This window comes from Lampris incognitus, chromosome 18 (assembly GCF_029633865.1).
Source record: "Lampris incognitus isolate fLamInc1 chromosome 18, fLamInc1.hap2, whole genome shotgun sequence".
Lineage (NCBI taxonomy): Eukaryota > Metazoa > Chordata > Actinopteri > Lampriformes > Lampridae > Lampris > Lampris incognitus.
In genome coordinates this window covers 1,490,757-1,562,500 of record NC_079228.1, presented here as the reverse complement: position 1 = coordinate 1,562,500, position 71,744 = coordinate 1,490,757, and the positions used below count along the sequence as shown (strand labels likewise).

General features: G+C 49.0%; 1 protein-coding gene, 2 long non-coding RNA genes and 3 other non-coding genes across 10 annotated transcripts in view; all 6 read right to left on the bottom strand.

Annotated features, from left to right (window-relative positions):
* Positions 1-4,149, bottom strand: part of LOC130128511 (thioredoxin-interacting protein-like) — a 6,289-nt gene extending 2,140 nt beyond the window's left edge. Inside the window, exons 1-3 of the mRNA XM_056298113.1 lie at positions 3,633-4,149; positions 1,069-1,144; positions 810-957 (exon numbers count right to left, since the gene is read on the bottom strand). Of these exons, the coding sequence (XP_056154088.1) occupies positions 810-957; positions 1,069-1,144; positions 3,633-3,888 (480 nt within the window). The 5' untranslated portion in view covers positions 3,889-4,149. The remainder of the gene's footprint in view (positions 1-809; positions 958-1,068; positions 1,145-3,632) is intronic.
* Positions 4,150-35,640: 31,491 nt separating this feature from the next.
* Positions 35,641-36,500, bottom strand: LOC130129155 (uncharacterized). Its single transcript, XR_008811961.1, has 3 exons — positions 36,381-36,500; positions 36,016-36,164; positions 35,641-35,801 (listed from the first exon to the last, which is right to left on the bottom strand). It is a non-coding gene; the product is annotated as an uncharacterized LOC130129155 (long non-coding RNA).
* Positions 36,501-46,247: 9,747 nt separating this feature from the next.
* Positions 46,248-61,862, bottom strand: LOC130129153 (uncharacterized). Of its 5 annotated transcripts, XR_008811957.1 has the most exons (11): positions 61,818-61,862; positions 58,157-58,238; positions 54,861-54,901; positions 54,604-54,689; positions 53,872-54,123; positions 53,660-53,704; positions 52,071-52,107; positions 51,650-51,764; positions 50,824-50,858; positions 47,738-47,839; positions 46,248-47,606 (listed from the first exon to the last, which is right to left on the bottom strand). It is a non-coding gene; the product is annotated as an uncharacterized LOC130129153 (long non-coding RNA). The 5 variants fall into 5 exon arrangements; XR_008811956.1 differs by having other exon boundaries at positions 46,248-47,839; XR_008811960.1 differs by lacking the exon at positions 50,824-50,858.
* On the bottom strand, positions 53,431-53,570 carry LOC130129434 (small nucleolar RNA SNORA8). The gene has a single exon (XR_008812040.1). It is a non-coding gene; the product is annotated as a small nucleolar RNA SNORA8 (small nucleolar RNA).
* On the bottom strand, positions 54,354-54,488 carry LOC130129440 (small nucleolar RNA SNORA18). The gene has a single exon (XR_008812045.1). It is a non-coding gene; the product is annotated as a small nucleolar RNA SNORA18 (small nucleolar RNA).
* Positions 54,757-54,829, bottom strand: LOC130129431 (small nucleolar RNA Z40). The gene has a single exon (XR_008812037.1). It is a non-coding gene; the product is annotated as a small nucleolar RNA Z40 (small nucleolar RNA).
* Positions 61,863-71,744: the final 9,882 nt, after the last annotated feature.

Below are 71,744 nucleotides of genomic sequence, written 5' to 3'. Positions count from 1 at the left end.
ATTTACTGAGTTTGCACATACACCAATCAGCCAAATGACACAAAGTAACTTTGAACCAAATTAACCTCTGTGTGTTATTTGTTTTTGATACCTGATGCAACACAATCACACTAAAACCAGCCATTCCTGCTTGAATTTAAAAAAATAAATCAAACCTGTTGCTTGATATTTGGAACAAAATTTATATTCAACCAGCTGAGTTTGAAGAGAAAGTTAAACAATATCAGTACAACCGGTTTCACCCAATGGACCGCTCTCAGAGCAGACAGCAAGTGTATCGGTGTCACTACCACATACACAACATGATGTGTTGGGCTGGGTGCTCACACTGGTGTCCTTTTACAACCACAACAATCTTGATTCCTCTGTGGTGGCAGAGGAACATAAAATGTTGATTGGGTCCAAAAAACATTGTGGTTTGCCGACTGCTGTCAGTATGTCAAGATGCAGTAGCGGGCTGGGTTAGGGTCTGCTGAACAGCAGGCAGCTGGGGAGAACACTGTGCTCTTTAATTACATCTCTTCACCTAATTTGCTTTACAAGTGTGTCCCAGAGCTCTTAACTAGGATGTCTTTAGGCTCGATATGACCTAGCTGCAAGAGCTGATCATCCCAACACACAAGACTTGTTGTTTTATTACCATGTGCATTACATGCACACTAGGAATTTTACTTGGTGTTACTGGAAGAATTATTAATGCAAGAAAAATACAGTCTTAAATAACATAAGTATGCAACACACACACACACACACACACACACACACACACAAAACCATTTGATATCTAAAGTAAAATAAAATGAACTCACCAGCAAATCTGGGGTGTTAACATCCAAGGGCTCCTCCACCTCAAAGTGTCTTTTGCACTCTAGGGCAGGCTGGGCGGGCCTCTCCATCAAGGCTTTAACATAGTATTGGACGTAACCAAATCTTCCCTTATAGGATGACACAAGTTTCCTGTGACAACAAAAGAAAAATCTCAAAATAATTCACATTATTTATTTTTATCGATTAAAGTGCCCTCCTTTAAGTCAGTCAAGTCACTTAAAGCAAGAGAAGATGTCTTACCCCTGCTCTGGGAGCTCAAATCCAAACATATATTCATACTTGTTGCCAGGCCTCAAGATAACTGATCCATCACTGTCTGTTAAGAGAGAAGGATTTGACTTACTGGTCATGTACGGAAACACAAGGCTCTCGTTACTGTACTGTACTCAGCGTACCACTAAAGAAATAAGGGAAAGTCGGCTCCTCTCTGTCAAGAAAGATGGAATAAGGGTCAACTTTTAACATAGCTTTACTCAGGGGACATATGCTTAGCATTGCTAGTCAGCCTCTGAGGTAAAAGCTTCCTTCTGGATTGTGGACCTGAAGAGGAGGAATGGAAACTTCCGGGACTGCGGTATAGCTAGTTTTATATTGGGATATTTGGACTTCAAGCTTCCGTAGCTCAAGCCCGAAAACTCCAAATAAAGCAACAGTAAATTCTCAAAGTGGCACTGTAGGCCATCAACTACAGCTTCTTTTTTTGCAATAAATACTTGTGGTTTTAAGACTGGAAATCACATTGAGATCCTTCATCAATCACATTGATGAACTGCGTTGACGCACTGAGGGTTTAGGCACTGACAACAAAGTACAATGACAAGAAATGTAGGAGACTGAGATTGCCTGAAGCTTCTGGTGAATGTCAATAATATCTCCTAAACTCAGTCCACTGCCCAAGGATCTTATGAAGACAATATTAAAGCTTTTAATGTCCTTTTTATCAACTTTTTGATTTTAGGAAAAGGGGGGATGTATGTTTCATTTCATTTTGCTTATATTCTTATTAAACAACAACAAAGACATTTTGTCTTGGTATCAATTTGGTCAAATAAAAAAAATCTAAACTTTGTTAATGGGGTGAATATTATGAGAACTAACACCCCTACAGGGAATATTCCAACTTTCAGAATTTAAACCTGAATTAATTTTGTCAAGAAAAACTGCAATAAAATCACAACCATGATTATTAATTTAATTGAACATTTTTTAGAGAAAAAACTCAACGGCTTCAAGCTCAAACAATCAAAACCAGAGGGCGCCATTCAGGCCATACTAGTCAAGTCAGTCAAGTCAATTTTATTTGTATAGCCCAATATCACAAATAACACATTTGCTTCAGTGGGCTTTACAGCATATCTTTAAATTTGGAAAATGTTCCTTTTGTCTAATTTGCCGATTTTTTTTTTTACAGAACATTTTCAATAGCTTCCAAACCGCTTATAGAAGACAACTAAAACCAGCACTACGCATTAGATCGCCTCCTACTGGCAGTGCTTCAACTTTTAAATTTTGATTTTTTCTTTTCTCTCTGATTTTGAAATTTTTTACATGACATATTCAACAGGTTCAAAACTGTGTATAGAAGACAACCAAAACCAGTACCACACATTAAAGGGCTCCCTTTTGGCCATACTACACCTTTTAAATTTGGAAACAGTTTCCCTGTCTAATTTTGCTGATTACTATTGTTATTATTATTTTTACAGAAAAATGTCAATAGCTTCCAAACCACCTATAGGAGACAACCCAAACAAGCGCCATACGTTTGAGAGCACCCTACTGGCCATACTACAATTTCGAATTTTTTAAAATGCTTTGAAAGCTATTGACATTTTTCTGTTAAAAAAAAAATCAAAATCAGACACGGGAAAAAAAATACGAATTTAAAAGTTATGGTATGGCCAGTAGGGCACCCTCTAGTGTGTGGTGCTGGTTTTGGGTGTGTCCTATAACTGGTTTGGAAGCTACTGAATTTTTTTGTGTGTGTGTGTGTGTGTGTGTGTGTGTGTGTGTGTGTGTGTGTGTGTGTGTGTGTGTGTTAGACCGAGGAAAAATGTCCAACTATGAAAAGTTGTATGTAGTATGGCCAGCAGGGTGGCATCTATTCTGTGTGTCTAGTTATAGTGCTCTCCTCTTCACTGTTTTGAACGTGATTTTTCCCCTCATTATTTTTAAAAAAAATTAATGCAGGTTTAAATTTTTAAACCTGAAAGGCGTAGACCTGCCAACGCGGTTCCATCCTTTTGTGTGGCGCTGATCTAGGTGTTCCCATTTTTGTTTATTAAACTATTGATTATTTTCCAAATAAAAAAATTACCAAAATTTGACCTAGGCAATATTTCCATATATCACGAGTTGTTGTGGGAGCTGTAGGTGTCCCTCGGTCTTGTCGAGTTGGATTTACTTCTCTGCACGTCTTGTTGCTGAAGGTAACGTTGCTTTTTTGAGAAACACATTTCTGATGGAGAACCTTGTGGGCGGACGGCCCCCTACGTCTCGGCAGCAACAGAAGCACAGAATTGACTCTAGTTGTGCCCAAGTGCGGTGAAAGGTATTCATTACGAAAGACTGCGCTTATTTCTGCGGCTGCAGATCGTCGTCTGTCGTGCCAGCAGTCGGAATGTGTGATTTGTCTGATCATTTGACGTTTCGCTCGTGAGCCATTGAAGCCCAAAATCCGAATATCCCGATATAAAACTGATTTCTATTGATTAAACGTTGGTTGCCTTGTTTGCTAACAGACCAGGTAATTTGCTTACGGGTTTCAACGCTAGAATTACATGACAAGCGACAAAGAAGCATACCTGCTGGCTGGTCGTCCAGATGGACAACCTCGTCATATCTGAAGTACTCCTTCTCCTCTCGGCAGCGCTGCCCTCCTTTGGCGTATTTCACTTTAGCGCATCCGATACCAAGTACACGCAGAGCCGAGACCCTGGTGACGTCGCCCACTTCCACCACGACCCTCCCGGCGACTTTGTCTCCGCTGCAGTAGAAAGTCTTGCTGGGGTCGCTGAAAACAACTTCGAACGTTTTAAGTTTCTTCGTCATAGCAACCATGATTGCGTAAACAAGTATTCAAAGTTACGATGTAGCTACACGAAGTTGAAAACTGATTCTTCGCCGAGCCTTTCAACGTTGTGGCTGTTAGGTATTATCACTTCACCGATCAATTTATCGACTAAGCTTTGTTAAAATCATAACGCTAATCCAAATCTTAGTGGACGCAATAAAGTAACCTGCCGACAGCGAGTTGGTGAGTTGTAAACAAAAGGAGGAATCGGACGCTTATAAGCCAGGGACTAACCCAGTCAGCAGCTTTGTTTGTTCACTTCAGCGGTGCATGTGGACACAGAATGTACAGCATGGCTCAGCGCGTGCACGCCACTCTGATTGGTCGAAAAACGTTGTTTGTGTCACAGCGAACCAATCAGAGTTTGAGTACGACGCGTGGACACCGCATGGCTGGGAGTTTCAAGTGAATGCTCAGATGTGTCAGATAGGAAATCAGGGGAGTGGTGGGGGGGGGGGGTTTCTGAGGAGGTTAAGACAAGGCCGAACTTGAGAAAGAATTTTTTTTTTAAATATAGTGTATTTTGATTTCATGTTAAGTTTTAAGACATGTAAGAGAGTATGCGAAACCAAACATCAAATGAATGATATGAATATAATTGGTTTGGAAAAGACAGAAATCATCACATTATTCGAAATGATTTTTAATTGTTCTTTGAGACTACCAATCCATTTTATAAGGATCATGTCAGGGGCCAGAAAGACAACGAGCAGCCTTCAATTTCCACAAGGACAAAAACTGCTTAAATTAACAGTCTGTAAATTGTTTTATAGACAGTAGTATGGAGTACTTGTTAGCACACACAATTTTAAGATAAACCTGTCAAGTGGTTGGACAGACCCATCATCCATTTAACTGTAGCAGAGCTGGAGACTCACAGCAACATTACTAAGGTAAATCCAAACAAACTCTTACTTCAAAATTCTTAATTGTGGGTAGAGATGACAAGGGAACTTCTTCTGATTTAAACATGTACCATATACTTTTATGGCTATGGCTCAACAGTTTTGCCTGGTAAAGTACCAGGTTTGTTGTTATATTGCCTTTCATGTACTATGAGTTGCTAAACGGGAAGTGGTTCTAATACTTACATAACCCACAGACTGTCTGCCTGACTGCAAACAGCATAACTTGTTTATGTACTTCCAACCATCCATCCATTATCCGAACTGCTTAGCCTGCTCTCAGGGTGGCGGGGATCCCAGCAGTCATTGAGCGGCAGGCAGGGAGACACCCTGGACAGGCCGCCAGTCCAAATTTGCAAGCCTAACTGGGAGTTTCTCAACATCAAAATTGCATTTCAGTAAAAACTCAATGCCACCAACCTGTGGAAAAATTAGGTTTGGGAATATGTTCCAAATTGTCAGGAGGTCTAGAAGCTGCAGCCATTCCCCCATACACATCAATGGGGTGGAAGTGGAGCATGTATCCAGCTTTAAATTCCTTGGAGTCTTTACTGGTTGGCTAAAATAACCATAGAATGATCAACGCAGAAGAGCCGTTTAACATCCGTTTATTCATGCTCCACTAGGCATTGCCGCAAATCAGTTCATGTTAAGCCCTCTGGGGGTGACTGTCTAATAATGTAAACTAACCTACGACACATCAGTACATCCCCATCCATCCATCCATTATCTGAATCGCTGATCCTGCTCTCAGGGTCGCGGGGATGCTGGAGCCTATTCCAGCAGTCACTGGGCAGCAGGTGGGGAGACACCCTGGACAGGCTGCCAGGCCATCACAGGGCCGACACACACTTGCTTACTGGTTGTCCATCGTATCCAATGATCACCATCTTCTCCTATTTGTGAGTCCTTTGGTGGCTGAATAGTCCAATCCTGGATGCACAGTTGCAGTTGCAGACTGGGCATGTGAAAGTGGTGCGGGGGGGGGGGGGGCAGGGGTAGCTTTGTGAGCATACCTCCGCAGGCTTTGCTACACAGTGTTGTGTGCGCTAGTTTTCCATATACTTCACTCCATCTGAGACGTGAGAGCACCAGATGGTGCTGCAGGAGGCATGTTCCTCCAAAGAAGAGGGGTTGATCTGTCATCTTTTCAGTGAGGTCTTCATTTGGTCTTTGAACTGCTTCTTCCGCCCACCAGCAGTGTGCTGACCAAGGTGTAGTTGGCCGTAGAGGACTTTACATCGGAGTTGATGGTGATTTAGGGTAGACTCCATACTGCAACTGCCTGCATGCTCCATCACCTCTGTGTCAGGCACTCTGTCCTCCCAAGTAATGCCGAGGATCCTCTGGAGACATCTCACACGGAAGGCCCCCAGGTTTCTGAGATGGTGGTTGTAGATGGTCCATGCCTCACATCCATAGAGCAGTGTGGAGACACCCACTGCTCTGTAAACAAGCATTTTGGTGTGGTGACTGAGGTTGCTGTTCTGGAAAACCTTTCTCTTTAGACGACCAACAGATGTTGAGGCTTGTTTGAGGCAGTGCTGGATCTCATTGTGTAGGTGTCAGATAGTATGCTTCCCAGATATTTGAAGGCAGGAACAATGGCCAGTTGTTGCCCTTCTGCTGTGAAGGTTGTTGGGTGGCTTGGGAGGCTGGCACTCATCTGATGGATTACCTCTGTCTTTTGGGTGTTGAGTCCCATTCTCCTGTATGCAGTTAGAACTGCCGACAGAGAGGTTTGTAGGGCTTCCGGTGTGTGGGCTACCAGGGCACAATCATTGGCATACTGTAGCTCAATGATGTTCTCAGAGGTCAACTTGGTGGTTGCCTGAAACCTCCTGATGTTGAATAGGTTACCATCAAGCCTGAAGTCAATGGTGACTCCAGCCTGCTTCTCCATTCTCCTTCGCAACAGTGTTGTAACAGAGACTAATAAGATATTGAACAGGACTGAGGCTAGCACACAGCCTTTTCTGACTCCAGTCTGCACAACAAAGGGCTCAGAACTGTGGTTCCCCACTACCACTCGGGCCATCATCCCTGAGTGAAACTGTCCAAAAATGGTGAGAAACTTGGGTGGGTGGACATCCAAATCTCTCCAGGACTTGCCACAGCAGGGCCTGGTTAAGTGCATCAAATGCCTTTGAGAGGTCTATGAATGCTATGTATAAATCCTTGTGCTGTTCTCAGCATTTTTCCTGGAGCTGGCGTGTGACAAAAATCATGTCAACGGTCCTTCTAGCCTTTCGGAAGCCGCATTGTGACTCTGGTGTGACCCGTTCGGCTATTGCGAGTGTTAGTTTGCGGAGCATGACCTTGGCTAGGACCTTTCCAACAATAGTCAGTTGTGAAAAACCCCTGTTGTTGGAGCAGATGGATTTATCTCCTTTGTTTTTATAAATGGTCACAATGTTGGCATCTTTCCACTGTTGGGGGACACACTCGCGACTCCACGCCTCAAGGGTGTAGAGATACAGTGTCCTCGTACAGAGCTAGCCTCCTTCCTTGAGGATTTCAGCTGGAATATTATCATGCTCAGGGGTTTTGATGTTTTTCAGGGTCTTGACTGCATGTAGGATTTCTTTGAAAGATGGTGGAACGTCTAGGTCTTGTAAGGTAGGCTGTTCAGGGAGCTCTGCCAGTACAGTTGAGTCCACTGGGGTGGGCTGGTTGAGCAGGGTGTTAAAATGCTCGGCCCACCGCTCCACTAATGGGGTCTGATCCTTGATGAGAGTTGTTCCATCAGCAGATCTAACAGGTGCCAGGGAGCAGTTTCTGGGGCCACAGATGGTCTTAACTGCATCATAGAAACCATACATGTTGTTCCTGTCTGCATGAGCCTGGATTTCGTTGGCTTTCAAAATCCACCAGTCAATTTGCAGATTCCGCAGAGTTGCTTGGGCCTCAGAGTGGACGTCTTGCTATTTTTTCTTGAGAGGTTGGGATAGTGAGTTGCTGAGGGCAGCTCTGTGTGCCTTATGCATGTTGTCCATGAGGGTAGAGATCGTTCCGGCATTGTCATCAAACCAGTCCTGATGTTTCTCGGTTTTGAAGCCAATGGATTGGACTGCACTGTCAAAGAGGGTGGTGCTCAGAGAGGTCCACTTCTCATCCATCCCAGACTCTGAGTTGATCAGCTGTTCAATGTCAAATAACTTGCCAGCTAGAGAACGACGGACGGTGTTTTGGGTGTCGCTGTTGGAGAGTCTGGCGCAGTGGAGTGGTTTATTTTTTGGCCCAGATTGGCGTCTCGAGGGTCGGACATGCACTCTGATTTTTGTCAGGATCATGGGGTGGTCTGTCCAGCAGTCTGCTGCTCGCATAGCTCTCAGAAGGAGCCCGTCTTTAAGATCAGCCCACCTCACGATAGCATAATCCATAATCAAGCAGGTGCCAGTGTTTGGATCTGGGATGCATCCAAGATGCCGTGTATTTATTCTTTTATTGGAAAATGGTGTTTGTGATGGTGAGGTCACGTTCCGAGCACAGACTAAGAAGTCTTATGCCATTGGGGTTGACTTCTCAAATGCCGTGGGCGCCAATCACGCCATTCCAATTTTGCATGTTCTTCCCAACTCATGCATTAAAATCACCAAGCAAAATGACTTTTTATCTCTTTGGGATGTTGATGAGTGCCTGGTAGAAGTGATCTTTCTCTTCCTCATGGGATGGTAAAGTTGGAGCGTAGGCACTTCTCAGGGTGATGTATCGGCATTTTGCAAGGGGTATGCGGAGAGTCATCAGCCATTCACTAATGTCCACTGGTCTTTCTTCGAGTTTGGGTTCTTGGTTTTGCAATCAAGAACAGTCTCTTGACTGTCCTTGATTGGCAAAACCAACGACATGGATGTGTTGACCTCCTACGGGGTATCCTTCCCAATAGAATGTATAGCCCTCTCCTACTTCATTGAGCAAGCCCTCTTCAAGGAGCCTAGTCTCACTGAGTGCCACCACGTCCACACAATAGCGCTTAAGCTCGCTGGCAATAAGTGCTTTTCTGTGCTGAGGTCTGTCTGTACCATGGCTGACGTCCAGGAGTGTCCTTATGTTCCATGCTGCAATTCTTAGTGGTATAGTATGTGTTTTTCGACCACGTAGTGGAATGGCCCAGCAGGTGCAGTTTCCTGCCCAGGCACAGTGTTGAGTGGGCAATTTTTGGGCCGTTCCCTAGGCTGTTCCCCAAATGGGGTGGGCAGTGTGGTCCCTAGATAGGGTTGCTCAGACGCACAGGGGTCTGCCGGAAACAGCTGCCACTCAATCCCAGCTGCCAATGACTGTTACCCTGTGCCGCTGGTATGCAGAGTTCTAACTAAGAGTTCCCAGTTCATTCAGACCTGCTCCCGTCACTGGATACTCCATCGCCGCCAGACTTTGTGAGGTCGGGGACTCAGGTAGCAGAAGACACCTGCGCAGAGATGGTTTTTATGTGGCAATGGGGGGGGGTGCGCTTCTCCCAATGCCACTGACTTGATTGTAGAGGAGATGGTTCCAATGGCATGTGACACAGTTGCCAACCATTGCGTCTATGTTGTGGCCGACACTAGGGGCTATGCCTCTCACCCAGCAGGACTGTGAGCTGGGGGCGTGGTTTACGTTCCCGGGCTCGCCGGTGCAGGGTTGTTCCTGCTCCAGTTGGTTTTTGGAGTTGAGGAATAAACATCAAACTAGCCTTGGTCTCCTGTGTTTTTCCTCATTCCTGCCACATTGGTGACCCCGAATTGAACATGTTTGGAGCTGAAGAGGAGTGTGAATCCACTTCGGCCACGCCGCCCCAACTCTCACAGCCGGCCGTTCTCGCCGCGGCTGTGAAACTCCCAGAGTTCTGGCAGAGCGACCCGGCCTCGTGGTTCCAGCATGTCGAGGCGCTGTTCCACCTGCGTGGAACCTCCGCGGACGACTCCAGATACTATTTGGTCGTCGCTGCGCTGGACCAGCAGTCCACACGCCGGGCCATGCACCTGTTGCGCGCCCCTCCGCAACACGATAAATACGTCGCCCTCAAACATCTTCTGCTCCGGAGGTACAGCCTATCTGCCGCAGAGAGGGCAGATATAATCCTTTCCCTATCCGGTTTGGGCGACGGGATGGCTGTGGATCTCATGGACAATATGCTGTCACTGCTAGGCTCAAACGAAGGTGGGTTCCTTTTCCCGCACGTTTTCCTGCGCCAGCTCCCGTCTCCTGTGCGCGCGGCTTTGGCTAACTCCCCGTGTCTGGCCGCTGGTGACTGCCGAGGTTTGGCTGAGGAGGCCGATCGGGTCCTGCTGGCTACCAGACGGTTCTCTGTGCAGAGTGTGGCATCGGAGCCTCTGCAGCCGACGTCGGAGGACGCGGACCCGGCAGTGGTGGCTGAAGTGTGACTGCCCGGAGACGGCGCGGGAGAGGCCTCTGTTTCTTTCACCAGCGGTTCGGCGGCAAAGCGAGGCGCTGCGTCCCTCCGTGCACGTTTGAGGCGCCGGGAAACTCCAGGGCCAGCGCTCAGTAGCAGCTGTGGGCGCTGGCGGACGTAGTGAGCTGCTCTTCATTAAGGGCACGATGTCAGGAAGACGGTTTCTGGTGGACTCAGGCTCGCAAAAGAGCCTACTCCCTCCTGCTAAGACAGACAGGTCGGCCGAAGGCGGCGGCCCACAGTTAAGTGCAGCTAACGGTTCGTCCATTGCACAAGATTGGTGACTGTTTGCTTCCACGGGCGCCATTTTGAGTGGGACTTTGTAGTGGCCGCCATTACTGTTCCTATTATCGGCGCGGATTTTCTGTGTGCTAATGGTCTGCTGGTTGATGTTGCAAACCGCCGTTTAATTGATGCTGTGTCTTTCGCCACTGTTCCGTGCGAGACAGGGGGAGCCGGGCCGTTAACACACGCTAACTTTTTAGCATTAGGGTATGTATTTCAGCGTTTGCTGGTGGACTACACCTGCCTTTTCCACCGCGGTTACTAAACACGGGGTAGAACATTTCATTCCCACTCTGGGACCGCCAGTTTTTGCGCGCGCGCGGCGCCTCGACGCGGTAAAATTGGCTATAGCTAAGGAGGAGTTCGCCATCATGGAGCGTCTGGGTATAGTGAGGCGTTCCAACAGCCCGTGGGCCTCGCCGCTTCACATGGTGCCCAAGGCGGATGGGTCGTGGCGGCCTTGCGGCGATTTTCGCCGCCTGAACAACGTCACCGCCAATGACTGCTATCACATCCCACACATACAGGACTTTTCCATACGCCTGGCAGGTACCACTATTTTCTCTAAGGTGGACCTGGTGCGCGGCTATCATCAGGTTCCCGTGCGCGCAGACCGCAGTGATCACCCCGTTTGGGCTTTTTGAGTTCATGCGCATGCCTTTTGGCTTGAAGGGGGCAGCGCAAACCTTTCAGAGGCTTTTGGACTCGGTGTTGCGTGACCTTGCTTTCGTGTTCGTTTATCTCGACGACATATTAGTGGCCAGTCCGTCAGCTGAAGAGCACCTGGCGCACCTGAAACAGGTTTTCCGTCGTCTGGACGAACACGGCCTGATAGTCAACCCGGCCAAGTGTCAGTTTGGACTGTCGGTGATTGACTTCTTGAGTCACCGCATTTCGCCGCAAGGCGCGGTCCCGTTGCTTTCTAAGGTGCAAGCGGTGGCGGAATTTCCCCGCCCAGTCTCTGTTAAGGCATTGCAGGAATTCTTGGGCATGGTTAATTTCTATAACAGTTTCCTCCCTCGCGCTGCCCACCTCCTTCAGCCACTTTACGAAGCCCTGCGGCTTAAGAAGGCTAACGACCCTGTCGACTGGACTCCCGAACAGGTCCAGGCCTTTGACGGAGCTAAGTGCGCCCTGGCTAACGCTGCCCTCCTCGCCCATCCCACACCCACGGCGTCCATAGCTTTAACAACCGATGCGTCTGACATAGCCGTGGGGGGCTGTGGTTGAACAGCGTGTGGCGAATGCGTGGCAGCCACTCGCATTTTTTAGCCGCAAACTGCGGGATAGCGAGCGCAAGTACAGCGTTTTTGACCGGGAGTTGCTGGCACTGCACCTTGCAACCCGGCATTTCCGCTTCCTCCTGGAGGGTCGTCCATTCACGGCTTATGTGGATCATAAGCCGCTGACTTTTGCCATGTCCAAGGTGACTGAGCCGTGGTCTGCTCGTCAACAGCGCCATCTAGCGGCGATCTCCGAGTTCACAACGGACATTCAGCATGCGGCCGGGAAGTCCAACCCTGTTGCTGATTGTCTGTCGCGGGTGCTTGTGTGTCCTGTGCACCTCGGTGTGGATTTCTCCGCTATGGCTGCCGATCAGCCCAGCGACCCGGACGTCCTTGCCCTTAGGTCAACGCGTACCGGTCTCAAGCTAGAGGACGCTGTGATGCAGGAAGGCAGTCCTACCCTCCTCTGCGATGTCTCCACCGGCCGTCCCCGCCCCGTTGTTCCAGTGGCCTGGCGCCGTCGAGTTTTCGATTCGATTCACTCCCTCTCGCACCCTGGAGTTCGGGCGTCGGTGAAGTTGGTCGGTTCCAAGTTCGTCTGGCCTGGCCTCCGCAAGGACGTCAAGGGGTTGGCAGCTGCATGTGTAGCGTGCCAGCGCGCTAAGGTCCACCAGCACACTAAATCGCCCCTCGAACCGTTTCCGATCCCGGCCAGACGTTTCGACCACGTGCATGTGGACCTGGTGGGCCCTCTACCTTCTTCACAGGGTTTTACGCACCTGCTCACAATGGTAGATCGGACCACCAGGTGGCCAGAGGCTGTCCCTCGATCCTCCACAACATCCTCGGATGTTGCACGCGCTTTTCTTTCCTGCTGGGTCGCCCGTTTCGGCACTCCGTCAGATATCACCTCAGACAGGGGCCCCCAGTTCGTGTCAGAGCTCTGGTCGGCACTTGCGCGATCCTTGGGTGTGCAGGTACACCGCACTACCGCGTATCACCCTCAGGCTAACGGGTTGTGTGAACGTTTTCATCGGTCGCTCAAGGCAGCGCTGCGCGCTGCGCTCTCGGATGGTAACTGGGTGGATCGTTTACCTTGGGTTATGCTCGGGTTGCGTTCGGCTCCTAAGGAGGACCTCGACGCGTCACCCGCTGAGCTGGTGCTCGGTCAGCCGCTCCGCGTCCCTGGGGAATTTTTGCCTGGGAATTCCGCTCCTCGACCCCGTCCGGCCGTTTATCCTTTTTTGTCCGACAGCACTCGGGTTCCAGGCCCCGTTCACCACTGTTTTCCGCGGTCGTTCGTGCCTGCGGAGCTCATGTCGGCTCGTTTTGTTTTTGTACGGCATGATGCTCACCGCTCGCCCCTCAGACCCCCATACGATGGCCCATTTCGGGTTCTTGAGACGGGTCCTAAGGGTTTTGTGCTAGATATGGGTGGGCGTAGGGAGCGTGTCACGCTTGATAGGTTTAAACCGGCGCACAGGGTGGCAGGCGAAGTTGTGTTTCCGGCCCAGGTTCCCCCTCGGGGTCGTCCTCCTTCCAGGACCCCGGCAGTGTCTTCACGGGTTCAGCGTTCTGCTTCTCAGCCGGCTTCGGACTGTGTTTCACCTACTGTTTCGGCTGAGGGACGGCGCAGCCGTTATGGCATGCTGCTTAAGCCTCCAGTGAGACACAACTTTTTTTTCAGGGGTCCCTTCTGGGTGTTCGGGGGGGGGGCGCTGTGTGGCGGACACAAGGGGCTATGCCTCTCACCCAGCAGGACTGTGAGCTGGGGGCGTGGTTTACGTTCCCGGGCTCGCCGGTGAAGGGTTGTTCCTGCTGCAGTTGGTTTTTGGAGTTGAGGAATAAACATCAAACTCGCCTTGGTCTCCTGTGTTTTTCCTCATTCCTGCCACAATGTCTTCATTCATGTTTGGCCAATAGATAGCCTCTCATGCCCTGCGTTTACACCTCTCTGCCCCTAGATGCCCCTCGTGCACCCTGGTCAGCATCTCTTTAGGCATTGAGGTAGGAATCACAATCCTATTGCCTTTGAGCATCACACCATCCACAAGTGAGAGCTCAGACCTGAGTGGGTGATACTGCTTGCACAAGCCCCTTTGCCAGCTATGTTCCATGTTTTCCATTACTTTGGAGAGAATCGGGTCTTTGGAAGTGTCCTCTGCTATTTTCCTGAGCTGTTGATCAGAAGCAGGGAGTGTGTCCTTCACCATGTGAACATGCAGAGCAACATCCACCTCAATGCTACTACAGCACACCTAAGACACGACTGGAGTGGCACGAGAGAGCGCATCAGCAATCAACAACCAAGGCCCTGGCACATAGGTAAGGACAGCATCATACCTTTGTAGCTTCATCATCAACCGCTGGATGCGAGGGGACATGTCATTCAAGCTTTATTGGGCAATGGCTATCAAGGGCTTATGGTCTGTTTCAAGAATTACTTTAGCAAGTCCATATATGTATCCATGAAATGTCTCGCAGCCAAAAACCAGTCCAAGGCACTCTTTTTCAACTTGTACATAACAACACTCCGCCTTTATCATAGAGCATGACGCATAGGCAACCGGCTTCCAGGAACCTTCAAGCTGTTGCAACAATACGGCACCAATGCCGCCTTTCGATGCACCAGTTGACACTTTAGTTGGCCTGTCAGCTTGAGAAAATGTCAGCACAGGCTCCTGAGCTAAAACACCTTTAATGTCCCCCCTATTCTGCGTTATGGGCAGCTGTCCACTCAAAGTCAGTCTTGGCCTGAAGGAGCTTTTGCAAGTGTGCTGTTCTGCCTGCTAAGTTGGGGATAAACTTCCCAAGATAGTTTACCATTCCAAGCACCCGCTGAAGGCCTTTTTTGTCAGTTGATGTTGGCATGGCTTTGATTGCCTGAACTTTTGACTCATCAGGCTGAACACCACTTGGAGATAACTTATCCCCAAGAAATGTCAGTTCCCTCACACCAAGCTGACACTTTTGCCTATTGAGTAATAGGCAAAAGTGTCAGTTTGGTGTGAGGGAGACCATGTTGCTGTACTCGTTGCAGCAACTGTTCAAGTCTCTGATTGTGTGCCTGTATTGTAGAGCCCCAAACCACCAAATCATCCGCATAGACTCGAACCCCCTCCAAGCCCTTGATGAGGCCCTCCATTGCCTTATTGAACAATTCTGCAGCCGAACTAATCCCAAAGGGGTAGTCTCTGGAAGGAGTATCTCCCAAAAGGAGTATTGAATGTACAAAGTTTTGCACTTGGCTCATCCAGTTTCACTTGACAGAGCCCATTTGATGCATCCAGTTTAGAGAAGTAATGAGCACCAGCCATTTCACTGGCTATTTCTTCACGTTTTGGAATTTGGAAATGTTCCCGTTTGATGCAGGCATTGAGGTCTTTTGGGTCCATGCATATACGCAGCGCACCATTCTTTTTTCTCACGCACACCATTGAATTGGCCCAGTCAGTTGGTTCATCGGTTCTCTTTATCACCCCCAAAGCGACCATTCTTTCCAACTCCTTTTTGAGGCCGCCACACAGGGGAACAGGAACCCGTCTTGGGGCATGAACCACAGGTCGTGCATTATCAGTGAATGTAACTGAGTGAACAAATGGCAAGGTACCGAATAAAGTAAAGACTGTTGTAATACAGTAATTTGACAATGGGTGTTGCTAATGCTCTGTAATGTCCTCTAGTGTCTGCTTGTAGTTCCGGTTTGACTTTCTGAATAAACACGTGAAAGAGCAGTAGGTTATGGGCCCAGGGCGTTGCTAAAAGGCTGTTTTACACGGAGTTTTGTGTGAGATAAATGGTGTTGTGGAATTCACAATGGAAGATAAGCTGTTTATTGACAAGCTGAGCGGACCAGAGAACTGGGCAACGTGGAAATTTCAGATGGAACACTTGCTGAAAGCGAAAGGACTATGGGGCCTGCTAATGGAGACGGATATCCTAGCCGCAGATGCTAATGCAAATGCACAAGCTGAATTCACGAAACGGAGAGAGAAGGCATTCTCTGTGTTAGTGCTCAATGTGTTACGGCTCGCCCACCCTGCGCCGGCAGCCAATCAGCTTGTCAGGGCTGGGCTTAGCCGTCAGGGCTGGGCTTAAGTTTGGTGGCCTCCCACGCGCCTGTTGTCAGTTCGTGTTGTAACCTCCTCGCAGTAGGGGCTACTCTTCCCTCACGGTCCTTTTCTCTCCGAACTCACGCCAGCCCTTGGTTTATGTTTTAGTATCTTATTTAATATCCTGCCGTGTTCCCGTTTTTTGGATTACCCGCGAGTTTTTCCCCTTGGACTTTCCGTTTTTCTTGTCGCTCATTGCCTCCCTGTGTTTGACTATTTGTACGCATAAGGAATAAAGTACGTCAGTTTTCGGCTAACCCCATCTCTGTCTGGTGTCGTGTGCTTGGGGTCTTCCACAAACCCTAACAGTACGAACTGACCATGACGACCCCAGCCGACACAGAGAGCGTACCGGCCAGTCCGCTTCGAGCGGCTCTCATCGGACAGATCCAAATGACTAACTCCCACACCCAGCAGCTAGAGGCGACCTCCGCCGCAGTGAGAGATCTTCAGACTCGGGTCCAGCCCCTCCAGGCCTGTGTGGGTAACCTAACGAGGCAGCAGGCGGCGTTGGCGAGCCAACAAGCAAACCATTACGGCGGCTCTCACCATCCAGCCACTGGGCCAGCCTGCCCTTGGAGTCATGGGTAACCCGCCCCCTGGGCCCGCTGCTCCAGTTAACCCTGTGGGGCTCAACCCAGTTCCCCGGGAGCCCTGCCTCTCCAGCCCACGACCATTTGATGGCGACTTTGAGACCTGTGCCACGTTCATCATGCAGTGTGAGCTGGTCTTCCTGCACCAACCCAGCATGTTCACGTCTGATGCTGCCCGGGTCGCTTACATGACCAACCTGCTCACAGGCCGAGCAGCTCAGTGGGCCACTGCTTCCTGGTCCATGAAGGCCAGTTTCTGCCTCACCTATGAGGCCTTTGAGGCGGAACTACGGAAGGTTTTCCACCATCCAGTCGGTGGCCAGGAGCCTGGTGCTCGGCTGAGCAGTATCCAGCAGGGCAGTGGCAGTGTCACAGACTACTCGGTGGAGTTCAGGCTGGCCGCAGCTGAGAGCGGCTGGAACAACCAGTCACTTCGGGTCACCTTCCGGAGAGGTCTCAGCAAGGCTGTCAAGGACCAGCTAGCCACCTGGGAGGAGCCCACCTCCCTCGAGGACCTGATCAAGCTCGCCATCCGCATCGACGGACGCCTCCAGGAGAGGAGGCGCGTGGGAGCCCTGCGTGGATCCCCGTCCATTCCCCAGTCGTCCAGCACGCCTAACAGGACCACTACTCCTGCTCGCCCCACTTCACCTGTGGCCGTTTCTCCCCCCCGCGCCCCAGACCACGACGGGGGAGGAACCTATGCAGCTGGGGCGCATGCGCCTTAGTCCGGCCGAACAGGAGGCCCGGTCAATGCCTCTACTGTGGCCAGAAGGGACATCTGATCAGCGGTTGCCCCACTCGGCCAAAAGACTAGGCTCACTGGGGCTCCGGAAGATCCTAGTGAGCCGCCTTTCCTGTTCCTGCCGTCCTGCCCCACAGAACCATCTAGTTAACGTTACCCTGGTCTGGGCTGACCAGCGGCTCACGGTGGGTGCACTCCTCGACTCGGGGGCTGATGAGTGTTTCCTGGACTCGGAGTTTGCTGCCCAAGCTAACATCCCGCTAGAGACGCTGGAGAAGCCCATGAAGGCCTTCGCACTGGATGAGCGCTGCCTGGCCAGCGTCACCCAATGCACCCACCCTGTCTCTCTCACCATAGCAGGTAAGCATGTGGAGAGACTTCGGTTCTACATCATCCAGTCCCCGTTAGTCCCTGTGATCCTAGGGCGCCCCTGGTTCGTGCAGCATGAGCCACACATCGCCTGGGCCTCCAGTACCATCATGGAGTGGAGCTCCTCCTGTCATGCCCAATGTCTCCAGGCTGCTCCCGCCCCATCCCCCCGACGTGCCCCTAGTGCCCCGCCTCCCGACCTCTCCTCTGTTCCCCCTGAGTACCATGAGTTAGGTGAGGTTTTCAGCAAGACCCGGGCCCAATGTCTTCCTCCTCATCGGCCTTATGACTGTGCTATCGACCTCCACTCTGGGGCACCCCTTCCCAGCAGTTGTCTGTACAGTCTGACCATCCCCGAGAAGGCTGCGATGGATGAGTACATCTCCGAGTCCTTGGTAGCGGGGCTCATTCGGCCCTCATCCTCCCAGGTGGCAGCTGGATTCTTTTTCGTGAAGAAGAAGGACGGGGGCCTCCGACCCTGCATTGGCTATCGCCAACTCAATGAGATAACCGTCAAAAACAAGTACCCCCTTCCTCTCATGAGTTCCACCCTTGAGCCCCTCACCCAGGCTACAGTCTTCACTAAGCTGGACCTCCGGTGTGCCTATCATCTGGTACGGATCCGGAAGGGGGACGAGTGGAAGACAGCCTTTAAGACGCCCCGGGATCATTATGAGTACCTGGTCATGCTGTTCGGCCTCACCAACGCCCCGGCGGTATTCCAGGCTCTCATGGATGACATTCTCCGCGACATGCCTGACGAGTTTGTGGTGGTCTACCTCGATGACATCCTCATCTTCTCCAGGACCCTCGAGGAACATGTCCAGCATGTCCGCCGGATACTCGAACGTCTCCTCTGGAACCGGCTCTTCGTCAAGGCAGAGAAGTGCCGGTTCCATTCCCCTTCCGTTGACTACCTGGGCTTCGTCGTTGAGAGGGGACAGACCCGGGCCGACCCCCGCAAGATCCAGGCTGTGGTGGACTGGCCCGATCCCACATCACGGAAGGAATTACAGAGCTTCCTCGGGTTTGCGAACTTCTATCGGAGTTTCATACGGAACTACAGCCGCGTGGCAGAACCTCTCACCAGGCTGACCTCCCCCTCCCAGCCGTTCATCTGGTCCCCGGCTGCCCGCTCTGCGTTCCAGTCCCTCAAGGAGAGGTTCACCATCGCCCCGATCCTGCTCCACCCCGACCCCAAGAGGCAGTTCATCGTAGAGGCGGACGCTTCGGACACCGGGTTGGGGGCTGTCCTCTCCCAGCGGTCAGCGTCTGACCAGAATGTCCACCCATGCGCCTTCTTCTCTCGCCGGTTCCTCCCCGCCGAGGAGAACTACGATGTCGGGAACCGGGAGCTGCTGGCAGTGGTGGCTGCTCTGGAGGAGTGGCGCCAGTTGCTGGAGGGGGCGGAACAGCCGTTCACCATCTGGACGGATCATAAGAACTTGACGTTCATCCGGGCAACCAAGCGCCTCAATGGTCGGCAGGCACGGTGGGCCAGCTTCCTCAGTCGGTTTGACTTCACGCTGACTTATCGCCCCAGGTCCCGCAACACGAAGGCAGATTCCCTGTCCCGACAACACCCGAGGAGGGAGCCAGCTACAGAGGAGCAGACTCCCATCCTTCCTGAGGCCAGGGTGGTTGGCGTGGTTACCTGGGGCATCGACACCGTGGTCAGGCAGGCGTTGCGCTCCCATCCCGCCCCGAGCCACGTCCCTCCACGCCGCCTATTCGTCCGGGACGCAGTCCGGCCCCGGATTCTCCAGTGGGGCCATGCCAGTCAGTTGGCTTGCCACCCAGGTGTCCACCGCACCTTCACCTTTCTGGCTCGGCGTTTCTGGTGGCCCACCATGAGGATCGACGTCAGGGACTTCGTAAGGGCCTGCTCCGTCTGTGCTCGTAGCAAGGCCTCTCACCAGGCACCCGCGGGTCTGCTGCAGCCCCTCCCAACTCCAAGCCAGCCCTGGTCCTCTGTGGCGTTGGATTTTGTCTCCGGACTGCCTCTCTCCCAGGGTAGCACTGTGATCCTGACAGTGGTGGACTGCTTCAGTAAGGGAGTGCACCTGGTTGCCCTCCCCAGACTCCCATCGGCTTCTGAGACGGCGGACCTCCTGACGAGCCACGTGTTCCGTCTCCACGGCCTTCCCCTAGACGTCGTCTCGGACCGAGGGCCCCAGTTCGTCTCCCAGGTATGGCGGGCCTTTTGTAAGGGGTTGGGTGCCTCTGTTAGTCTCTCCTCTGGCTATCACCCACAGACTAACGGGCAGACGGAGAGGATGAACCAGAGCGTGGAGTCTGCCCTCCGGTGCGTGGCCGCCAAGAAGCCCAGCTCCTGGAGCCGGTTCTTCCCCTGGGTGGAGTATGCCATCAACTCCCTGGTCAGCTCTGCCACCGGCCTCTCACCTTTTGAGGTGTCCCTGGGCTACCAGCCGCCTCTCTTTGCTGCGCAGGAGTCGGAAGTGGCAGTTCCCTCCGTGCAGGCCCATCTGAACCGGTGTCGTCGCGTCTGGGAGGTGACCAGAGCTGCTCTGCTCCGGGCAGCCAAGCGCGCCAGTCGGGGAGCCAACCGACGCCGGTCCCCAGCTCCTACGTACCAACCAGGCCAAAGGGTGTGGCTATCCTCGAAGGATCTCCCGCTTCAGTCCACCGCGAAGAAGCTGAACCCCCGGTTTGTCGGGCCCTTTGAGATCAGGAAGGTTCTCAGCCCCGCGGCGGTGAGTCTGAAGCTTCCGGCTTCCTTGAAGACCCATCCCGTGTTTCATGTGTCTCAGGTTAAGCTTGTCTCCCACAGTCCTCTGATGCCTCCGGCCCCGGCTCCGCCTCCCCCTGAGATCGTGGATGGGCACCCCCAGTGGAAGGTCCGCCGGCTGCTGGACGTCCGGCGCCGAGGACGGGGGTTCCAGTATTTGGTGGACTGGGAGGGCTACGGTCCGGAGGAACGTAGCTGGGTCTCCCGCCAGCTCATCCTGGACCCTGGGCTGCTCACTGAGTTCCATCATTCCCATCCCGACAAGCCGGGAAAGTCGCCTGGTGGCTCCCGTGGAGGGGGGGGGGGTACTGTTACGGCTCGCCCACCCCGCGCCGTGGCCCGCCCACCCCGCGCCGGCAGCCAATCAGCTCGTCAGGGCCGGGCTTAGCCGTCAGGGCTGGGCTTAAGTTTGGTGGCCTCCCACGCGCCCGTTGTCAGTTCGTGTTATAACCATCTCGCAGTAGCGGCTACTCTTCCCTCACGGTCCTTTTCTCTCCGAACTCACCCCAGCCCTTGGTTTATGTTTTAGTATTGTAGTGAAGTTGCTACCACGTCAGAATTGTGCCAATTGTCCTGTTTTACCCATCAGGCACTGCGTGCAGATTGTCAGTTGTTATTAAATGTTTTGTAAGTGTTTTATGTGGTTTTATGTGTTTATGTGATTACTATTTGTTGTGGTGTAATTGTAGTTGTCATTCTGTTGTGTTGTGTAACCTTGTAACTGAAACCCTGAACAACTTTGTTGTTCGAGTTGATGACCCCCATGAAATCACATTTCGTTAAGTTCTTGTTTCTGTGTGAGTTCAATAAACGGGCTGCAAAGTTACCTTTGTGGTTGCTTCTACGTTCGCCACACTGGTGTCAGAAGTGGGATTGCAGGCAATACCCACAAATCTAAGATGGCAATGTCAAGAAGAAGCTGCGATGTAGAACTCCGGCAGACTGAGGACTTCATCGAGTGTCTGGAAAAAGAGTTTTCCCGGGGAGAGAGCATCGCCGCTCGGAAGAAGATGTCCCGCGGAGGAAGGGCGGACGGAGCCAGCGCCCCCAGTCCTTCAGGACCCGACACGGCCGGCCGGTTCAGCGATTCGGAGGCGGCAACTGCCGCCGAGAAGTCGCGGCCTACTCTGATTTCAACAGCCGTCATGCCGCCGCCGGCCGACGCCATTTCATCGCCGGCCGCCGTTGTCTCCACCGCCGTCTCATTGCCGGCGCCGGCCGCCACCCATCCACTATCAACAGCCGCCATACCGCCGCCTGCCGCCACCATGTCATCGCCAGCCGCCGCCGTCTCCACCGCCGTCTCATCGCCGGTGCCGGCCACGGCCCATCCACTATCAACAGCCGCCATGTCGCCGCCGGCCGCCGCCATTACGTCACCGGTCACCGTCACCACTTCGCTGAACAACGTCACTACAACCCCAGCACCCCCTGCTAATGTGATGCTGCCATCCCCAAGCATCTTCAAGCTCCCACGGTATGCAGGCATCACAGCCCTGGAGCCATACCTAGCTCAAGTGAAACTGGTTGCAAGTCACAACCAGTGGAGCACCCAAGACACTGCTGCTCATGTTGCCCTGGCGCTCGAAGGGAATGCGCTGCAGGTATTGCTCGACCTTAGGCCGTCAGAACAGCAGGATTACGAGACACTGGCCGCTGCTTTAGACCGACGCTTTGGTCAACGGGTCTCTACTGACAGCATGCGAGACCGACTGGCCCGCCGGCGCCGCCAAGAGGGCGAGACCCTGGGAACCTATGCAGCAGACGTGCACTTCTTTGCACATCGTGGCTACCCCACCTTTGATCCAGCAGCTCGTGACGAGTTAGCCCTGAGTGCCTTCATCCAGGGGCTCACCCCAGAGAGGTTGAAGGAGCACCTCCGCATCACGGCAACTACAGCCTTCAAGACTGCATTGGAAGAGGCAGAGAGGGTGGAGGCTGTGATGGCCCCACACAACCAACCAAGACCCCGAGTGCGTCAGGCTGAGGTCCACGCAGATGAAGGAGACGTCGAAAGAGGGGTCGTCTGCCAGGCTTGTCCGTCACCACGCCGAAAGCAACCAGGACGACCCCAACCACCCTTCAGACCTTGGTCGCCTCGTGATCCATGCTACCGCTGTGGAGAAGTGGGGCACAAGGCCCGTGACTGCCCTGCCCCTGCACCACGACGCCGTAGCACTCCCCAGTCGGAAAACTAGAATGGGGTGGCACCGCGGGGAGACTGCTACCCAGCCAACCGACCATATCCCCCATTAAGAACTCTTCCCAGATCGGCAGAATGGGCCACGCACACGGTCTCTATCTTTGTTGCTCCATTGGCGGACACCGCTGCTGGGCCCTTGTGGACACAGGGTCCACCATCTCCATTGTGCGTCCAGGGGTGCTGCCAGAGACAGAGTGGAGGCCCACCATCTGTAAAATCAGAACTGTGACTGGGGAACTAACCAGCATGCTGGGGAAGAGAGCACTGCAGGTGCGGGCAGGGAAAGTTGCAGCCACCCACGAGTTTTGGTTGGCTGAAATACAAGACCCTTGCATCATCGGGCTAGATTTGCTGACTTGCTGGGGGGCTCTGGTCGATGTGTCGAGTAATGCCATTCACCTTGGCACAGAGACCCTGGCCCTCCGGCGCCGTCCAGAGAGGAAGGTGGGACGTATCCACATCCAGCCAACTCCACCTGTCACCATGCCGCCGCCGCCGCCCCCACCTCCACTGCCAACCGAGGGGATGACGACACTGCCCAGCCCACCAACAATGACGACGACCCTCATTGAGGCTACCATTCCTCAGACACCCTCGCCGGACACTGTTGCCGCCATCCAGGATCTGTATCAGCGGAGCAGTGAAGGGCTGGACCCTCAGCAGAGTCAACAGCTGAAAGACCTGCTCCAACAGTTCGCTGAGATTTTCGCTGCACGTGAAGAGGAGTGCACCCAGACCAACCTGGTGCAGCACACAATCGACACTGGTACAACCCCACCCATTAGACTGCAACCCTACCGGTTAGCGCTTGCCAAGCGTGACGCTGCAGAGCGGATGATTCTAGAGATGGCTGCGGCCGGGGTGATAGAGCCATCCAATAGCCCTTGGGCCGCCCCTGCCATCCTGGTCAAAAAGAAAGATGACACCTGGAGGTTCTGTGTGGACTTTCGTCGGCTGAACAATGCAACTCGCAAGGACTCCTACCCCTTGCCCCGCATTGACGACGCTCTGGACCACATCGCAGGGTCACAGTGGTTCAGCTCACTTGACCTACGGAGCGGTTACTGGCAGGTGGAGCTGGCACCAGAAGCCAGACCCAAGACAGCCTTCACCATCGGTCAGGGACTCTGGCAGTTTCGTGTGATGCCCTTTGGTCTCTGCAATGCCCCCGCCACGTTCGAGAGACTAATGGAGAGGGTGCTGGCTCACATTCCCCGCAACCGGTGCGTGGTTTACCTTGATGACCTTCTGGTTCATGCCGCTGACTTCGAGCTGGCCCTAGAGAACCTCCGTCAGGTCTTCCAAGCCATTCGGGGGGCGGGCCTGCGCCTGCACCCCAAGAAATGCAACCTCCTTCGACGTGAGACCAAGTTTTTGGGCCATGTGGTGGGGGCAGAGGGCGTGGCCCCTGATCCTACTAAGGTTGAGGCGGTCGAGAAATGGCCAGCTCCGCGAAACGTCAGCGAGGTGCGCAGCTTCACGGGGCTCGTCTCCTACTACCGACGTTTTGTCCGCAACTTTGCCTCCATTGCCAGTCCCCTACACCGTCTCACCGAGAAGGGACGGGAGTTCCACTGGGACGACAACTGTGCAGCCGCCTTTGCCCAGCTCCGCACTGCCTTGACCACTGCACCCATCCTGGCCCTTCCTGATCCTAAGTGCCGCTTCATCGTGGACACAGACGCCAGCAATGTGGGGCTGGGGGCCGTCCTGTCTCAGGAAGTTGCTGGGGGGAAAAAGGGGTGGCTTACTACAGTCGTATCTTGAGCCGCCCTGAACGCAATTACTGCGTTACACGACGCGAGCTCCTGGCGGTGGTCGCGGCGTTCAATCATTTTCGCCTCTATCTCTATGGCCAGACCTTTCTCCTGCGGACTGATCATGCGGCCCTGATCTGGCTGCTCAGCTTTAAGGAGCCCGAAGGCCAGGTGGCTAGGTGAATTGAGGAGCTGCAGAGCTACGACTTCGAGACCCAGCACCGAGCTGGGCGCCTGCACAGCAATGCAGATGCCCTCTCCCGTCGTCCCTGCAAGGATTGTAGACATTGTGAGCGCCAAGAAGAGCGAGACAGAGCAATCCTCCAAGTGTCCACCACGCGGCAGGTTGAGCCAGAGGAGGCGTGGCTGATGGCAATGGACAAACAGGAGTGGCAAACAGCGCAGGATAGTGATCCCACCCTGGCCAGGGTGGGACAGTGGGTCGACGCCAAGGCACGCCCCCACTGGCAAGCTGTCTCTGCCATGTCGGTGGAGACCAAGGCCTACTTTTCCCAGTGGGCCACCTTGGCCCGGCGTGATGGACTGTTGTACCGGGTCTGGCAAGCGCCGGGCCGGGGAAGAAGTGTGTGGCAGTTACTGGTGCCCAAGGACTGGCGCCAACGAGTGTTACGGGCAGCCCACGGCTCGGTGGGGGCAGGTCACTATGGGGTGGCAAAGACGCTGAACAAACTGCGCCAACGGTTCTACTGGGCCGGATGCAGGCATGACACTGAACTTTTTGTGCACTGCTGTGATGCCTGCACTGCCAAGAAAGGACCAACCAGACGCTCCCATGCCCCTCTACAACAATATCAGGTGGGGGCCCCCATGGAACGGGTCGGTGTGGACTTTCTTGGCCCATTTCCCACCACAGACAACGGAAACCGGTACGTCCTTGTGGCCATGGACTACTTTACCAAATGGCCTGAGGCGTATGCGGTCCCAGACCAGAGCGCTGCCACTACAGCCGAACGGCTGTGTGAGATGTTCTGTCGGTTCGGTGCACCCGAAGAAATACACAGCGATCAGGGGCGGAACTTCGAGGCACAGGTATTCGCTGAGGTGTGTCAACGCATGGGGGTGAAGAAGACAAGGACCACGCCCCTCCACCACCAGAGCGACGGACTGGTGGAGAGGTTCAATCGAACGCTCACAACACAACTCGCTATTGTCACCTCACGGCACCAGCGAGACTGGGACTGTCATCTACCCCAGGTCCTGTGGGCGTACCGGTCGGCAGTACAAGAAAGTACTGGGTGTACACCGGCCGCGCTCATGTTCGGGAGAGAACTGCGGACCCCTGTGGACTTAGCCTTTGGCACGCCCCCGGGTACTGACCTTCCCAAGATTCCCGGTTTCGAGTACCTGCGGGACCTCCAACAACGTCTGGCCGAGGCACATGAGTTTGCTCGGCAGCATCAGGAACAGGCAGGTGCAAAACAAAAGCGGGCATATGACACTCATTGTCAGGGCCGCTCCTTCACCCCAGGAGCAAAGGTGTGGGTCTTCAACCCAACCCGGAAGAGAGGAGTCTCCCCCAAGCTCGCCAGCCAGTGGGTGGGGCCCTGTGAGGTGTTGGAGCAGCTTTCGGATGTTGTGTACCGGGTGAAACTGTGTGTCCGAGGGCGGGTGGTAGTTCTGCACCGGGACCGTTTGGCACCTTACCGCCCCTTGGCTGAAGAACCTGTAGATCAGTTTAGCCCACCCGGGACGGTCCCTCCTACACCCACAGGCCCTACCAACCGGACAGACAGTGGGTAACAGGGACCCGTGCCCCCGCGGCGGCGGAGACGGCTTCCCCTTCGCTATAGGGACTTTGTTGTCGGCTGAGGACAGGCGACGTGCTGGAGGGGGTAATGTAGCGAAGTTGCTACCCCGTCAGAATTGTGCCAATTGTCCTGTTTTACCCATCAGGCATTGCGTGCAGATTGTCAGTTGTTATTAAATGTTTTGTAAGTGTTTTATGTGGTTTTATGTGTTTATGTGATTACTATTTGTTGTGGTGTAATTGTAGTTGTCCTTCTGTTGTGTTGTGTAACCTTGTAACTGAAACCCTGAACAACTTTGTTGTTCGAGTTGATGACCCCCATGTATTGTGTCACATTTCGGTAAGTTCTTGTTTCTGTCTGAGTTCAATAAAGGGGCTGCATAGTTACCTTTGTCGTTGCTTCTACGTTCGCCACAGTATCCTATTTAGTATCCTGCCGTGTTCCCGTTTTTGGATTACCCGCGAGTTTTTTCCCCTTGGACTTTCCGTTTTCCTTGTCGCTCATTGCCTTCCTGTGTTTGACTATTTGTACGCGTAAGGAATAAAGTACGCCAGTTTTCGGCAAACCCCATCTCTGTCTGGTGTCGTGCGCTTGGGGTCTTCCCCAAACCCTAACAGCATTTGGTGAATTATTTATGTTTTCATTTAAAATACAAATTTTGAATGCAATTCATTTGATGATTATATCCACATGTATAAGTTTATGTATCATATAATTAAATATTAAGTGTTAACAGACCAGTTTATGCAATTTCAAGCATAGAGAATCGTGAATACCCTGGTTTCAAGCAGGTGTACTCAAACTTTTGACTGGTACTGTACATCCTGCGCTGGATACTGAAGTCTGTAGGCCACAAAGGGATGTAGAACATAGGCAGAACTAAACGAGAATTTGAATTATAGGCTTTCTGGTAGCCTAATTTTGCGTTTGAACTTGTGTGTGTGTGTGTGTGTGTGTGTGTGTGTTTGTGTGTGTGTGTGTGTGTGTGTGTGTGTGTGTGTTTGTGTCACACACACACACACACACACACACACACATATATATAGCCTTTTTTCTGGGAATGACTGGCCATCGCCGACTTTGTTCCGTTAGACCAAATTTACACCCCTGGTCTTCCATAACGTTAATATGGCGCCTCGCTGTCTTTCCTTTTGCAACACACATCCCTGCGAAAGGACTTTGCCCATTGCCTTTCAGACATATTTTGCCATAAACTGGACCAGTGTGGCCGGCAGCCGTAATCCTATACGCACCGTGCGTACAGGATTACGGCTGTACGCACCGTGCGCTGTTAGCCAGTGACGTTAACACCAATCATCGGCCTTCAAATGTATTTGCGTCAAATGGCGTGAGTGGCAAAAAAATAAAATAAAATAGAAAGAACAAAATCATTAAAAAAATTGTACGCACGGTGTGTACAGGATTACGGCTGCCGGCGCCACTGAGCCGGACACTGTCGAGCCTGATGACGTGCGCCACATAGAGGGCAGTCAAAGAGCTTTCCGCTGCGCTCCTTCTCTGAGACGGTGCGCTCCTCCGCTGCGCTGCTGCGCTCCGCTGAGACGTGCGCTCCTCCGCTGCGCTGCTGCGCTCGCTGACACGGTGCGCTCCTCCGCTGCGCTGCTGCGTTCCGCTGAGACGGTGCGCTCCTCCGCTGCGCTCCGCTGAGACGGTGCGCTCCTCCGCTGCGCTGCTCCGCTGCGTTGAGACGGTGAGCTCCTCCGCTGCGCTACTGCGCTCGCTGAGACGGTGCGCTCCTCCGCTGCGCTGCTGCGCTCCGCTGAGACGGTGCGCTCCTCCGCTGCACTCCACTGAGACGGTGCGCTCCTCCGCTGCGCTACTGCGCTCCGCTGAGACGGTGCGCTCCTCCGCTGCGCTCCGCTGAGACGGTGCGCTCCTCCGCTGCGCTGCTGCGCTCCGCTGAGACGGTGCGCTCCTCCGCTGCGCTGCTGCGCTCGCTCCTCCGCTGCGCTGCTGCGCTCCTCCGCTGAGACGGTGCGCTCCTCCGCTGCGCTCCGCTGAGACGGTGCGCTCCGCTGAGACGGTGCGCTCCTCTGCTGCGCTGCTGCGCTCCGCTGAAACGGTGCGCTCCTCCACTGCGGTCCTCCTCCGCTGCGCTGCTGCGCTCCGCTGAGACGGTGCGCTCCTCCGCTGCGGTCCTCCTCCGCTGCGCTGCTGCGCTCCGCTGAGACGGTGCGCTCCTCCACTGCGGTCCTCCTCCGCTGCGCTGCTGCGCTCCGCTGAGACGGTGCGCTCCTCCGCTGCGGTGCTCCGCTGCGCTGCGCTCGAGTCGGGACGCTCTCTTGTGTCTTTATTAGCCAGATGGGCAGAGGCACTTTCCATATCCATGGACGATTGAAGAGTGTTTGTGCTGAATGTTTTCATGGGAAACTGGGCCAATTCGCTTGCCTGACATGTCCGAATTGCACCATCCAAAGTGAGCTCAGCCTCCCTCAACAAGCGCTCTCTGATTTTTTTGTCGTTTATTCCAAAAACAATTTGATCCCTTATCATAGATGAAGTCAGATCAACAAAATTGCACGTTTGCGCTTTCAGTGTTAAATCCGTTAGGAACCCGGTGAACCTCTCCCTTTGCGGCTGCGCACGGCTACGGAACACGGCGTTCATAACTCCCGTTCTTTTTTGGCGAACAGTGAGCGTCAAACTCCCGCAACACCACATCAAAAGTGTTGCTGACGTCCTCCGTGTAACAATAGGAACTATTGTTAGGAACCATTGTTTAGTTCCTTGTTTACACAGGGGTCGTTTAGGTTGTTGCACCTGGAATAACGGACCGAGCATGATGCATAACCTTACGTGCCGAAGTTATTATTAAAGTTTATAGCCCCGTGGGGTTGAAACGAGTTGTAACATCTCATTAGTAGAAGGTAACAACACACTTTAACATGGTGGCAGCGGCGGACGACTCGGTTTGAAGTTTGGTGCGGAAAAGTTTCTAGGAGCGGGAGAGCGGTTAGTGTTGCTAAGCAACGTTCAGTATATGTTAGCATTAGCTGCTAGCGTGAGACTGCCGTGTGACATGGATGGGCTTAAACCACCGCAAACGTTATGTCTGGACTCAAGCAACCTTTCGAGGACATGGAAGGCCTGGAGGGACGAGTTTGCTCTGTATGTGGATTTAGCCATGGCTGACGCCGATGACAAACAGAAGGTGAAACTGTTCAGCTATCTTGTCGGGGAGAGCGGCAGGGAACTTATGGACACGTTACTGGGCGACACACCGAAGGATGCATGGACGTTAGATGACGTTATCGAGAAGTTTGATGATCACTGCGACCCCAGCGTTAACGAGACTGGAACGTTATCGTTTTTTTTACAAAAAAACCAGGGCACCAGTGAAAATATAGACCGTTATGTCAGGGAACTGAGAGTGTTGGCAAGAACATGCAACTTTGGGACAGTGAGAGACTCGCTCATTCGGGATCGGATTGTGTGTGGAGGTAACAACACAATCGTAAGAGAAAGACTGCTCCGAGAGAAAAACTTGACACTGGACACATGTTTGCAGCTGTGCAGAGCCGCTGAGCTCTCAAAGGACAATGTGAAAACCATCTCGGGATCGATGGTGGAAGAGGTACATGCAGTGCAAGGAGCACAGTATCGGAAACAGACGAGCAACACTGTGGAGTGCAGATATTGTGGAAAAACGCATGAGAAAAGTAAACAAAAGTGCCCAGCGTTTGGGAAGAAGTGCACAAAGTGTGGAAGAGAGAACCACTTTGCAGCAAAATGCAGAGTAAAACCGGAACTAAGGAAAAAGAAATATGTGAGTAAAATAACAACTGAATCTGAGAGTGATGAATATGAATATATTATCACCTGTGTAAAAGAAACTGAGAAAATGAAGAAAACTCAGCTTCTCTATGCTGGCATGCTTCTAGGCAAGAACATGATCAAATTCCAAATAGACTGTGGTGCCAGTTGCAATATCATCCCAATTAACCTGCTGAATCCAGATGCCAAATTAGAACACACGAAGAGTGTACTAGTAATGTACAATAAAACCAAATTAAAACCACTGGGAAAATGTAAAGTGAAAATAAGAAACCCGAGAAACAACAAGCTATATCGCTTAGAGTTCCAGGTGGTGAATGCAGCTGGTACAGTGCCTCTGCTGGGTAGGAGAGCCAGTGAGGCCATGAAATTGATAAAAGTGCAATATGAAAACATCATGACAATAGACAGTATTGTCACAACAGAAACAACAACAGGACAGTGGATAATGGGACAAATTAAAGATGAGTATGCTGATGTGTTCATTGGCGATGGCTGCCTCGAGGGAAAATACAAAATAGAGGTGGACAGCACAGTGAAACCAGTACAGCTGCCAAAGAGGCGGGTCCCAGTCGCCATGATGAAACCACTGAAGGACGAGCTACAGGACCTACAGCAAAGAGGGATCATAACACCTGTGGAATGCAGTACAGATTGGATCAGTGCAATGGTGGTGGTACAGAAACCAAGTGGGAAACCAAGAGTGTGTATCGATCCCAAGCCTTTGAACAAAGCTCTAAAGCGCAGTCACTTCCCACTGCCAACCATTGAGGACATTTTACCGGACTTGTCAAAAGCAAAAGTGTTCACAGTGTGTGATGTCAAGAGTGGATTCTGGCATGTGCAGCTGGAGGAGGAGTCCAGCTATTTAACAACATTTGCCACTCCATTCGGACGTTACAGGTGGCTGAGGATGCCAATGGGGATAAGTCCGGCCCCAGAAATCTTTCAGAGAAAGCTCACACAAGCGCTGGACGGTGTACCGGGCTTGTACATTATAGCTGACGATGTACTGATCACAGGCCAAGGGGAAACACAGGAGGAAGCTGAGCGTGACCATGATGGAAAACTGAGACTGTTTCTTGAAAGATGCAGACAAAAGAACATCAAGCTGAACAAAGACAAATTCAAGCTGAGACAAAAGGAGACCACATACATTGGACACCGCCTGACGGCTGATGGACTCAGGGCGGATCCAGAGAAAGTGCTTGCTGTTGAGAAGATGCCGGCACCGACTGATGTGAAAGGAGTGCAAAGGCTGCTAGGTATGGTAAATTATCTAGCCAAGTTTTGTCCCCACCTCTCAGACCAGTGCATAGTGTTGAGAGATTTGACACACAAAAACGGAGTGGAACTGGACAGCACAGCATGAGGAGGCTTTCCTCAAATTGAAAGAGACTATAGCAAAGGTCCCAGTACTGAAATATTACAACCCAGATGAGGAACTCACAGTGCAGTGTAACGCTTCAGACACAGGTTTAGGCGCAGCGCTCATGCAGATGGGTAAGCCAATAGCATTTGCAAGCAGAGCACTCACTCAAACAGAGCGTGGGTATGCACAAATAGAAAAGGAGTTCTTAGCAATGGTTTTTAGCATGGAAAGATTTCACCAGTACACATACGGCCGAAAAGTGACGGTGCAAAGTGATCACAAGCCGTTGGAAACAATAGTGAGAAAACCTCTACTAAGTGCACCCAAAAGGCTGCAGGGAATGATGCTGCGCATACAAAAGTATGATCTAGATGTAGTATATGTGCCAGGTAGAGACATGCTGCTAGCAGACACTCTGAGCAGAGCTTATCTTCCTGAGAGTGCACCGGATGCAGAACTAGAGACTGTCAACATGGCACAACACTTACCTATCGCAGCAGACAGGCTACATGATATACGATCTGCCACAAAAGAGGATGAAACACTGCAGCTTCTCATCAAAATGATGCAGCAAGGATGGCCTGACGATAAGTCAAAAACACCAAGGGAAATCAAGCCCTACTTCTCATTCGAAGAGGAGTTAAGCCACCAAGATGGAATAGTGTTCAGGAGTGAGCGCGCTGTCATCCCTGATGCATTGAGGAAAGACATCACTTGCCGCCTACACGCATCACATCTGGGTGTGGAAGGATGCCTACGGAGGGCTAGGGAGTGTGTCTATTGGCAGGGCATGAACGACCAAATAAAATCATATATAGCAAAGTGTGACATCTGCAGATCAATGGACATTAAACAACAAAAAGAAACACTAATGTCACATGATGTGCCAAGCAGGCCGTGGGCAAAGGTGGGCACGGATCTGTTCATGTTTGAAAACAAAGACTACCTCATAATTGTTGATTTTTTCTCAAATTTTTGGGAAATAGATTACCTGGCAGATACCAAGTCAACCACAGTGATACGGAAGCTGAAAGCTCATTTTGCCCGCCAAGGTATCCCAGATATTGTAATCTCGGACAATGGCCCACAGTATTCGTCACAAGAATTCCAGAAGTTCAGTCGACTGTGGGGATTTCAACATAAAACCTCATCACCAGGTTACCCGCAAAGCAACGGCAAAGCTGAGTCAGCTGTTAAGACAGCAAAAAGACTCTTGCTCAAAGCCAAGGCTGCTGGACGGGATCCTTATCTCGCCCTTCTGGACCACCGCAACACACCATCACAGGGTACTGATACCACACCAGCACAGCGGCTGCTCAGTCGCCGTACCAAAACACTACTGCCAACCAAGGCAAGCCTGTTACAGCCGAAAGTTGTGCAGGTGAAACAGGATTTACAAAATAACCAACAACAGCAGAGGGCATACTACGACAGGTCGGCTAAAGACTTGGACACGCTTGCCCCAGGTGAATGTATGAGAGTTCAGCCTCTCGCACCCCACACTGGCTGGAGAGTGGGCAAGGTGCTGAGGCCGGTCGATAGGAGATCCTATGAGGTCCCGCTGCACACGGGTGGTGTCATCAGGAGAAATCGCAGACACCTCAGGCATGCACCAGGGGCAATCTTCACTGACACTATGGACATGGAGATCAGCAGCCCCAGTCAGCCAGAGAGTGTTGAACCCGGACATTCAGAGAGTGTTCCTTCTCGCGGTGTCTTAGCAGGAAACAAAACCAAGGACACTGGTGACAGGGCCAACCCTGTTACCACCAGATCAGGCCGCTCTGTTGTGCAGCCGCAGCGATACAAAGACTTTGTGACCTCACATAGATGAATGGATCTGTAGCACTAATGGACTTTGGGGGGGGGGGGGCATGAATGAAAAAGAAAAAAAAGTGAATCACAAATGTTGTGCAAATGTATTAAAGGTTCTAAAAAAAAGAAGAAACTGAAAAGAGAAAGGATGTAACAATAGGAACTATTGTTAGGAACCATTGTTTAGTTCCTTGTTTACACAGGGGTCGTTTAGGTTGTTGCACCTGGAATAACGGACCGAGCATGATGCATAACCTTACGTGCCGAAGTTATTATTAAAGTTTATAGCCCCGTGGGGTTGAAACGAGTTGTAACGTCTCATTAGTAGAAGGTAACAACACACTTTAACACTCCGAAGCAGATATGAACGTGTTGTGCACATCGACCCGTAAGTAAAAGAGCAATCTTACGTTCAGCTGCCTTGCCGTGGCATGAACGCTGTCTAAACGCTCTTTAAATACCCCTTTCACACCGGCCACCCCCCCCCCCCCCGCTAACATCCGCCTTTTTACACTGAGCCAAGGCGGACATTAGCGGGGTTTTCTTGGCCAGTGTCAATTCGCATCGACATGGCCTTCCAACTGCAAACCCTCCGCTGGTTTTAAACAAGCCATTGTTGTTACCGCCGTCGCCAAGACCGTTTACTCCTGGTACCACGACCTGGTTGGCTAAAAGAACCATTCAACGCAGAAGCGCCGTTAACATGCTATATTCCTGCTCCGCTAGGCACGGCCGTAAATCAGTTTCGGGGGTCACTGTCGTAATAATGTAAACTAACACCAGCACAGGGTCCACATCAGCAAGGACCTTCATGGACATCAAACAGCCAGGCCCTTGTGAAAAAGGCCCAACAATGCCTGAGGAGGCTGAGGAGCGCCCGTCTGCCCCCCAAAATGCTCACCAACTTCTACCACTGCACCATAGAGGGCATCCTGACCGGCTGCATCTCAGTGTGGTAGGGCAACTGCACCTCAGTCCACCAGACAGCTCTGCAGCGGGTCGTCAAGGCGGCCCAGCATATCACCGGTATGTCTGTCTTGCACCTTTGGGCAAAGCCGCAGCCCTTGTTTCATTTTTAATATGTGCCTGCACGTTGTTTTTAATGACACTAAATTGAATGGAATTGTGTCTGTTCTTTATCCATTTAATCTAAAAAATAATATTGGCGGTGTAAGTGGCTTTCCAATAAGTCACTGGTGCGTGCCAGTGAAAGTAATTAACGCGCGCCGGCATCAGCTGTTGCATACACAATGTCCAGACGTTACCGTTGATTTGCTTCTTCATTTATTACTCACACACTTCTTTTACAGCGTTTCTTTGCATTCAAGTACGTCAAACGTCATCTTTCTCACAGATAGCCTATAGTAACTTTACACTGCTACTCTATCCTCGACGCCTCGGACGCGGCCAAAAAACTGTATGCCACCTAGCATCCACACCTGACCTCATTAACCCACTTGTATAAATTCACTTCCCACAATAAGGAACTGCCACCTACTGACCAAAAGGTGAATTGACTCAAAATAAACATAAATAAATGGCTGTTAAGGCGGTTTGGTAATCCAATGCGTTTAGACCTCCCTTGTCCTGGCCGTTAGAAATGATATCTTTTTAAGTAGTGGGGTTTATTCCTCCATATAAAGTTAAAAAGCTTTGAATCTACTTTTTTGGCACTTTATGTCTTTGTCTTGTATCTGTAAACCTTTGTTTATGTGTAATGGCATGACCTGAGTAACTAGAAGGAATAAGAAGGGAAATTGAGCAATGTTGATGAATTCCCCTACCAATATCAAACCGTTGTGATGTCCCATAAGGTATTTTCACTGAACTACAACCTTTATTGTAAAAGGTTTTTAATTACTCTTTGAAAATAATCACCAAAACCAAAGAAACCACGTTTCAGAGATAAATGAATGCTCAGCAGAATCAAAGGCCTCGTAAAAGTCAACAAATAAAATAAGACTGTCATCCTTTATAAAATCAGTGTAGTCAATTAAGTCTAATACCAGGCAAGTATTATTACATATATATGTCTGCTCTTCATAAAGTCAGATTGAGAGGTGTCTATAATACAATCAAGTTTTTTAATCTCAGCAAATATTGATGCTAGTCGTTTTCCATCATTATTAATCAAAGTGATGGGCCTCCAGTTATCTAAAAACAAAGGATCCTTGTCTGGTTTCGGTATTGTTGTGATCAAACCTTATGTCATTGCGGTTGGAAGAGATCCTAAGTCAATTGCTTCCCTAAAAAAAAAACACGAAGAAATTCTGTGAGATCATATGGAAAAACATAAAATTCACTAGTAAGCCCTAACCCCCATGCATCTGCAACGCATGTATTTAGCATTAAAACATTTTGGCATATTCCTTAATATTGCATGCTTGCTTGGCCATTTGATGAGAGGTTTCAAAACCTGAGACATAACAGGGAGCCAACTTCTCACAATTTTAGAGATGTCACATTTGGTAACATTAAATCTGAATGCAATATCCTTGTTGCTGAGCCCTAATCAGGGTTTCATCAGGATAGCCAATAGATGGTCCTCCAGGGTCAGAGAGCCACGCACAACCTCTACACTGGCTTTAACTGTTTGGAGCAACCACTCAAAAATGACCCTGGTCAGACCTGAGAAAAACAGAACCTGTGCTGCTTTGCATTTGATAGAGCTAAAGGAAACCTGGGTGTTGCTTTTAGTTGTTCATTCTCGGCTTTGAGTTTGTTGATGTCCACACGCAGGTTGTCACATTCGGTAGAAAGTTGGCTGTACTTCTGTTTGAGGTCATCATGGAGAGCCTTCGGGACCGTGGCTTCTGAAAAAGAGATTAGATATAAAGATAATTAGAAATTTCACAGTCCTATTTTCATATCTGGGAAACAGCTACACTCGGGGTGATCATTCAGACTGTGCCAAACAGAATCATGGCCAAATGCTTTTTCACAACAAATATATAAACAACAACCTGATTAATAATCCTGGTAGTGACTGTCCTACTGTACAATAGTTAAGATGTTAGAAGGTCTTACCAGTGCAAGGACCAGCACCAGGCTCCATTCAGCAATTATTTGGGGAGAGGGAAGCATGTGTGGATTCTGATGCAGCCTCATCAACAACTTCTGTGGACTGATGTCCATTGTCTGGCCGACTGTGCAGGGTTCCATCCCTTCTTCTTTGTCTCTCGTATGTAATACGCACAGAAGAGAGCAAGCAGTTAGTACAAAACAGTTAATTTACTCAGTTGACCACAGGTTTATCACATCCTCAACTCAAGTCAGTGGAAATCACATAGCGTGCCTCAAAGGGCTTCCTGAGATAATGTAGACATAACAGAAACTATCTGGCCTAACAGATAATCATGACAAAAATATAGTAGCTACATTAAATTACTCACCATTTCCTCTCTGCACTTCGAGTCATGCTATGTCGAGTCATGCTGGGTGATCACAGTGAACAACCGATCACAAGGAAGTGACCATGTTTACCTCTCATGTTTTGCATCGCCTTTGAGTAGGAGAAGACAGACGGGACAAAGTCAGGGCTGTCGAAGTCCTCAGATGCCTCTACTGTACAAATAAAGTGTAATTCCAGTGACTTACAGTAATGTTAACACACCAAAACAGGTCATTGGCCTATCATTACTACGTTAACAGTTACTAGAAACACAACTTTAGCAAAACTGAACCAAGGTGCGTTAGCTTCTAAGCTAGCTCAGCTCAAACTTGAACATAATTACTCTGTTGCTTGCAAACATTGTTAGTTATATATGCACAAGACTCAATAATTACATTATTTAACGCTTGTTGTTCTACGTTAAAACGAGCGATGTAACGTTATGGCTGATTAGCCCGTTAGCTGAGGCCTAACGTTAACTTACCTGTTATGAAGTAATCACTGCAAATGCGGGCATTTTTAATTAGTTCCTCGCTCCAGTCGCTTCTTCTGATTGCTTGCAACCAAAGACATCTCCGGTTAGCCTTACAAGGGGTGTGAGTTGACAGAATTCGGTAAAAGTTGAGAGTTTTTTTTGAAAACGATTCTGACAACCGACTGCACAACACATGATGATGCTGGCCGCTTCTTTGCTGCAGCCGACATGCGCAGTAGAACCTGCGTGACGTTGGAGTGACGTTGTAGAGCCGAAGGAACGGAGAAGACCGTAGGTTAACACTTACGCCGTGTAGGCAACTTTCTTTAATCCACGGTAAATCAGAGAGACAACCAAACCACAGCTCGACTGAGCGGAGGTGGCAAGAATAACCAGAAAACTGGCTGGACAACCATAACTTAACCCTGCGTTAACCTGCCAGGGCAACCATGACTTAACCCTTAGTTCCTGGGTTGAATTCTGTCCCCAATACGTGTCCACCACATGAGCCCCCCCAGAATTCGCCCTAGTAATCGAAGTCAGGCAGGCGCGGGGGGACGACCGGCCGTCCGCGGCGGCTCCGGATAACAGGGGCCGGAGTGTCTCTGGGAGGCATTGACGCGGGCCTGTGGAGGTCGGCCTGAGGTGCAGAAGAGGCAGCTCGGGCCTCCACGGGGGGAGGAGGCGGAGCCGGGGGACGACCGCGACGAGGAGGTTGGGCTAACTCCAACGGCTGCGTCAAGTCCAGGTGTGCGGGTTTAACTCGGTCCACTGAAACATGCTCGGCCGTGCCCCCAAAATAAATCCACCACCAGGTGCTTAGTTCCCCGTTCCAGGACGCGGAAGGGGCCGTCATAAGGGGGTTGCAGAGGGGGGCGGTGTGCGTCGTGACGGATGAACACGTAGTCCGCTGACTGCAGACCTGGGGGCACCTGGGACACCGGAGCGCCGTGTTGGGCGGTAGGGACGGGTGTGAAAGCTCTGACCCCGTCCAGCAAGGAGGCTCGTTGGTCCACAGCTGACCAGGGACGCGTTGCATTGGGCATGAAATCGCCTGGGACTCGCAGCGGCGTGCCGTACACCAGCTCCGCAGAGGAGGCTTGTAGGTCCTCCTTCGGGGCGGTCCGCAGGCCCAGCATGACCCATGGGAGCTTGTCGACCCAGTTGCAGTCCTTGAGAGTAGCCCGAAGCGCAGCCTTCATGGACCGGTGGAAGCGCTCACATAGGCCGTTCGCCTGAGGGTGGTAGGCGGTAGTGCGATGAAGCTTGACGCCCAGAGCCTCACCCACAGCATTCCATAGCTCTGAGGTAAACTGTGGCCCGCGGTCAGATGAAAGGTCGGAAGGCGTACCGAAACGTGAGACCCACGACCCAATAAAAGCCCGGGCCACATCAGCAGACGTCGTGGATGCCAGGGGAACAGCTTCAGGCCAGCGCGTAGTCCTGTCCACCACAGTGAAGAGGTAGGTGAACCCATGGGAGGGGGGTAGGGGACCAACCAGGTCGACGTGGACATGGTCAAATCGTCTCTCCGGCACTGCGAAGCGTTCCAGGGGCGCCTTAATGTGGCGGTGTATCTTAGCCCGCTGACAGGCAACACACGCGTCGGCCCACGCTTTCACGTCTCTCTTAAGTCCCTCCCACACAAACTTAGCAGAGGTCAGGCGCACGGATGGCTTACCGCCTGGATGAGAGAGGCCGTGCACAGCTTCAAATACGGGGCGTCTCCAGCTGTGCGGGACGATGGGCCTGGGCTGTCCTGTGGAGACGTCACACAGGGGGGTGACACCTGTGTCGCTGAAAGGAACGTCCTGCAGGCGGAGCCCCGTGTCGGAGGCCCGGAGACGGAGGATGCTCGGGTCCGTGGCCTGGTCAGCAGCCATCTGTGCATAGTCAAGGCCTAGGTGGACCGCTCCAATCACTGCCCTAGAGAGGCAGTCAGCTACCTGGTTAAACTTACCCGCGACGTCCTGGATGTCGGTAGTGAATTCCGAAATGTAGGAGAGTTGTCGCTGCTGGCGAGCGGACCATGGCTCGGCCGTCTAGGACATGGCAAACGTGAGGGGCTTGTGGTCCACGTACGCAGTAAACTCGTGGCCCTCTAGCAGGAAATGGAAATGCCGGACGGCGAGCCAGAGACCGAGGAGTTCCCTGTCAAAAGTACTATACTTGCGCTCTCGGGGTGTAAGCTGGCGACTGAAAAAGGCCAAAGGCTGCCAAGCCCCCCCCACCTGCTGTTCGTGAACCGCACCAACAGCATAGTCCGATGCATCCGTGGTTATGGAAATAGGCGCTGTAGGTGAAGGATGCGCTAGCAGGGTAGCCTGGGAGAGCGCAGCTTTAGTCTCGGTGAACGCACGGTCCCGCTCTGCTGTCCAGTCGACCGCCTGGTTGGGGGACATGCCTTTCAGCGCCTCGTACAGTGGCCGGATGATAAAGGCGGCTCGGGGAATGAAGCGGTGGTAGAATGTCACCATCCCGATGAACTCCCTGAGCGCACGAGCTGTTTGGGGGCGCGGAAAGGCCGCCACCGCTTCCACCTTTGAGGGCAGGGGGACTGCCCCGTCCTCAGTGATGCGGTGCCCGAGGAAATCAATGGCTGTCAGCCCGAACCGGCACTTTGCCGGGTTGACGATCAGCCCATGCTGGCTGAGGCGTGTGAAGAGGGCATGAAGATGGGACAGGTGTTCTTCCTCTGAGGCGCTGGCGATGAGTATGTCGTCCAAATAGACGAAGATGAAAGGAAGGCCACGGAGCACTGAATCCATCAGCCGCTGAAAGGACTGTGCCGCGTTTTTGAGTCCAAATGGCATTCGTAGGAATTCAAATAGGCCGAATGGGGTAGTCACCACTGTCTTGGGGATGTCTGAGGGGTGCACGGGAACTTGATGATAACCACGGACCAGGTCGACTTTTGAGAAGACGCATTTGCCAGACAGGTTTGCAGAAAAGTCCTGGATATGCGGGACGGGATAGCGGTCGGGCGTGGTGGCGTCATTTAGTCGGCGGTAGTCCCCGCATGGGCGCCAACCTCCATCAGGCTTAGCGACGATGTGGAGTGGGGACGCCCACGGGCTGTCAGAGCGGCGGATGATCCCCATGCGTTCCAGGTGCTCGAACTCAGACTTGGCAATGGCGAGTTTGGCGGGGTCGAGACGCCTGGCTCTGGCGTAGACCGGGGGCCCCTTTGTAGCAATGTGATGCTCCACCCCATGCTTAGCGGTGGGTGCAGAGAAGGTAGGCTGGGTGAGGTCAGGGAACTCAGCGAGGAGGCGGTTGAACTTGTTTGCCTCTGAGAGAGAGTTGGCTAGACCTGCATAGGCTGCTTCCCTCCACGTACATGCGAAGGAGGAGAAGGTTAAGGCATCGACCAGACGGCTGTTCTGAATGTCCACTAGCAAACCGTAAGCGCACAAAAAATCAGCTCCGAGGAGGGGAAGCGTTACATTGGCCATGACGAACTCCCACGTGAAACGTTGTCCACCAAAACACAGTTCTACAGACCGCACGCCGTAGGTGTGGATAGGGCTGCCGTCAGCCATCGCCAACTGGGGGCCCCGCTCCCCGCCCATGATGTCGACGTCAGTAGCAGGGAGCACGCTTCTCTGTGCGCCCGTGTCACAAAGAAATCGCCGACCGGAGATGGTGTCGAGGATGAAGAGTAGCCTGCTCGTATCGCCAACACTCATGGCCACTACTGAGTGTTGGCCCTCTCGTTTCCCGTCGGCCTGTAGTTGCAGGGGGAACGGCACCGTTTAGCTTTCGCACCAAATCGAGCGTGGTACATACAGAGTCCAGAGGGCTTGTAGCGGTCTGATGCTGTGGCGCCACCGTCGGGCCACGCCCGCGATGTCGGCGGGGGGCCAGTGAAGGTAGGAGCCAGCACCCCGGCATGGGAGGAACGTTGTGTAGCGACGAAGAATCGGTCAGCCTCCTTTGCCAGCTCACGGGGATCAGTGATGGTGGAGTTAGCGAGCGCAGTCTGGACGTGGGGCGGCATGTTGCGCAGAAACAGCTCCATAAACAGGAAACATGGCTTTTCTTGACCCAGTAGGTTTAACATCCTGCTCATTAGCTCCGATGGTTTGCCATCTCCCAAGCCCTGAATTGCGAAGAGGCGACGTGCTCTCTCCGTTGTTGACAGTTCAAAAGTTTCAAGGAGGAGATGTTTAAGTGCGGCGTCTTTACCATCGGCCGGTGGGTTGGTTATGAAACCGCTTATCCTGGCAGGCGGAGCGCCCCCCAGCGCTGCCACTACGTAGTAGTACCTGGTCTCGTCTGCTGTTATGTCTCTGAGCGCGAACTGTGCCTCAGCCTGTGTGAACCACGTAGCCGCGGAAGACTCCCAAAACTCCGGCAGTTTAATTGCAACGGCGTTCGTAGCCATAATGTGTGTGGTTTCAGAAAACTTATCCGAAAACCGACGTCGGGGTCACCAGTGTAGAGCCGAAGGAACGGAGAAGACCGTAGGTTCACACTTTAGCCGTGTAGGCAACTTTCTTTAATCCACGGTAAATCAGAGAGACAACCAAACCACAGCTCGACTGAGCGGAGGTGGCAAGAATAACCAAAAAACTGGCTGGACAACCATAACTTAACCCTGCGTTAACCTGCCAGGGCAATCATGACTTAACCCTTAGTTCCTGGGTTGAATTCTGTCCCCAATACGTGTCCACCACAACGTACTAATTTTTTTTATTCATAGATTGTTGGCAAACAACAACGTGTTGCAAGGTAAGACAATAACATAACACAAACAACAACAAGAACAATTAACAAAATATCAGGGGATCATAATAAAAAAGTAATGAAAATAAAGCATATCAGCTCTGAAAAATGTCGAATTGAGTACACAGATTTATAGTTTTATTGGCTTTCCTATTCTTAGAATATAGAACTGTCGAAATATATTGTTTGACTTCATTCACAAATATTAAAAAAGATGGTTTACAACTGGAGAATTTAGACTTATGGATACGTGATTTAGCAAGTAATAGAATCAGAGGCCCTCGTCTTCCCCGGTGGCAGCGGGCTTCTTTGTTGTGGCAAAGAAGGAGGGCAGCCTGAGGACTTGCATAGATTATCGAATGTTAAATGACATCACGGTGAAAAATAAATATCCACTCCCCCTTATGAGTTCCACGTTCGAGCCACTCACTCATGCCACGGTGTTCACCAAGCTAGACCTGCGCAGCGCGTACCACCTGGTGCGCATCCGGGAAGGGGATGAATGGAAGACGGCCTTCAACACCCACCTAGGGCATTTCGAGTACCTCGTTATGCCCTTCGGCCTCACCAACGCCCCGGCCGTCTTCCAGCGTTGGTCAACGACGTGCTCTGGGACATGCTGAACATGTTCGCGGTGGTGTACCTGGATGACATCCTCGTGTTCTCCAGGACTGAGGAGGAACACCATCAGCATGTCCGCCTGGTCCTCCAACGGCTGCTGGAGAACAGGCTCTCCGTGAAAGCCGAGAAGTGTGTGTTCCACTCCACCTCCGTGGAGTTCCTTGGCCACATCATGGAGAAGGGGCTCGTCCTCACCGACCCCAGGAAGACCCGAGCGGTGGAGGAGTGGGCACGGCCCACTAACAGGACACAACTCCAGCGCTTCCTGGGGTTTGCAAACTTCTACCGGCGCTTCATCAGGGGGTTCAGCTGTGTGGCTGCCCCCCTCACTGCACTCACCTCCACCCTCCGCCCCTTCTCCTGGACGTCGGAGGCAGAGGCCGCCTTCTCGGCCCTGAAGAGGCTGTTCACAACGGCTCCGGTGCTCGCCCACCCGGACCCGTCCAGGCAGTTCATCGTGGAGGTGGATGCATCGGACACGGGAAACGGAGCCGTCCTCTCCCAGCGGTCGGAGGAGGACCAGAAGATCCACCCGTGCGCCTTCTTCTCCCGGCGTTTCAGTCCTGCGGAGAAGAACTATGACATCGGCAACAGGGAGTCGCTGGCGGTCCACGCCGCCCTCGAGGAGTGGAGACCCTGGCTGGAGGGAGCAGGGCAGCCGTTCATCGTATGGTCCAATCACAAGAACCTGACCTACGTGCGGACGGCTAAGAGGCTCAACCCCAGGCAGGCGCGCTGGGCTGTCTTCTTCAGCCGGTTCGACTTCACCCTCACCTACCGCCCGGGCACCAAGAACGTCAGGGCAGACGCCCTCTCCCGTCTGTTTCCCGAGGGGTCCCCTGACGCCCCAGACACCATCCTTCCCCCGGCCCGGGTGGTGGGTATCGTCACCTGGGCCATCGAATCGGTGGTGAGAAGGGCCCGACCCAGGCAATGGACCCCTGAACCGGCTATTTGTGCCTCCCTCTGTCCGGCCCCAGGTGCTGGAGTGGGGCCACTCCAGCCGTTTTGCCTGCCACCCCGGTGTCCACCGAACGGCGGCCTTCATCCGCAGGGGTTTCTGGTGGCCCACCATGGAGGCAGACACTAGAGAGTTCGTGGCTGCCTGCACCACCTGCGCCCGCAGCAAGGCTCTCCATCGCCCTCCAGCAGGTCTCCTGCGCCCCCTTCCTGTCCCCGGCCGACCTTGGTCCCGCATTGCCTTGGACTTTGTAACTGGCCTCCCCATGTCCCAAGGCAATGACACCATTCTGACCATTGTCGACCGGTTTTCCAAGGCCGTCCACTTTGTTGCCCTCACCAAACTCCCCTCTGCAGCCCAGACGGCGGACCTTCTCATCTCCCACGTCGTCCGACCCCATGGGATTCCCCTGGACATTGTCTCTGACCGTGGTCCCCAGTTCACTTCTAAGGTGTGGCAGGCCTTCTGTAAGGGGATTGGGGCCACGGTCAGCCTCTCCTCCGGGTATCACCCCCAGACCAATGGGCAGGCAGAGCGGGCCAATCAAGCCCTGGAGGCAGCTTTGCGTTGCGTTACCACCAGCAACCCCGCCTCCTGGAGCAAGTACCTGCCCTGGGTGGAGTACTCGCTCAACTCCATGGAGAGTTCGGCTACCGGTTTGTCCCCCTTCGAGTGTTCCCTTGGCTATCAACCCCCTCTGTTCCCCCATCAGGAGTTAGATGTGGCGGTCCCGTCCACGAGGGCCCATCTCCGCCGATGTCGGCACGTTTGGAAGACCGCCCGGGCCGCTGTGTTGCGAGCTACAGAGCGGGCCCGGCGCAGCGCCAACCGGCGGAGAGTGCCGGCTCCAGCTTATCGACCTGGCCAGTGGGTATGGCTCCTGGCCCGGGACCTGCCCCTCCCTACCCTCAACCGGAAGCTGGCTCCCCGCTACGTCGGTCCCTACACCATCGACCGCATCGTCAACCCATCGCGGTGCGTCTCCATCTCCCCACCTCACTCAAGATCCATCCCGTCTTCCATGTCTCGCGCCTCAAACCGGTAGCCTCCAGCCCCCTGTCTCCCCCTGTCCAAGCTCCTCCACCCCCCAGGGTCCTCGACGGTGGTGACATGGTCTGGGATGTTTACCGGCTGCTCGCCGTACGCCGCCGGGGGCGTGGGTACCAATACCTGGTGGACTGGGTTGGCTATGAGCCCGAGGACCGCAGCTGGGTTCCCCGGGCCTACCTGGCCGACCCTGCACTCCTGGAGGAGTTCTATCGGGCCAACGCCATTGGACGGTCGCCCGGTGTCTCCCGTAAGAGGGGGGGTCCTGTTGTGGTTACACCGCCCCGAGCTGCCTCCCCGGCACGTTCAAGCCACTCCCCCAGCTCGGACGTGCCGGAAACATCCGAGCGCTCGGCTCGCGCTCTGAGGAGACGAGAGCTGCACTGCACCAGGTGTTTGCCATCATCCATCAGGCACACCTGTGGCAATCAGGCAGCCCTCTACAAGAAGTCTCCCAGAACACCACTCCGGGCTTCGACGTACTGAACCCTGCGGTAAAGCTCCGACAAGCCCTCCAGCGTTCCTTGCATTCTGTTTATTCCCCAGTGTCTTATCTTCGTGTCTCTGTTTCCTCCCAAGACTCTCCCTCCGCGACTTCCACGGCTCCCCGCGTCTCCCTCGTCCCCAGCGACCTTCACGTTTTTCCCCGGACCTCTCCTGCGATCTCCCCCCTTGTCCCTCTACCTGGACCCCTCCTTTCGGACTCGACTTCCCGGATCTTGGACCCGGACTTCCTCGGACAACCCCTCTTGGATCACGGACTGGACTTTCTTGCCAGGTGCACGCACATTATTTCAACACCTCCTGGTCATTTACATACCGCACCACACATAGGCTAAAAACACTCACACATAATTTATACACGCAAACCACGGGACACCACACATAGTTTATTCACACATTCCACTAACAGGACGTTTTTCGCACCATACATTCCCCTCCCACAATAAAACCACCTTTTGGATTTTGAAGTCATCCTGTGTCTGTCTGCCTTGGGTTTCGCCACACGGGTCGGGTTCTGGTGCGCGAGCATAACAGTAATGACAGTAAAAAATGGGCAGGAACGTTGATTTATGCCAAAATTCGCTCTTCTCGCGATTTATACATAAGGTCTAATGTGAATTGGGTTGCGGTAGCTCGTCAGAAACACTGGCACAGGACCAGCACTTGACTAGCCTTATGGTATTTAACTAAATCGCTCCCACACAAAACTTTTCTGCCATTCATTTTTTGTTGCTTTTAATTATTTTTTAAATTTCCTCTTTCATCTTTTTTGTGCCTCCGCTGTAGATTAAGGCACACGGACACCACAACTGCTGCAATGAGTCTAGTCTGCTAATTGGCGCCTGCTGAAAAATGAAGCTTAAAATGTTCACATTTTAGAAAATAATTTTCCTCATTATATATCTGCACGCATTCGCTGTAAACCAGGATGTTAATTTTCATGACTCAGCCCTCCCGATCCGCGGACGTTACTGCGCTCTTCGTGGACGAACCGCGGACGTTACTGCGCTCCTCGCGGACGAACCGTGGACGTTACTGCGCTCCTCGCATCGCGTCGCTGGCCGAGAAGCAGACAAACACGCTGACGTGTCCAAACGGAGCGAGAAATGACAAAACTCCGAGCATTAAATCCAAATAATGTGTCAGACAAACTTCTCTTGCAGATTAGTCACGGAAACTGAGAACCGTACGAGTTTTAATTTTAATAAAGCAGCAAAAAGTTGTGCCATGTTGTTTTGATTTGCCTCCACGTCGCACATGTTGAGATGATATAATTGTGCAGCCCTAATAGGAAGACCAAGTAGAGGCATTCATTTCACTCAGCTAAAATGGTCTGTGTTCAGGAAATTGCATCACTGTAATGCCGCCCTGAAGTCCAGGACAGACTTTTGAGCTGCGTGTATTAATTAAAATATTACGATAACCAACGTCCCCGATATAGTTTCCTATCCAGAACTCAATAGAGTTCTGGATAGGAAACTATTGTTAAGAGAATACCGTATCACAATATTGCTAATACAGACAGGCCAGTGTTCAAAATGTTTCATGTATCTTTAATGTTTCTTTTTTTTAAAGTCAAAGGATATATCAAACAATATCAGTCAAACAATATCGGCTTGTTCTGTTCACCTTATAGTATTCCACAGTGTGGGCACTGGAATACGATAAGTACCTGGGGGTGTATATAAACAATAAACTGGACGGGGCTAAGAACACTGATGCCCTCTACAGGAAGGGACAGAGTCGTCTCTACTTTTTGAGGAGGCTGAGGTCCTTCAACATCTGCCAGACAATGCTCAGGATGTGGTGTGAGTCTATGGTGGCCAGTGCTCTCCTGTTTGCTGTTGTGTGTTGGGGCAGCAGGTTGAGGGTAGTGGATGCAAACAGGCTCAATAAACTGATCCGCAAGGCCGATGACGTTGTGGGGGTGGAACTGGATTCTCTGGCGGCGGTTTCTGAGAGGAGGACGCTGTTGAAGTTATGTGCCATCATGGGCAGTGTCTCCCACCCACTCCATGACGTGCTGGTCGGGCACAGGAGTACTTTTAGTAATACTCATGCTGCCGAAAAGCACCACAGAGCGCCGCAGGAGGTCATTCCTGCCTGTGGCCATCAGACTTTACACCTCCCCCCTCAGACTCTGACCGTCAAGACACGGAGTTAATGGTCATTGGATTGGCCCTGTCGAGTTTTGTGCCGCTTGTGTGCTGCGGTAGTGCAGTATAGATAGGGTGTTATATGCACCATGCTTGTTGATATATTTTGTTCTTATTTCTATTTCTTATTTATCTTGTTTCTGTTTTCTATTTTGTTAGTTTTTAGAGCGTGACTGTAATAGAACTTAATTTCCCCTCGGGGATGAATAATGTATTCTGAGTCTAACTGCAGATGTAGTTCAAATAGATGTGTTTCATCTGTCAGTTCACATTCCATACAAACTGTCACTAAAGCTTTATGGTACATAATGGCTCAAATGTCTTCCTGGCTATCTGTGCACACTTTACAACAAAATTACAGAAAGTTTATTTTCAGATAATTAAAACAATGACTTTGCAACACATACACACCTCCAGGTAAGTGCACATATTTCCATGCCTAAAAAACTCGAGAGCCCGCGCCCCGCTCTCGTCAGATCCGACTATGGCCGGACTCAGTGAAGCAGCAGTAACTGGCAGCGCTGTCTTCGGGAGGGGGGCGGAGTCGGCTTGTGTTCGTCCCATGAATGCGTCTGTGTGTGGTGGGGGGGAAGCAGTGGTTCAGCCTGGATTCACCTTGTCATGGAAGTGGCAAGGGTCTCCTTGGAGACTGCCAGCCGGAGAGATGCAGTTGGCGAACGCATGCAGTACAAGGGTGGGTGTTTGAACTAAAATAGGGATCGACTGGCCACTAAACTGTGAGAAAAAGGAAAAAAATCAGAAATAAATTTAAAAAACACAAAACTCGAGAGCCCTATTGGTGACCATTTTCACAGTATCGAGAAGGATCAACATGTTCCCTTGGAGTCATTTTGCCAATCTCTTACTGTCTCCAACATCTCGGATTACAGAATACTTCAAGTGTCCTTGTTGATCTTCAGTCCCTTTGCACGTCCCATGTCTTCCAGACATCATTTTCAATAAGGCAACTGTTGTGGGGGGAAATGTTAGTGTCTTTATGCATGCTCAATAATCCAGGTAAGAAAATCACAAAGTTTCATCAGTTCATCCAGACACAACGTTCATCAATCATCTAAGTGACCTCTTCAGTCTCAACTGACTGCAGTTACACCCACCCTATAAACAATACAGTGACTGCAGGTACCCCCCCTTATAAACAATAGAGTGACTGCAGTTACCCCCCCCCTATAAACAATACAGTGACTGCAGGTGTCCCCACCCTTATAAACAATACAGTGGGGGTTACAGCTCGATGATTGCCTGGGCTTAACTCGTGTACGTTAAACTAGATGAGGAAAAACTGCTGCAGGACTCCGATGTAAGAAAGGATAAAAAAAAGTATTTTTATTCCACAGCTTACAGTAAGTACTTACAGGAATATTCAAAGTTAAGTTCTCTTAATCAGCAAACTGTCCTACGGTAAGAAAACCGTGTGGCTTGGTCCTTAACTTGAGCTGCAAGTGAAGGAGCCCCCTGGGGTCTTTTGCGAGTTTGCCTTCGTAAACCCACGAGCCCCATCTCTTTTAAGTGTAACACTGAGGGTGGTCTGACAGGACGCGGATGTGGGGCAGGCTAAGCGAACTGCTAGCCCATGCAGACCAGTAGTTCCGATAACACAGAGGGCGGTCTGGCGGTGGCCACACCTGGCGTTGAGTGTGGTGTTTTGGTGTCGTCGAAGGTGTGTGGGAGATCTGGTGCTGGATTGACTGGAAGAGCTTGGTCTGCTGCGTCCGGTGAGCCCAAGGACCACAGCCCCTGCCCAGAGCTGCGCCCGAGGAGGACACATCGAGGGCGGTCTGACAGGACATGGAAGCGGGACAGTTCCCACAGTCATCCTGGCTGGCGTTTGTTCTCTTGGACAGTGTTTTTTTTGCAGTTTGGATATATGTGTTTGTTTAGATATATGTATTAGTATGTGTATTCTTGAAGTTCTTTTAGTTTTTGGATGTGTTTTTTGTCTTTGTGTTGCACTGCTGTGGGCAACGATATTTCATGTCATGTCATATATGGAAGTACATGAAATGAAATGACAGTGTTCCTGATTCCTATTTAATGAAATCACTTCTCAATTTATGTAAGCTAATTACACAAATAGACTGTGGTTACTTATCAAACTAAAACATATAAAAACGTAACTTGGCTCCCACAAATACGGTGGCATACCGACCCAAAACAACAATTGGTTTCATTTGCAAATTGCCGTGACCATTAAGTAGAGTTTCAATGGCATTGTGTACTATTCAGAGAACTTGGGAATGGTTGCAATCACAGCATTGTAAGTTGCCTCGGTTCAGAGATGATGGGAGTCAACAGGACGCTGTACCACCGAGCCGACAACATCCCCATCCCACATTAAACAGGCCCTGGGTAGGTGTGGTTATCCTAACTGGGCGTTTGTCAAAGCCAGGAAGACCCCAAACAGTGCACCAGCCGATCAGAGAGAGAAGGACAACAGCTGTCTAAGCGTAAACCAGTGGTGATCCCGTATGTGGCGGGAGTATCAGAACAGTTGGGATGCACATTTTCCAAACACCGCATCTTAGTTGCTTTCAAACCCCAAAACACGCTGCACCAGAAATTGGCCCACCCCAAGGATCAGGTCCCCCAGCACAAACAGAGCAATATAGTGTACACTGTTAAGTGCAAGGAGGATTGCTGTGACTTGTACATTAGGGAAACTAAACAGACACTGGCAAGAGGATGACACAACACAGGAGAGCTAACACGCCAGGCCAGGACTCCACAGTCTACACCATCTACAGGCCAGTGGCCACTCTTTCAGGGATGAGGATGTGCACATCCTTGATAAGGGGGAACGCTGGTTTGAACGAGGAGTCAAAGAGGCCATCTATGTGAAGAGGGAATGAACGTCCCTGAAACGGGGGGGGGGGGGGGGGGGTTAGGGGCTAAGAGTACATCTGCCACCATCTTATTGCAACCATTCCTAAAGCCTCTGAATAGTGCACATGGCCAATTTTCTGTGAATCAATGTTAGATTATGACTCGTCAACTAATTTTCATGTCTGGGACTAGGGGTGCTTTCAATCCTGTAGTTCTTGTGCTTTGTTCTGCATTTGTGGGGTAATTTGTTTCATTGTTGCCGTTACCCATGGGTTTAGCTTCATTTCACATGGCAATTTTCCAAGCAAACCAGAATTTGTAAACAAATGTGTGAAAAAACTTCTCCATTACTGGTCAGAATTTTTGCATGAAAATTCAATCGTCTTCCAGGATAAATGCAAGCTATGTTTTCATTAGTTAGCAATTTCCCCAGTTGATAGGTTGTGGGCATACAATGGACCATTGGCATCGGCCATGTCAGTCAGCTCCAAGTACTGTTTGGAAGCAGACCAGCCTCTTGATGGTCTTGGTCTGATTGTTCTGGTCTGAATGCAACTGTGCCCAAGTGAGCAGAGTTTAGGGAGGAATCACTCCATGGTTCCAAATGGTAAATGGACTGCACTTCATATAATACTTTTCTAGCTGTAACATCTACTCACTGCACTTTACAATTCATGTTGCACGTTCACCCACGCACACACACCGTTGGTGGTGTCAACCATGCCAACAACCAGCTCATCAAGATCAGTTAGGGGTTAGGTGTCTTGCTCAGGACACCGATATTTTTGCCAGGAGGAGCCGAGGATCCAACTGGCAACCCTCCAGTTACCAGATGACCTGCTCTACCTCTAAGGTACTGCCGCTCCCTAAATGCTTCCAGCCATATTATTCGTGAAAACACCATAACACAGATTTTACACCTGGAGATATTAGCCAGTCATTGACAGGTCTGATGGTCTCCAAGGGCCACTGCTTTGGGATCACTGCGTAAGAGGCCATGAGAGAATGAGCTCATTGACACCCTTTGAAAATGATCCGTTAACTTGAAGACAACATTACTGCTCACCTGTAGCATACCATTCTGATAACTGTCAACAGCACTGCCACTCACCTTTTTCTGTAGTGCACAAGTCCATCAGTCTTTGCCTAGGAGATTGTAAAAGGTTCCCATATCACAATTCATGCAAGTAACCTATGCCACCTAAACACACTATCTCCTCAAATCTACAGAATGCACTATTTGTTCTTAATTTCACTCCAAAACATCTCAACATGGATAACGACCTTCTACTGTGACCAAATTTCATAGACTAGTGTAGCAGCAGTGCAGAGGTATTCTGTTCTTACATTTCGCAGTATGTCTTGTGCTTCTAACCAACCAGTGAGGCTTTTTCCTGGCTTTCAATCGACTTTATGCACACAATTGTAATCTTCTTACTTAGCCAAATGAAAAATTGCAATTACTTCACAAAGAACTTTTAAGTGCTACAGAAGGAAAACTACTTTACAGGAACAATGGGCCTCACTCACTTGATGATCTTGGACACCAGGGCCTGATATTCATTTTTGAAACTGGGGCGAATTCGGCCTCAAGTGCTTCACATTGGGGGGGATTGATACACTTGGGGGAAAATACTACTTGTGACATGTCGAGAATAAATGAATCTCCGTCACACTTCAAGGCTGCTGCTTGAGAAACGCCATACGAGTGGCGACTTTAAGTTGATGTTTTATAGCACTGGCTGGTGAAATGTGTACTAAGGTACTTTTAACAAATCACACAGCTGATTTCTCCCATATTTATTTTGAGCAACAGAAATTTTCATCCAACAAACCTGGAAGTTGTCTTTAGACTGCTTCAATATAATATAATCTTATTATCAATTCAACATTGGAAAAACAAGTCCAATCCATGGAGACCCCACCTCACAACTTACAGGACTGAAAAGATCTGCTGCCCATGTCTTGGTGCCAGATACCAGAGGACACCTACAGAGGTCTTGTGGAGTCCATGCCGATGGGTCAGAGCAGTTGTGGTGACACAAGGGGGACCTACACAATATTAGGTAGGTGGTTTTAATGTTTTGGCTGATTGGTGTATTAACGTATACAAGTAATACAATAAAAACGATACACCTGTAACATGTAATCAAGCTCTAAAATGAAACAAACAAAAAGGGGCAACTTATGTTCCTAGTGGTTCCCCAGCTAAAACACTGGTGAAACCCACTAGGATAGGGTTTGTTCTATGGTCAATTCCACAGCAATTCAGGAACAGTCTCCTGAACGCCTTGGTATATGACCAAAACCACATCACACTGAACAGAGGAGGAAGGCGTGTGTAGGTAAGCAACTTACACTTAGTCGAGGTTCTTGGGTTTTTTATGGCTCCAAGCTGGTCAAGGGGTCCAAAACAATTACACGTCAGTAAAATTAATTTCATACAGCAAATTTCACTAAATAACTGGCTACTTCATGAAGCAAAGACTGAAATTTCCTAGGCCCCTCAAAATTACAACAAAAAAATAACAATCACACCCTGGGATTTCTTTCGCGACTAAATAAAAGTTCTTTGGAGTTTGGCCCAAACAGTACTGGAGTAATGGTTCAACTTGATATGTGCAGCCCGTATAACAGCTACTTGCAATTCTTTGTCCAACATTGTAATTGCCAGGGTACAGCTATCTTTATCGCTTTCAGTTTAACTCAACATCTGACCCTAAAAATATACAGGCAAACATTTACAGACAACTGGGAAGTTAGCAGTCAGTGGAAAGAGCATAGACCTAGGATTAAAGAACAGTTAAGTTTAAAAAAAAAAAAAAAAGGCTGAAAGGTGCAAACAGCCCACGGAAAAAGACAAATCTGTTGGCTGGAGAAATTAGTCTAGCTGTCAAATATACACTGCAAAAATTATTTTTTGAAAATGTAGTTGTCAGCTCCTTATGTCTAAGGGTTCTACTGTTTCACCACTTACAAGGGAAAAAAAACCCTGAAAGGCCAGGTTATATTAAACAAGAGTATTCAGAGTCAATAAATAAGTAGACACCAGGAATTGCAATTAATCCTTAACGGTAATATTTCAGGGAAAAAAAAAATCCTTTTATTCCAAAATTGGGCAGAATTGGCAGTTGCTTTCAGGATGCCAATTATTTCAATAAAACCTTAAAAACAGTTTTTGACATGTACTGGAGGAGACAATGTGTGTCGTCATATTTATGAATCATGAAATATCGTGCCATGGTGCATTGTTACACCCCTGTCTGACACACCTGGTCTACATGCTGTGTTAACACATGCCGCAAGTGATGGAGATGGAAGACATTCGGGCAGCAGGTCCTGGCAGCTGACTAAAACTTGGACTACAAATGTACGCTGCATTTCACTCATGTTGTAAACAACTGAAAACCCATTTTCAAGTTTCGTTAAGCAATGTAAACCTATTAAATAGGAAATTTAAAACAGTTCATGATGGCCAACCCCAACTGCTGATTTATGAGTGTGTAGCTCCAAACATTACCATGGTGAGATTTATAAAAGAGACTTAAGAGAATGCAAGTAACAGTGTGTAGGCCATCTATAGACTTGAAGCCAGAACAAAGTAACACAACACTGCCACTATCCAGGATTATGTTACAAATGTAAAAAGAATTTACCAACCCAGATGTTACTGTAAAAATTGAAATACTTTTAAAACCAAGAGTTTGCTTTGTTGGGCCATTGTTTCGACAGATATACCAGGACTCCCAACACAAGACCAGTTAGGGGACCAACGATGCCAGATGTCGAGTTTCTCTAGCACTGACTTTTGAACAGCTCAGCTGTTTCAGCAGCTGGCTGCAGATACCATGCAGTGCCATTACATTCAGAGCTACAGTGCACATGCAGCTAGGGTAATGAAGTGTGGGATGTCAACATAAAAGTCCCTCCACACCAACAATACTTACTAGTGCTGTTATTGTAGTTCAACCTCTACATGCCATGTCCAGTACCTAAAACCAACAGGAAAGCCATTAGAAAAGCCTCAAAACTTAAGTCAACATTTGTTTTAGCCCATCTCTGTCTATCCACATTTTGAAAAAGGCAAATAAAGGGGGTGGAGAGCAAGACAAGAGTGAGGGTGGGGTTAGGGACAGAAGGGTGTAGCAGAACATCATACCCCGGTTCTCAGAAGACTGCCCTTAGAGTTGAGTTGGCCAACACAGGTGCACCGCCTTTCTACTCAGGCCATTTTCCACTGATCTGATTCGCTGCACCACATGTGCGTCAGCAAGTCTTGTGTGCTAGGGAGGTGGAGGATAATGTGCTTCATCCCAAAAGAAGACAGCCTTCTCCCTCAAGGTGGTGATGTTGTGCAGCCGTGTTTTTTGTTGTTGTTCCATTTGGTACCCGGGCGACGAGTTTAATCACCCTAAGGAAATATCAACAAGTTTTTCAGCTCAGAAAATTAAATAGGCACTTACCCTTAAGGAAATTTTAGCAAAAACAGTCCAGCTTGATTTGAGATTTCTCTACAGGTTTTGCTCTTTTCTTGATTTCTGAAGTAAGCATCAGTCTCAGCTTATAAGACAATGTAGCGAGTGAAAATTCTCTTGCCACTAACTGGTCTTACTACCTTATGGACATGTCACTTCATTGGTCATTTGTTCAGTAGCAATATCCCACAATGGAAAATTGCAATAACCATGTGGGTAAAGCGAAGCTACAGAATTAATGTTTGAGGCATTTCCAACGACAAGGCCCTATTGTGAAAAGCCTGTCGGGATAGGCCTCAGAACTTTTTGGGGGGGGAGTATGTGTGTATATAAATAAAATAAAATTCACACTTTATTGCATGATGTGCAGGGAAAAAAACCCCAGAGGAGTCCCAATAGTTTATTTCCATACTTACCCTGACTCAATGCTCTTAAGACTGTTCGGATAAGGTATAAAATGCATTTCTCTTTCCTCAGAGCAAGGCAAAGCGGCAGCCAGCACCTGAAGAGACAAGTGGATTTAAATTAGGAACGTTTGGAAGAGGACAATTTCCATATAATTAATTGTAAGATGTTCAGACAGGCCAATTTCAATCAGATATCAGAGCAGTTGAACACATTTAGCCAATCATCATCACATAAAATCATCAATTTTGACGGCAAGATAACTTACCCTCGTGGCCCGGACTGTCCTGCAGGATGGGCATCCAACACCTGTGTAAAACATATAGGCTAAATAACTGGGAATTTTAACAGCATAATAGGTGCTAGATGTCCAGTCTCAGAAGTAACACTGCTGTTGGAGATGTGTACAGCAGTGGGTTGCAAGAGAATGGATTACTATATGCACTGCACCAGCAGTCAAGCCTACTGGGTCAGGCTCCAGCTTGTGCTGTGCTGCAAAACACTCAACTCAAAATGAGGTTTGGCATCAACAAGGAGGGTGTTCAAGTAGATCCCCATTTTCCCAATTGGTTTGTTTGGTCCCTATGTGATTGTTAGATGCTGACCAAAGTGGACAATTCCTGTTTGGTCAATCCTGGTTCTAAAGGGTGAACGCTGGCGCCACTAGCTGCTACTGCTCTCTGGATCTCTGCTGATTTTTGTCTCTCTCATCTCTATTGTTCCTTTAGCCAAATGAACAGTAGCTCATTCTGCTGACAAGTTCAGAAACATTTGCCTTGTTTTTATTAATAATCCTGTGTGTTTTGGGCTAACAATTGTTTCATACCTGGTTTTTGATTATTACCAACATGTTTGGTTACAGACGCCATTACAGACGCACCATGACTACCACCAAGGCATTGCAGTATTTACAGGTGTTGGACAGCGGCCACCTTAAATTGAAAAGTAGTATTAAAAGTTGATAAAATGTTGGATTCTTAACAGACATATGTAACGCATTAATATCTCAATTGGGTATTTATCTTGACAGAATAGAGTTTAAAAACTGCCGGGTCATTTTGACCGTCCATGGTAGTTTTAGGTGAAATCCCAGTCGTTCTAGTGTTAAGAGTACATCTGTCGCCATTATACAATGTAGTGTTTACAACTATTCCCCAATTCTCTTAATAGTACACATGGCTATTGAAACTCTTGTTAATGTCACGGTAATTTGCATATGAAACCTATCGTTTTCCTTCGTTATGCCACTGTATTGTTTATACGGGTGGGACACCTGCAGTCAGGTGAGACTGAAGAGGTCACTTAGATGATGATGACACGTTTCTCTCTACAAACGTTGCGCCCACATGAACTGATTCAAACTTCTGTGACAAAACCAACACATTCCTTCTGGTCTTCCATTCACTGTCCCTCAGCAAAGTCTGAACAGACTGTTGACCACAGCGTGCAAGCTAACCTAGCTAGGTTGGCTAGCGTCAAACTCGACAAAAACAGTCTCACTATGGGGTTATTTAACATCCACTCGCTAACCAACAAGGGACTTCTAAGTTCATGATCTACTGAATCGTATGATTTCTTGTGCTTGACTGAGACGTGGTGCAACCCAGTGACTTTTCACAGCTTAATCAAACTATTCCTCCTAGGTTTGTGTACACCTGCAAATCCTGAGCAACCAGCAGGGGGTGGTGTCACGTTACTTTACAGTGTAAAGTGTCTTCTATAACTGTGCCTGTACACATTTAATTTGAGTCCATTGCCCTACAAACCAATGGGCCAATTCCTACTACACTAGCCACTGTTTATCGACCGCCAAAGCCCTATAACGATTTCTTAAACGACCTTTGTTTTTCTAACCTTCTTATGTTCTTTATATTACATTATGTTCTTTACATGTTCTTTATATTACAATATTACATTCCCCTAATGTAATACTGATGGGTGATTTCAATATAAACATGGACAATGTCCACAATACTCTCATCACAAGGGATTTTACATCATGCCTGGACAGTTAAGGGGGGGTCTCAGCATCAGCAGAGATCCCACCCATGGACTATTCTCCCCCTTGCGCTCTGGGAGGCGCTACAGGAGCCTCAGAGCCTGCACTTGCAGGCTCAAAAACAGCTTTTTCCACAAGCTGTTGCCAACCTGAACCTGGCCAGCCACTGAATGTCTGTAGATATGTTTAAATATTTTGTACTCTTGATCTTTTTTAACTTATTTTTAGCTTTTGGTCTTAATGTGTGTATATCTTATACTGTGTTTGTCTTGCACTGTTCGGTGAAGCCACAGCCCTTATTTCATTTTTAACATGTACCTGCACATTGTTTTTAATGACAATAAATTGAACTGAATTAAATTATGGATTACAGCAATATATAGATTTTCCTACACACTCCAGAAGACACACACCTGATCTGATTGGCTGCTCTGGTGTACTCTTGTGTGCTCTTAATTGCAAAGCATCTGATTTGCCCATTTCCAACCACAAATTAGTGTCTTGTGATGTTAACTTAATATTATACAAAACACATTTTTTTACATTCTATCTCAGTCCGTAACATTAAGAATATTGATTTATCTGCTCTTTCTAGTGGAATTGATAACCTCCCCAGCAAAGACAACTTATCCACCCCAGACCAACTGTTCTCTCATTACAAAGATGGACTTCATGATCTTTTAAATGGTCTTGCTCCTTTAAAAACCTGGTCTTTTTCCTTTTGAGAAAAAAAAAAAAAGACTCTCGTTCTTTTAAAGCTCTGATCAGTAACATCATACATAAATCTATACAACTATAGTTTCAAATATTGCTGCACACTTGGTTTTCAGTACAGTTGGATAGGTCATTTAAACAATGGTATGATTAAAGGTGACAAGATTACTACACCATTGTAGTGACGGAAAAAGTACTCAAGATGCTTTGGCCTACTTAGCTAAATTACTAAGGAACAAATGGCTGACTTGTTCTGTACAAATACTCTTCCTATATAAATATTAATAAAATAAAATTCTCTACCTCAATCATCAGTTTCTCTCCATCATTGATGTGTGTATGAGTCACTGATGTGCGTGTGTGTGTCTGATTGACAAGTCCTGCCAAGTTGGAGGTATGGAGTGTCGCATCTCAGATGCAGACAGGGCAGCAGCAAGCTGATACAGGCGGTAAGGCAACACACGCTGGTGAGCTGGGTTTAAAGTTTGTTATAAGAGAGCCCTTTTTTTGACAATGCACACAAACACAGTTGTTGACAAATATCCCACCTGGACAGCAGCACGTGGTAAGAGCAGCATGATGGGGATAGTTAACGGTTTAAAAATGTTCGGTTTTACGAGTGTAACTGTTTGGCAGAATAATTCACATTACCCTATTGCCACATATTTAAAAATATTAATAGGATACACATACCAGTCTGAAAGCATACTTGGTCAGGCTGAAACTGTCAGTCTCAGAAGAGTAATTTCACTGATCTACATCATCATTCCCATCGACCAACATCTTGACTTTTTTTTTTTTTAAATGAGCACATAACTGGAGCTGCGAAAGCAATGCAATGCAATACATACCATGCTCACATGTCCTGGAGGTACAGCTCTTACTACACTTCCCTCTTTTCAGTGCATCAACGTCGGGCTGGCCACTGGTGTCCTGAAATAGGAACAAAATGTTATTGTTGCCAAGAGCACTTTCAGGGACCTGAAAGCTCAACTTTTTTTCTATCCAACACCACAAGCATTACCCGTAATTGTGACAAAATCAGAATACTTTATTCACCCCCGAGGAGAAATAGGGTAGATACCTCGCTTGGCTTATGCAAATCATAAATAAGTGAAGCATCATGTGGTACAGGTATATGAAAATCAAGAGTGCCAAATAAATATAAGAATGTTTAAGGTTTGCCATAGTCTACAATAAATCCTACACAACAAGCAGGGAAAAACGACGTGTTACAGTGACTTCTCTGTAACGCTAGCGGTTTCAAACATATCCTCTGTAACATTGTTACAGTGACTTCTCTGACACGCTAGTGGTTTCAAACATATCCTCTGTAACATTGTTACAGTGACTTCTCTGACACGCTAGTGGCTTCAAACATATCCTCTGTAACATTGTTACAGTGACTTCTCTGACACGCTAGTGGCTTCAAACATATCTCTAACACTGTTACAGTAACAGTGTTACAGATGATATGTTTGAAACCACTAGCGTTACAGATGATATGTTTGAAAGCAGCTTATCCCATCTGTGCCCATATGTTGTAAATAGTTGCAGATTTCAGAGAATCTGACCCAAAGTCAAACAATTGGAATTATTATAGAGCAATATTTCATATTTTCATTAGCTAATGTTGGTCTTATCATCAAAATTAAATGGAAATTGATAATCAGTGCAGCATTAAATTTTCTTTACTTTAAATTGTGGGATGTCCCAGACTTCATTGTCACACAACAGCAACTGACAGTGCAGAGGTGAAAGCAAAACCTGACAGTACTGTAGCCATTGCAATTATGGATTTTACCCACTGAATAGGACAGTCCAAGTTTAAATGGCATTGTATGCAGTGACTTTGTGATGAGCTGAGCATGCAGCCATTTACGGAACAAAATGCAAATCATACAAAACCATCTAAATCTAATCAAAAACACCAATAACAAAATTGGAAGGGATAAAAAATGAAGGACCACTAGAAAATATTTCATAGGTCCCACTGTGCTAGTTAACAAGACAGACATACAGCTGACCAAATATCAAAATAAAAGCATATTTGTTGCAGATATAATCTAGAAATTATGTCCCAGTTCCAGTCTGTTCATGTAATGCAGAGGGGTCAACATTGCAGAGTTGAAAACCCTAGGAGTAACCTGAATCTGTCCTTAAAAAAAGTAGCATATTTGTCTTATGTCGAGCTTTTAATATGTGACAGATACAAAAGGTAACTATCATATTCTCATTTGTCTTAACACGTGACAAATACCTCAGACACTATTACTCTTATTTGGCTTAAAAACATTTAGTACCAACAGATGTTGAGTACACATGGCCATTTACTCAGAGCATTTGTATTACTTATAGCTGTAAAAGTAATATATTTTACAAATAACTGCAAGAAAGTTGCTCATCCCAGCTTCACCGGAAATGTCAGACTTGCATTAATTGCAAGACGCATTCTGCTTTGCTTAATTAAAAGAACTGGTCTGTAAATTCCTCTTAATTTTTTGCTGTTTTGCCTTAATTTTCTTGCATTAGTCATCCACCGCCATTTTCAGAATCAACGCCACCCACCTCGGAGCGGGGGGGAGGGGGACAGCCGGGTCACCGCCTCCTGCACTCTGGCTCATGCTAGCCCCGCCTCTCTCGGCCCCTCATTGGACACAATTTAAACACTCCAATTGGTTTGACCAGAAACGGGGGACGAATAAATAAGACGGAAACAAGGAACATTTAGGATTTGAGGCGTGCCCTGTGGGAGGGTCGAGTTCTGTGTATGCTAGCTAGCGGGTAAACCTTAACAGTGGCTATCGCTGTATGAAGGCGGCCATCCTCATCTAACATTTTCTACCTCATACCTAGTGGTGATCAGGGCTGGGTGGTATTGAAAAATTAGATATCACAACGTTTTGATCAAGGGAAACAACACCATGGGCATCATGATCAATATTAAATGCAAGTTGTTTTACTGAACTGCTGTTTTAGCTATATTTTTGTGTTCTTGTCTTGTGTTGCATTTCTTTGTTGTTGTCTTTAACATGGATATACCCTTGTGTCTGAATAAAGTAGGATTTGATTGATTCTCACTCATCTGACTAACTGGCTGAAGGTTTTACTGATTCCATGACTAGCAGTCCTGTAAGTGGCAGCAGCTTCTCCTGAATAAGCCCTCTGTCGACTAAAAAACACATCCAGTTTTGGATTTCATCCACACGCTTTTCTTTTCTGTGCACCAATTGTGTGCTTCTATCACAGCCATCCAACAACAAGGCATGTTAGACCCATGGGCGTAACTCTATTCAAAGACGGCAAGACGATAATAGAATAACGTAATCGAAGAAAGCGGGTGTCCACACGGACGTACTGATGATTACTATGTCGGTCGACAATCAGTCTGGAGTTACATTACCAATAAGGCGTCTCTCGATGAAAAGATTTTAAATGAAAAACCATCATTCGGAGTTCCCGAGTCCGTCACAGACACACACGCGCTTTATAGCCTCGGCAGGTAGCGATCGTTTACTCAGCAAGCAGTTAACTTAGTTTACTTAGTCAAGTCCATTCTGTTTGTACAGCCCAACAGGTTAACTTCGTTAGTAGCTTACTCAGCCAGTAGTTAACTCACGTTAGTTACTGACGAAAAGGAAAATATTTCACCAGTAATAATGATGGTACAAAAGTTACAGAAAAACACGAATACCAATTCACCAAAAAGCTGTTTTATGTTTTAGTTTTTTTGCCGGTTGGTAAGACAACACAAGTTCCTAGCAGCAAAAAATAAAAAGTCATTCAACCATTATTTTCGATTTCCCCCCCAATATTGTAAAACATGATGTGCAAGAGTACCATTAAAAGAAAGAACACCGTTGATTTTAGATCATCAAAGACATTAAAATCGCCAAAACATTAAGTCCCAGACTGTGCGTTAGGCCTGGGTTTCCCCTCCACGGAGCTGCGCCGCCGCAACACATCACCTCCATCACGGGTCGCACATTCTGACAGGCAAGCCGCTTGGCAGCTCGTTGGACGGTCATGTCTTCAGGTGGACGGCTACTTCACTTCCCCGCTAACCAGCGACGTCAAACGCAAACGTCCATGTCCTATACTACCGATACCCTATACTATTGACACCCTGTACTATTGATAACCTATACTACCGATACCCTATACTATTGATAACCTATGCTACTGATACCCCATGCAAGCAAAATCCATTTAAAACGTTTATCTGTTAGCTAGTGCGGCAAACAACCTTAACTGCTGAAGCTAGAAGAGCGCTATATACAGAAAATGCAACTTGATTGATTAAAATGTAAATTCGCTTTACACCAACCGCCTGGACTGATAGCACGTGGCAGTCAACGTGCTTTTCTCCACCCTTTGAACTACAACAACGTTTGTATCAAATAAGCCAAAAAAAAATCATATCCACTGCCCAACGACAATGTTCACTTGTACGAGCTAGGTGGAAATTGTGTCAGAAGGTACCAATTCAACAGTTCCTACAAATCAAATTACCTATCCTCTCTTGACGTCCTCCATCCCTTTCCACGAAGTAGAAGGGGAGAATGAGGCACAACGTAAAGCGAGCAGAACATTTATAGTGGGAGTACGTCAGCTGAAGGTACTTTACGGCCCTACTTTATTTCCGGTAGGTTCGTCAAATGAGGTTCACAGGGATAAGACTCACCACTCACTATCTCCGCCACTTTTCCCTCAATGAGCGCCCTCTACCACAAGTACGTTTACACAGCATCTAAAATGAACGACGAGAGAGGTGAGTCGACATGCTAAAAACCTACTTTATGTGACTACAACGGAATACATATGGTGAATTGGAGGGGGGGGGGCAGTGGAATGGTGAGGATGCAAGGAGTAGAGGTGACAAGGATGCATGAGTTTAAATAATTGGAGTCAACTGCCCAAAGTAACGGGGAAGTGCAGAAGAGAGGTGAAGAAGAGAGTGCAGGCAGGGTGGAGTGGATGGAGAAGAGTGTCAGGAGTGATTTGCGACAGAAGGGCACCAGCAACGGTTAAAGGGAAGGTTTACAAGATAGTTGTGAGACCAGATATGTTATATAGTTTGGAGACATTGAGATGGTTTGGACATGTGTGGAGGAGAGATGCTGGGTATATTGGGAGAAGGATGCTGAACATGGAGCTGCTAGGGAAGAGGAGAAGAGGAAGGCCAAAGAGGAGGTCGTGAGAGAGGACATGCAGGTGGCTGGTGTGACAGAGGAAGATGCAGAGGACAGGAATAGTAGAAAAAATAGTAGTAGTAGTAGTAGTATGTGACTACAACCTTGTGTCTTGTTGTTTTTGGATTAGGTACTGTCATATATGTATTGTTATTTAGATTAACAATGATGCGACACAATAACTCAGACGGATGTCTTCTTCTATGGAGTTACATGTCATTCAACAGGTATGTAACAACAGCAGCGCCACCACAGGTTAAACTCAGTTACTACACATCACAGCTCCCTCTTTCAAGCAGAACACCTGAATATGTAACCAATGCAAATAAACCTGAATCATGTAATAATAAACACAAACAACAATCTAAGCATTTTAAAAGCATTTGTGTGCGTCATCTTAGAGATGTTTATCCTTAACTTAAAGCCATTTACTTTCCGTTCTTTTTTTCTTTTTCACTTGGCCTATTTTACTATTCAACAAAACATCTACGCAATGAAACTTTCACCTCAGTACGAACATTAAACAAGTATGTGACCTGTAATGTAACAACATGAATTCACCGTTACATTCACTCTACTTTACTTTTTTTTTTTTTTTTACTGTGAATAACGTTGTGGAGGTTTAATCACTCTCCCAGAGCATGAAATCTTTACTGGACCTGTTGTAGTTATAGTCACCTCCGGTGTTACAGTCTCTCTTATAGGAGAAGCGACAGGTGTTGGCATCACTGTGATGTCTGCTGGTTCACTAGCAGACGCCGTGAAGTCCTCCTGTTCCTGACCTGTTCTGTCCAGTTCTGGAAGTCTGTCCTCTCGACTCTTTAGCAGATGTCGCCTGTTTCTGCGAAAGGTGCTGCCTTCAGGTGTTTGGCTCACAAAAGCCCTTGGCTGAACATGGCGATGTTTCACAACAGCTGGCTGCCATGTCTGTGTGACCGGTGTACTTTTTCATTGCGTTGTGTAAGAAAGACAGGACAACTTCTCTCATGCATGGGATCTGTATTCTGTCTGTCGCATATAAACAAAACAGGACAGGTTTCAGAAAACGTCAGATCAGCTCCTGCTGCAGCCTCTTTCTACATGTCTAAAGCGGGAAAGAGCGCGTAGCTAGCGACACAATTTTTTTACAAAAATAAATAAAACATACCTGTCGCATATAAACAAAACAGGACAGGTTTCAGGAAACGTCAGCTCAGCTCCTGCTGTAGCCTACGCAAGAATTGGGACCCACATTAGACATAAGACACATTAGGAATGGATAAAATAAATTACAGGGGCAGACAAAAACGAACACATACCTCTTTATACATGTCCAAAGCGGGAAAGAGGCAGAAGTCAGGGGGGACATACGTTTTGGAGCTACTAACAGGAAATTGCGTCACAACAGGGAGGGGCTACTAACAGGAAATGGGGTCATAACAAGGAAGGGCTACCAAAAGCGTTTCCTGATGATATAATAAAATAAAATAATGTTGCCAATGAAAATAATAATAATAATAATAATCATGTGGTGATACTTTGTGTAATTATATAACATTTGTTGGTTATGACGTTTTTAACCATGCTACATATGGCCCACTCTGAATCTCAGTCTCACCCTCCTGTAGTGCAGGCAGGTTTCTCACGCCTCGATCACAGCAGTGTTTGTGTTTGAACTGTCTTTTCCTCATTTGTCCATGCACTTCCTTCAACAGCTGCGTAGTTGCTGGTAGTTTTGTCTTCAGTCGCCGACCCATTAGCAGTTGGGTAAGAGACAGTCTCACTCCATCCAAAGGTGATTTCTGTACTGTAGGAGATCAAGATATGGGTCTCCTCTGTAATATCCATAGGTCAGGATATAATGGTATGACCCAGCAATGGTCTAGTCCAACACGACGCTAGGTGATGACGTCACTGACCTATCCTGGAGATTCAGGAAATGCACCAGACGGAAGGGATTGTGTATGCATGGTAGACCACAGTAAACACGGAACACCAAACGTTATTTGATGTGTGGACATTGCTTCATTCGAGACACTGTAGAGTGACCGTTAGGAGGCAACCCTTTTAAATGTTACATGGTGTCAGAATCAACTTGTTAGTGCTCACATCGACCTGACGAGAGATGGAGGCTACCGGTGTTCCCATGCCACGGATGGATTGGGACTCGTCCAACCTTCCCGATGCGTGGAGAAAGTTTCGCCAGCATGTGGAGCTTATGTTTGCCGGACCGCCAAGTGCAAAAAAGGAGGAGGAAAAATGCAGCTACTTGCTGTTATAGATTGGAGAGAAGGGCAAGGGCGTCTTCAGTACATGGACTCTCACTGCAGACCAGAAAAAGGTATTGAAAACCTATTATGACGGCTTTGAAGCCTACGTAATGCCCAAAGCTAACCCCATCTTTGCACATTATAAGTTCCATGAAAAGATGCAAGGCGAAGGTGACAATTTCGACCAGTTTGTGACTGAATCAAGGCTGCTAGTGAAAGACTGTGATTATCCTAACATTGACGAGATGGTCAGGGACAGAATTGTGTTCGCCACAAACTCAACAAGAGTGAGAGAAAAACTTCTCTGTGTAGGTCCAGAGCTAACACTGGAAAGGGCTATTGACATAGCACGATCACACGAACTATCACAGCAGCAATTAAAAACAACGGATTCCCCACAGCAGGCGTAATCAACCCGTCTGTAGATGCAGTTAGCAAGAAGCCGTTCAGAAGAGGACAGGCACGTCACGACCCCAAAACTCTAAACAAAACTGACGCTAACGGTGCCATGCAAAACAAAGGATGTGGTGCGTGCGGAGGAGAGCACAGCCGCACTGAGGAATGTCCAGCAAAGGGCCGCCAGTGTAACAAATGCAAAAAATTCAGTCACTATGCTAGGGTGTGTAGGACAGCACCATCAAGCACAATATAAAGTTAAGAAAGTGCATGCTATTGCAGAGAGTGCTGAGTACCAATCAGAAGATGAACTGTACATTGACACTATAACTAAACAGCATGAAAACACAAATAAGGAACAGGCCTTTGCAGAATTGGAAATAGGCAAACAGAGGCACAAATTAAAGTTTAAAATAGACAAAGATGCCCATGCCAACATAATACCAGCAAACACATTCCACCAACTGTTTGGACATGTAGTGCTAGGCCCACCGTCCAGGCTTTCAGGATATGGTGGGAATACACTCAGTGTGAAAGGCGCCTGTAAGTTAACCTGCAGGTAAAAAAAGAAAACGGTAATGCTAGATTTTGACATAGTCTGTGCAGAATGCGCTCCCCCCATCCTAGGCATGAGAGCATGTCTAGACCTGAACATTATCAAAAGAGTGCATATGGTCAATGCACAGCCAGAGCCACACATGAGCCTGATGAATGAGTATGCAGATGTGTTTCAGTGCATTGGACTGTTTCCTGGAGAGTGTAGTCTTCGCCTGAAACCTGAAGTAACACCAGTGGTGTGCCCGCCTTGCCGCATTCCATACGCTTTGCGCAACCGACTCAAAGACGAGTTAGATGAAATGGAGAAAATGGGCATAATCCAAAAGGTCACTGAACCAACAGAATGGGTTAATGCACTGGTGATAGTGGAAAAGCCCAAAACACGAAAGCTCAGGATTTGTTTAGATCCCCGCCCCCTAAACAAAGCCATCCAGAGACCCCACTATCCACTCCCTACTCTAGATGACATTACGGCAAGACTGGCAGGGGCACAGTACTTTAGCGTATTAGACGCCAGGTCTGGTTACTGGAACATAAAACTCAGCGAAGAGTCATCCATGTGTAGCCCACATGATTACACGTACCCTGTGACATATGTAAGTTCCACTAGTAGCCTCTAGGAGGCACACGAGCTACAGAGTTAAAACCATAACAAACAACCGTCAACAATAGAGAAGAGAGAATGAATCTGACGAGAGAAAGACTGTAAGAGAAGAGAAATACGGATATTTTGAAATACGGACAACTTTGACTATTTACTACTACTACTTTCGGCTGCTCCCGTTAGGGGTCGCCACAGCGGATCATCCGTTTCCATTTCTTCCTGTCTTCTGCGTCTTCCTCTGTCACACCAGCCACCTGCATGTCTTCCCTCACCACATCCATAAACCTCCTCTTTGGCCTTCCTCTTCTCCTCTTCCCTGGCAGCTCCATATTCAGCATCCTTCTCCCAATATACTCAGCATCTCTCCTCCACACATGTCCAAGCCATCTCAATCTTGCCTCTCTTGCTTTGTCTCCAAACCGTCCAACCTGAGCGGTCCCTCTAATATAATCGTTCCTAATCCTGTCCTTCTTCGTTACTCCCAGTGAAAATCTTAGCATCTTCAACTCTGCCACCTCCAGCTCCGCCTCCTGTCTTTTCGTCAGTGCCACTGTCTCCAAACCATATAACATAGCTGGTCTCACAACCATCTTGTAAACTTTCCCTTTAACTCTTGCTGGTACCCTTCTGTCGCAAATCACTCCTGACACACTTCTCCACCCACTCCAACCTGCCTGCACTCTCTTTTTCACCTCTCTACTGCACTCCCCGTTACTTTGGACAGTTGACCCCAAGTATTTAAACTCAGATGTCTTTGTCACCTCCACTCCTTGCATCCTGACCATTCCACTGTCCTCTCTCTCATTCACGCATAGGTATTCCGTCTTGCTCCTACTGACTTTCATTCCTCTTCTCTCCAGTGCATACCTCCACCTCTCCAGGCTCTCCTCAACCTGCACCCTACTCTTGCTACAGATCACAATGTCATCCGCGAACATCATCGTCCAAGGAGACTCCTGCCTGATCTTGTCCGGCCACCTGTCCATCACCATTGCAAACAAGAAAGGGCTAAGAGCCGATCCTTGATGTAATCCCACCTCCACCTTGAACCCATCCGTCATTCCAACCGCACACCTCACCATTGTCACACTTCCCTCATACGTATCCTGCACCACTCCTACATACTTCTCTGCAACTCCTGACTTCCTCATACAATACCACACCTCCTCTCTCGGTACTCTGTCATAAGCTTTCTCTAAATCTACAAAGACACAATGCAACTCTTTCTGGCCTTCTCTATACTTCTCAATCAACATTCTCAAAGCAAACATCGCATCTGTGGTGCTCTTTCGTGGCATGAAACCATACTGCTGCTCGCTGATCGTCACCTCTCCTCTTAACCTAGCTTCTATTACTCTTTCCCAAATCTTCATGCTGTGGCTGATCAACTTTATACCTCTGTAGTTGTTACAGTTCTGCACATCGCCCTTGTTCTTGAAAATCGGTACCAGTATGCTTCTTCTCCACTCCTCAGGCATCCTCTCACTTTCCAGGATTGTGTTAAACAATCTAGTTAGAAACTCCACTGCCATCTCTCCGAAACATCTCCTAAACATCTCCATGCCTCCACAACTTTGACTATGGATACTTGAATTATTGATATTTGAACTACGGATATTTGAACTACAGGACATTTGAACTACGACATAAAGATCCCTCCCATGAAGCTTCCTTGGTGAGCCGCTAGCCAAAGCTAAAAGTAAACAGCTTTCTGTGTTCCATGTAACCATAGCCATTTACGTAGGATATCTTGATTTTATCCAAAGACAGATGATCTCCTGTTGAAGGAAGAAGGAAGACTCTTGTCTCTTGTGTTTTGTACGCTGCTGGAATCCTGACTACTTTTTTAGTACCCCGAACAACCCCCCCTTGCTACACCTTTTGGAACCCTTGGATACCCCCTTTGGATTGCCCCCATCATCGCCCTGGATTTGGATTCATCATCATCGCCCTCTACATTAACTTGCCCCTGTGATTGTGGTAGGATCTGGACATTGCACCTTGCACAAATTGGAAGACTGAATCATTCCCCCTTTTCTTTTCTTTATTCTTTGAGTGCACTCATACTTTATTTTGGATTATTTTGTTTAATTTGTTAGTGTAGAATATGGCTGCATAAGTAATATAGTAGAAGGGTATAAAATAGAATATAGATAAATATAGACAATAAATAGAATAACCCAGCCACTGAGGATGCACAAGCCAGTGCATCCTTTGTGCCGTTCCCAAGCCCGGACAAATGGGGAGGGTTGCGTCAGGAAGGGCATCCGGCATAAAATCTTTGCCAAATCAAATATGCGGATCATAAATTATGGATGATCCGCTGTGGCGACCCCTAACGGGAGCTGCCGAAAGTAGTAGTAGTAGATAGACAATAAATAGAATATTAGGAAGAACCTTTAAAAAGTATAATAGAGTAAAATATATATATATATATATATATATATATATATATATATATATATATATATATATATATAATATAACACATCTCATTTAGTATTGATATTGAAATAACTTGACTTTGAACTGTTGAAATAAATTGTTTTTTTTATTGTAAACTATACCCACGAGTGTGTGTGTTGTCTTTGGGGTGAGTACTAGAATCTGGTCTAGAAAAAAACCTACACCAATCTCCACTGAACTTAGACATTAGACTGTAAACTGTCCCTGCGCAAGCATAGGCCCATTCCCCTGTCGTGCAGTTACACATGCTAACCACATTTAACACTGTCTGTGGCAGATACAGGTTCAAGAGACTCCCGTTCAGAATCATATCTGTACAAGATGAGTTCCAGAGACGGCTGAACGAGGCCTATGAAGGACTCCACAACGTCGCCGCCATTATCGATGACATCATTGTATATGGCCGCACCAGAGAGGAGTATGATGCCAGCCTGCATGCCATGCTGCAGAGAACCAAAGAGAAAGGAATAAAATTGAACAAAGACAAGAGCATCATCTGTGTGCCCAAGGTGGGCTATTTTGGACACATACTGACACGAGAGGGCGTCTGGCCTGACCCCAACAAAGTCAAAGCAATCAAACACATGCCCCACCGCAGAGCAAGGTGGAGCTAGACACAATATTGGGCATGATCATTTACCTGTCTAAATTTGCCCCCAGACTCTCAGAGGCAACAGCCCCGCTCCGAGAACTGTTGAAAGAGAGCAGTGAATTTGTATGGGACTCGAACCAGGATGCTGCATTCCAGCAAGTGAAAAGCCTCTTAACACAAGAGCCCGGTCCCGTACGAGCCTACTTTGACCCCACTAAGGATGTGAAGCTGCAGATGGGTGCCTCCAAACATGGTTTAGGAGCAGTCCTGCTGCAGGATGAGAAACCAATTGCATATGCATCAAAGGCGCTGAATGAGACGGAAGTCAGCTATGCTCAGATCGAAAAGGAGCTGTACGCCATGGTCTTTGGATGTAAACGATTCCACCAATACCTGTATGGACGTCAGGTGACTGTGGCGTCAGATCACAAGCCTCTTGAGTCAATCATGCGAAAGCTCTTGGCATCTGCACTGCCGCGGCTCCAGCGCATGATACTTCAGTTGCAAAGATACAGCGTCAACATTGTTCACAAGCTCGTAAGGCAAATACCAGTCGCGGACACGCTGTCTAGGAAGCCGACTGAGTACAGTGACAACTCCCTGAGTGAAGGTATGGATTCCCAAATACACACAGTGATCAGCAGTGCTCCGGTGAGCGACTGGAAAATGGCAGAAATCAGGTCTGCCACAGCCAAGGATGAGCAACTCTCAGCCTTGAGACAGGTTATCCAATCAGGATGGCCTGAGACAGTCAAACAATGTTCTGCTGTTGCTGAATATTGGAATCAGGGATGAAATATCCGAGACAGATGGCATTCTGTTGAAAGGAGAAAGAATCATTGTGCCGAAATCACTCAGAGCAGTCATGCTTGCACGCACACAGGCCATCTCGGCATGGAGAAGTGTAAGCAGCGTGCGAGAGAGATTCTCTTCTGGCCAGGGATGGGTAAACAAATGGAGACACTAGCTGGATCTTGTAGCATTTGCCTAGAGCGACGCCACTCCGTCCCCAAAGAGCCAATGCTGCCACACCCCATTCCTGAACGACCTTGGCAGGTCATAGCCACCGACCTGTTCAAATGGAACAACACTGACTATATAGTTGCAGTTGACTATTATAGCAGGTACTTTGAGGTAGAGAAAATCGCAAACCTCACTTCCCCAGCTGTCATCCGGAAGCTGAAGGCCATGTTTGCAAGATTTGGAATACCCCAGTCTGTAGTGAGTGATAATGGCCCTTGCTGCAGCTCACAGAATTTAAAGAGCTTTGCACAGGCATTGGACTTTGAGCATGTCACAAGCAGCCCCCTTCACCCACAGAGCAACAGGTTGGCTGAGAAGACAGTGCAAACAGCCAAAGCCCTCACGGACAAAGCACACACACAGAGGTCAGACCCGTACCTCAGCTTATTGGAATACAGGAACACACCAGTGGCTGGACTCAACTCCCCAGCACAGCTGTTAATGAGCAGAGCCTTATGCTCAGTCCTTCCAACCACTGCAAAACAGCTACAACCAGAACTCGCTTGTCGCAGCGCAGTTCATGGCAGGAGAGAACTGTGCCAAAAAACAGTATTATGACAGAAATGCCACTGGAACGTGGGAACCCGCTACAGTTGTGGGACCAGCTGAGACTCAAAGATCATACAACATCGTCACAGATGAGGGTCAAGCACTTCGACGCAATCGATGACACCTTCTACAGACCAACGAATGGGATGCAGGTCAGGAATTTAGCATACACGACATACAGGTGGAGCCCCAGACGACTGTACAGCAAAGTGTGTCAGGTTCCCCAAGAGTGTCGCCACAACACGTCACTACCAGGTCAGGACATGTGGTTAAGCCAAAAGTTATCTTTGACCTGTGGCTGTTTGAAATCAACCTAAAAAAAAGGCAGAAAGGTTGCTATTGTGTTGCAAAAAAAAAATGTTGTTGAAAATGTGAATTGATGTTGCACTGAAATATGTGTATTATTGTTCATGATGTTCCGGAATGTTAATTGGGCTACTCAGGGCCATTGAAGATTCATTTGCAGATTTATTTCATTGGTGCTGTGGAGTTAGAAAACAACGAGACAGGAGACGTGAGAGTAGACGTAGTCGAGGTAGTTTACTAGCTCCAACTTAGCATGTCATACATTTAGACAACGATACTGAACTCTGAACCGGAAGCGGAAGTGCATTATCTGACCCCTCGCCTCTTCCCTTAAAGGTACACCGTCCTCTTAGGTGAATGTCTCCCGTTATATAGATGTGGTTCACCACACAGGCCCCCCCAGAATTCACCTACACAAAACAATGCAAAACAGCAAAAGTGCAAGTCATGAACATAAAAATAAACTCTACAACAGAACAGTCAATGACATAGTGCAAAGTCACG